This window comes from Solanum lycopersicum, chromosome 7 (assembly GCF_036512215.1).
Source record: "Solanum lycopersicum chromosome 7, SLM_r2.1".
In the NCBI taxonomy this organism is placed as follows: Eukaryota; Viridiplantae; Streptophyta; class Magnoliopsida; order Solanales; family Solanaceae; genus Solanum; species Solanum lycopersicum.
In genome coordinates, this window is record NC_090806.1 from 22,874,830 (window position 1) to 22,946,918 (window position 72,089).

Genomic DNA, 72,089 nt, shown 5'->3' on the forward strand with positions numbered 1-72,089 from the left:
TAGTGAGAAGCTATGCCCATCTCTCAAATAATATAGTCGTTTTTAAATATTTATAAATATGAATATTTTAATTTAAAAAATTGTAATAAACGAAATAGCGAAAAATCTAAATTTAAATCATTATCATTAGTTAAAGATAGAATGGTCTGATAGACCCTTATACATGTGCAGGTTTATATATTGAACCTATCTATTTGACCCTTTGTCAACTGAACCATTAAAGTTAATGAAACTCAATATTTTAAGCCCTTTTAACCATTGAACAAGCTTGTGTGACAACTTAATTAATGAGTTGACATAACTACGTGATATCATACATTAAGGAACGCGAACATCAAAATTTAGACATGAAATATTTTTTATAAGAAAATTAAAAATGATTTTTTACTTCTTTCTTCTTTTCCTTTCCCACCAACCCTTTTCTTTCTTTTTCCCCTTCCCAGCCCTCTCCAATTTCTTTGTTCTTTCTTTTTTCCCCAACATTTTCGTTCTTTCTAAAGAACGATAATGTATTATTGATGTAGATCTGTGTTTTCTTTCCATTTTGTGGTAATTTATAACCCATGAAGTGATAAAGATTCAATAGTTTTGAAGGATTAAAAAGTGATTGTTGGATATTTTTGTGAGATTAGGTGAAATGTGTTATGTAAAATTATGTACAAATATTATTATATACTGAAGTATTCTAATGGTAACTTATTGACATCAATGGTGAAAAATAATTTTACGGGGGTTCAAATGATGGAAGATGGTTATATTTGCTACTGATAAAAACTTTGACAAAAATTGAACCATGATATTTAAGAACTTGAAGGGCCTTGTCACGGCAATAGATAATGACTACTTGAAGAAGAAAACAAAATTAAGGAGAATAAAGATGGTGTTAATGGTGGTTGTGTGTTGAGAAAGGAGAAGGAAAGGTGAGAGAAATAATTATTTTATTTTATTTTTTAAAATAGAAAATGTGGAGTTTTTGGTTAATAATTTAAAAATAATTATAAACTAATCATGACATGATATTAATATCTGTAACATGGATATGAGATGATATTTATATAAGAGTACTACACACATGGTTAGAGAAAATATAAAAATCTAATTTTAATTGAGATTAAAGGTTGAAGTGGAAAAGTAAAAAAACCACATACAGCATAAGATCATTTCGCCTTAATTAAACTTCAAGTGTCCCTTTTAGCTTGTTTGTCCAAGCTTCTTAGGTCCTCAGATTATCTGTGGGATTCTGGCAAAACCCTCTCTCATGGCGTCTCTCTCCCCATTCCCTGGAAAGGCTAACTCCATCTTCTCCCCTAACATCCACTTGAAATTCCGTATTCCATATTCTACACTGTTTTTCCGACCCTTCTGTGCTGCCCCACACGACCGCAGCTCCACCACTTCCCCTAACAACAACCGATACTCTCCACAATCAAGACCTCGCCGCAATAACCAGCAAGATTACAGAAGAATCAGTACTCCTATAAAAAAAAAAGCTGACCCAGTAACATTGAGCCCCATTTTAGCAGCTGATGTTGACTTGATGAGTCTATGCAATGAAGGTAAGATTGACCAAGTAATTGAGTATATTTCCCAGGGCGTTGACACTGACTTTCATATTTTTGAGACATTATTGAGCTATTGTATTAAAATTGCTTCATTGGACGTTGGGGAGAAGGTGCATGAGCTCTTATTGCGTTCCCCATGGAGTAACAATATTGAATTGAACAGTAAGTTAGTAAAAATGTATGTTAAGAACGGAAGCACGAGGAGTGCGAGAAAAGTGTTTGATAAAATGCGTGAAAGGAAGTTGGACCTGTGGCACTTGATGATTAGTGGGTATGCAGAAACTGGAGATGGGGAGAGTGGTTTGCTTTTGTTTGAGCAGATGAGAAAACTTAGACGGTTGGAGCCCAATGGGGACACTTTTTCCGTGGTGCTTTCAGCCTGTGCTAGTAAGGGGTATGTGAAAGAAGGTTTTACGTATTTTGAGCTAATGAAGAATGAATATGGCATTGTTCCTGGAGTTGAGCATTACTTAGGGATCGCTGATGTTTTGGGAAAATCTGGGCATTTGAATGAATTGCTAGAGTTTATTGAAGACATGCCTATTGAGCCTACAAAAGTAGTATGGGAGGCCGTGATAAATTTTGCACGAATTCATGGGGATATTGAACTTGAAGATCGAACGGAGGAGCTGCTCATTATGTTAGATTCTTCCAGAAATATGGCTGATAAGCCGGTTGCACCATTTCAGAAAAGGCATTCTGAGTTTAATATGCTTGAGGGTAAAGACAGAGTTAATGAGTTCAAGAGCACAATTCCACATAGGGCAGATGCATATGAAAAATTGAAAGGCTTAAGCGGGCAGATGAGGGATTCTGGCTATGTACCAGACACGAGGTATGTGCTTCATGATATTGACGAGGCCGCTAAGGAGCAAGCGCTGATGTATCATAGTGAGCGATTGGCTATTGCATATGGTTTAATTAGTACTCCGGCAAGAACAACTCTTAGGATCATCAAGAACCTCCGGATATGCGGTGACTGTCACAACGCCATTAAGATCATGTCAAAGATTGTTGGGCGAGAGTTGATTGTCAGAGATAACAAACGGTTTCATCATTTCAGAGATGGTAAATGCTCCTGTAATGACTACTGGTGAAGTCAATAGTCTAGATTCAGGCTATTACTGTGTTTTTGTTTGTAGAATTTGTAAATCTACTTGGAGCAGTATGTTCTCGGGATCATATTTACAGGATCATATCAGGTTGTACATCAGTTATATGGTTATTTTACTTGAGAATAAATAGAGTCTCCCCATATTTGACACTTCTTGTTATTGAATAAATTAGAACTGTCTTTGTCAATTACTATTACCTCCGAGGGCTAAAAGGCCTCCCAAATAAACAATAGCTTATGCAACAAAATGATGAATATTAAAGAATGGCTTTTACAACTAATATTTTGTGGACTCAGATTTGCTATAGGAAAGATTTGAGGATTATCAGAGTTGAAATTCGCACTGACCCTTTCCAGCACATAGAGCTCTGCTACTTTAATTTGTTCAGGTCGCGCTGATGTAGAACTAAAGGAACTGCAAACTACTCCATGATGACACAGAACAGAAATGTAATGGCACAGTCCAAGCGAAAGAGTTACTGGATGTCTAAAATGATGGATTGAATGATAACTTTCATTGAGAAGACATCAAACTTTTATCTACACATTTGCAAATTAACAATGTTTCTATACAGAAGGATCCTATTGAGTTGCAGGTGGAACCAGCAGCAGTTTCATCTAATTGCTTGCTGAGTACTACTTATTCAAAGAACAATTATGTGGTACTCTCAAGTATGATTTCATCTGAGCCTGAAAAAAGGATAGTTAGGAGTGCAGGACTGATTGTTGACTATTTCTGTAGCGGGTAACAGCTTCTACAACAGCTTCGTCTCGTGATGATACTCCCAGGTATGATTTCATCACATCACAACCAGTAAATCCAATTGCAACAGATGCCATGGTACATGCTTTATTTCAGATTTCACATATATCAGGGCCAGTAGTACATATAATAATATATGAAGCAGAGCTACCCACTTTTGGTTACAACTTGTATTTTACCTGGAAAAACAGGCTTAGATCCTTCTTATACTTTTGGTTAACCTTTAACTAATCATATTTTCATTTGTTCTCCCTTCACTACCTTATTATTAACTTGTCCAACATGAAGAAGAACCTGAAGATTTTTCCAGATAAATCAATTTACATTATTTATATATTCATTCTCTAGGTTATGTATAAACTGTTTTATTTGATTAGCTGTTTTTATCTATCACATTTCTGCTTCATTAGAGTAGCGCCTTGGATAAAACCATATTTATGATTTCATGTTTTTCAAGTAAAAATGGTTTGACATGTTTACTTAATATGTGAGAGTGATAAAAAATGTTAGGTGTGAATTTTTATTCCATAGAACATTCTGAAAGATACTCCCTCTATCCCATTTTATGTAGTTAGTTTGACTCGGCACAGAGTTTAAGAAAGAAAAACTTGTGGTTAAAAATGAATGATAGAAACTTGTGTGGCTATAAATCATTTCATTAAGGGTATAATAGACATTTTTAAATTAAATTGTTAGTTAATATAAAAATGTATCATTCTTTTTGGGACTGACTAAAAAGGGAACATAAATCACATAAATTGGAACAGAGGGAGTAGTTAATAGTATTCTTTAAGACATTGTCACAATATCTAAAATTATACCGACAATTTTGGATTACGAAGAAATAAAAAGCATGTGTAGCTTGCTATTCTCATTTTATTTTGTAAAAATTTAAGGAATCCCATAGTGTAATTCAATAATTTCATTCTGTCCCGACAAATTTAGTATTTACAAAAAATCCCTTAAATTTGTTGAGCCGTGATACTTTAGACTCTAGTAATACATGGTAAATGATACATGGTAATTTTAAACTGTTGAGAAAAAAAAGGGGAAAAAATGGTACAGTTAATGTTGTTAATAAAACAGCTAAATTTACGGTAACATATCATTAATCAACATAAAATCAGCACTTAATTGGATATTAATTTCAAATTTTGAAAAACAAAGATTATATCATCTATTTTGAAAACAATTTTTTTGAACAATCTGTTAAATTTCGAACTACAATAATTTTATTGTTGTTACAGTGGATTTTTCAAGATGAATACTTCGATTTTGATGAGACATTCCGGAATTTGGGTGAACGAATTGCAGAATGAAAGTTACAAAATCGACGGAATCGTTGTTGGAGATTCAATTTCGTATCTAATACATGTATCAGAAACATCGACTAAACAATATACACACTGATTCTATATGTATCATCAAGTACAGTTGATGACGCATTTATTAAACTTAGTGAATGATACATTATAACAATTTTCAAAACATGTATCAGTACATCAACTAAACAACTAATATCTTACTGATACATGATATCAGTTTTCAGAAATTCATACTATATGCAAAACATGTGATACATATCTACTACATGTATCAGTGAATTGACTAAACACTGTACACACTGATTCTATATGTATCATCAAGCACAGTTGATGACGCATTTACTAAACTTATTGAATGATACATTATAACAATTTTCAAAATTTCATGATACCTATAAAATATTATGATACACAACAAATTCATGTATCAATTCACCATCTAAAACACTATACACACTTATTCAAATGTATCAGCAAGCACACTAGATTCCTTAAAATTTTTACTAATTTCAACAACAGTTTTAAGTACCAAAATACTAATCCGAGACAATGTAGGCCTAACAAACTTTAACTCTTTGAGTCCTGTTTGGCCTTATGCAAAGTTGATGCTAGAGGAAGAGGAAGGGGAAGTGGTAACTGGGAGAATATATTGGGATGAGATGAAGATTGTCTACTTGTTTTTATCACCTTAACTTCTTCTAAGGCAAGAGGCACTGGTTCTTATGTTTTTGGTGTGTAAGCAAAAGATATGGAAGTAAGAACAAAACGGTAGAAAGATATGGAAGTTATCCTGCTTCCTGATTTTTTGAATTTTGAAATTCAAAATTTCAAAATTAATAATTCAAAATCAAAAAGCTGATTAAAAGGTTGAGTGTTTAAATGGATAAAATTTAAAATTCAAAAACTAATTTAAGAGGTTGAGTGTTTTAATGGAGAAAAAATAGGCATTAAAATTGGTAAATGTGTATTATAGGAGAGAGAGCGTAATGTATCCAAAAAATTACACTAAAATTAAAAAAAAGGGAATTATGTAATATTTTTAAAAAGTAGGGAAAATTAGATAATATAAAAATTATAGTTGTGTGTTTAAGTTATTTTTCCTTTTATTTTTTATAAAAGAACCCATGTTTCCCGAGTGTTTTAGTATAGAGGGATCTTATCTAAGTGAAGGAGAATATCTTGGGCCTTGAACTGAACTTTTACTTAATTTTAACCGAAATAGGGGAGGGGTGAGAGGAGGTGACAAACGGGTGCACTATTGTATCTGGTCAGGGGTTAAAACGACATTATTAGAATTCTTGAGTCTTTTTCTATAGCCTCGTTCCTTTTTTGGAAAAGAGTAAGCAAAGCTTAGTCATTGCCTTACCTCCAAATAAGCGAGGCTAAGTCCAGACAATCGTAGCTTCCCAGTTCCATCCTTGTCTTTGTACAATCATAACAAAAGTATTAAACGGTCCTTTTATTTCATAGCTGCTGCTAGATGAGGAGAGTCAGTGGACCTGAAAATATTTGTCTCCTCTTTGTCATTCCAACAGCAAGTTGGTCACATGAATAGTTCTTTGGCTTTTATAGCCTCACTATACATACCTACATCAACCATCTCACAACATCTAAAGGATAGCTAAAAGTCTGACCAAAAGTAGTCCTGCAATAGATGCACATGCTAGTTTTACTCTGACAGACTTCCAGTTCTCCTGAGAGACATTGTTTTTCATTTTCTCATAGAAGTAAAATATAAGCCCTGCATATGGGAATGTTAATTTTTAGAGAAAGAAAAACATAACAATCTTATCTTCTTTTGTTATTGAACAAGTAGGAACATTAGTTTGATAAACGAACAAAGAAAAATTTATGAAAAGCAAAACTACTTACTTCATTATAACACAAATATTTATAAGAGTTTATAGTAAACCAACTCCTAAGGATAAGATTAAAACTAAGGATAAGAATAAGGATAAGATAGAATTTAACTACTAAACAATATATAACTACCCTAGTAAATAACTACCCTACGATACAGACAATTTGGACTGATGCAGTTCTTAGGCATCTTTCTAACACTCCCCTGCTCTTTCTATGAGTTGGCTACTCCGTTGTACGCTATCTTTCTCTTCACGCCGTCTCTGCAGCCGCCAAAAGCCTACCCTCTCTCGGATATTGAGTGGGTTGACCGGGGAAGAGATCCGGACGAACCTTCCAACAAGCAGAATAGAAGTTGACCACAAGGCCATCTCTGTGGGAGGCTGCTACCCATAAGGCCATCTCGGGCATGGGAAAGAAAGGATAAGGATAAGATAGAATTTAACTACTAAACAATATATAACTACCCTAGTAAATAACTACCCTACGATACAGACAATTTGGACTGATGCAGTTCTTAGGCATCTTTCTAACACTCCTCCTTACTTTAATAGCTGCAAACTCCAAGTTTTTGCCTGAGAAGTTGAAATTTGTTGCCTGATAATGGTTTGGTGAAGATATCAGTCAGCTGCTCTTCAGTTTTGCAATAGAGGAGAATAACGTCACCATTATTTTGCACTTCCCTCGAAGAAAAACTTGATGTTGAAGTGTTTTGTTTTCCCATGAAATACAGGATTATGAGAAATTGTTATTGCAGATTGATTGTCCACAAATACTTCAGTTCCCTTTGTCTGATTCATGTGCAGATCACCAAAAATTTTCCTCAACCACAATGCTTGATTTACTGTTGCTGTTGTAGCCACAAATTCCGTCTCTGCAGTGGATTGAGCCACAATGTCCTGCTTCTTTGAGCACCACGAAAACATTTCTAAGCGAAGACTGAAACAATATCCAATTGTGTTCTTCATGTCATCTGCGGATCCAGCCCAATCGCTATTAGAATACCCAAGTAGTTTCAGATCTATTTTTTTTCTGAAACTTGACACCATAATTGATGGTTCCTTTGATGTATCTAACAACTCGTTTTGCTGCTTTTAGATGCACCTCACTAGCACAATGCATGAACCTCGATAGAATTCTTACAACATACAAAATATCAGGTCTAGTAGCTGTGAGATACATCAAACAACCGCCCAAGACTCTGAAATACGCTTCCTCCACTTTCTCTGCTCCGTCATTCTTGCTTAGTTTCTCTTTTTGGTTCATAGGAGTATTCATCTCCTTGCAATCTTCCATGTTGAATTTCTTGAGAATTTCCGTAGCATATTTCTTTAGGGAAATGAAAACTTCACTTGTCCTTGCTTGATTTCCATACCAAGAAAATAAGACATTAGACCAAGATCAGTCATCTCAAAGGCTTGCATCGTTTCTTGCTTGAAATCCTTGATATGCCTTGTATTGCTTCCTGTAATTAGTACATCATCCACACATATAGACACAACAAGAATACCAATGACATGATGTTTAACATAAAGAGTAGATTCTGATAGACTCTTTCCAAAGCCTAAGCCAAGTAAATGGCCATCTATTCGACCATGCCGGGCCTTTGGTGCCTGTTTAAGTCCATAAAGTGCATTTTTTAACCTAAAAACTTTTCAAGTTGCTCAACATAAACTTCTTCATGTAGGAAGTCATTAAGGAATGCTGATTTGACATCCATCTGACTGTGCAACAAGAGCAAGAAGCAACATGATCGTGTCAAGCCTAGCTACTGGTGCAAATGTATCAAAATAATCCACACCAAAAATTTGAGCATACCCCTTAACTACAAGTCTTGCTTTATGCTTATTCAACCATCAACATTTAGCTTGGTTCTAAAGACCCATTTCGACCCAATTATCTTTCTGTCTTCAGGTTGGTCAACAAGCTCCCAAGTCATGTTTTTCTCAATCATAAACAACTTTTCTTGCAATGTAACAACCCATTTTTCATCATTTTCGGATTCATTGTACCCTGCAGTTCACATACTGCTACATTGCATCTCTGATATATATCACTGAGTTGTCGAGTACCTTTGACTGGTAAATGATCCACCATTTCATCCTGCCGTGAGAGTGATGTTTTCTTCTCAAAAAACTGGATAGGAGACTTTTTTGCTTTGTCATAAGTGTTAATGACAAATTTCTTTGAGTCTTCCCAACACCACTCTTCATTTTCTATAAAATTCACATCTCTACTAAAGATTATATTTTCATTTTGTGATTGGAAGACTTTATATGCCTTTCAAACTGAACTATATCCAATAAAAATGCATGGGACAGATTTTTTATCTAATTTATCTCGTTTAACCTAAGGAATGTAGGAAAAACAGAGACAACCAAACACTTTAAGAAAATTTAACGATGGTTTAAATCCATACCAAGCTTCAAATGGAGTTCGGTCTTTCACTGCCTTTATTGGAAGCCTATTTTGAAGAAAAACTGATGTATTTGCTGCCTCTGCCCAAAATTTCTTTGGCAAGTTCTTCTCGTGCAACATGCATCTGGTCATCTCCATAATGTATTTGTTTCTTCTCTCGCTTACTCCATTTTTTTGTGGAGTATAGGAAGTAGCAAGTTGATGATGAATCCCTGCTTCTTCACATAACATGTCGAAATTGTAAGAAGTGTATTCCTTTCCATTACTTGTTCTTATGGACTGAATTTTACAGTTGGTTTCATTTTCTACTTTTGCTTTGAACTTCTGAAAAACATTAGAAGCCTCTGACTTATGCTTGAGAAAATAAATCCAGCACATGCGGATTAGATCATCTACAAAAATGATATAGTAAAGACTACCTTTTTAGTGAAGGAGTCCTTTGTGGTCCTGCTATATCAGTATGAATTAGTTGCAATTTGTTCGAGGCTCTCCAAGTTGTCTTTGAAAATGGAAGTTTGTTTTGTTTTCCATATTGACACACAAGACAATTTGAAGAGTGCACTTCTAAAACAGGCAAGTCCTTAACTATTTTCATTTTTTGCATCTTAACCAACCCTTCATAATGATAGTGTCCGAGTCTCTTGTGCCATACTTCTGCAACACTTTCTTTTGCTGAAAAAACAACATGCTCCTCCTCAAATGGATATAATGAGAAACTTTTACCTCTCATTGTTGCTTTAAACATTTCTTGATCTGAAGCATCCTTGATCAAACAATGATTATCTTCAAAATTTAACTTGTAGACTTTTCCATCATTTGACCAACACTAAGCAAGTGTTGATCTATGTCAGGTAGATAAAGCACAACAGAAAATGTTTTAGCACCTGAATTACTTGGAATAGCAATGGTTCCTTTCCCTCTTACAGGAAGATGTTCGACATTACCTATTCTGACTTTAGTAATGGTCGTGGGCTTCAATTCCTTGAAGAGATGCATGTCATTTGTCATATGATTAGTGCATCCACTATCAATCAGCCAACACTCACTAGATGATCTACTTGAAAAACATGTAGTAACAAAGAGTTGATCTTCCTTCTCACCCTTAACAATTTGAGCCTCTGCCTCTTGTTGCTGACTATTGTTCTTGCAAATTACAGCTCCATGCCCAAGTTGATTGCACTTACTACATTTAGCACCTGGCCGTCTCCAACATTTCTATGGTGGATGAGCTTTCTTGTTACAATGCTTACAAGGAGGATAAATTTTCTTTGAGTGTCCAGTTTTTCCTTTGGTAGTACTTGTTGAAATGCCTTCACCATTCTTTTTTTTCGTTTTTGCCTCCATCTTGAGACTTGGAAAACAATGGTCCCTCTGTATTTTCTTCTTCTCTCATGACTCTTCGTTGTTCTTGTGCCTGCAAAGCATTCAATAACTCTGCGAAGGTGATCTTGGACAGATCCTTTCATGTTTTCCGAAGTAGTTATGGTTGCTTCAAAGTTACCAAAACCTTTTCAACAATATGTGAATCATCAAACACGGAACCAAGCAATCTTACTCTTTTTGTTGTGTTCAAGAGCCTTTCAGAGTAATCTTTGATGGTTTCAGTTTTCATCTTCTGCATCTCGAAATCTCTTATAAGATTTAGCACTTGCATACCTCTGAACCTTTCATCCCCTTCGTATTCTGCCTTGAGATAATCCCAGATGGCTTTTGCTGGCTTTAGAGACATAATTCGAGTGAAGATTGAAGAACATACTGCTGAAAATAAACAGGCAAGATGCGTTTGATTTTTTTATTTTCTTGTCTTGATGGTTTTTTATTTGGGCCATAATAGGATTGTTAGGCAACAGAGGAACTTCATAATCCTCTTCGACTGCCTCCCACATATCCATGGCATCTAGATATGTTTCCATCCTTACCGCCTAAATCTGATAGTTATCACCATTAAAAACAGGTGGTGTCATTACAGAAAAACTTGATTTTGCTTCTATGATTGATAAACTTGTCTTGTTGATTACATTAAAACACCCACGGATCCCTCAAGAAATAAATGCTCTGATACCAAATGTTAGTTTTTAGAGAAGGAAAAACATAACAATCTTATCTTCTTTTATTATTGAACAAGTAGGAACATTAGTTTGATAAACGAACAAAGAAAAATTTATGAAAAATAAAACTACTTACTTCATTATAACACAGATATTCATAGGAGTTTACAATTAAACCAACTTCTAAGGATAAGATTAAGAACCTAAGGATAAGGATAAGGATAAAATAGAATTTAACTACTAAACAGTAAATAACTACCCTACAATACAGACAATTTGGACTAATGCATTTCTTATGCATATTTCTAACAAGGAAGACTCCATCGAGTGATGGTGCTGGAAACATCGTATGGTTATTAAACTAACAAACTTGATATATATATATATATATATATATATATATATATATACTAGTATATGGACACGTGCGTTGAACGTTTACTTCATAACGATGAATAAAATGATAAACAATTTAACTTTTAAAAAAATGTTTGTAATGTATAATTAACTTGAAGAATTTTTTTTAAAATTTAGTCCTACCTTTATTATAATTTTGATATAGAAATTATATATTTGTTTTAAAAGATAAAATAAAGTAGCAAAAACAAAAATGGAGGCACACTATCTTATGATTAACTTTCTTAAAATGTCTTTTTTGTCTCATAAAAATGTTGAAATTAAATTAATACTAATACATTTCAAGAAGATAAAATATTTGACATTAATTAGTAAAAGATGAAATTCTCCTTCTCATTTAGTAGAATGCAATTAAGTAATTAAAATTTATAAATAAAAAAACTTATTAGAAGGAAATAACTAAGATTTGAAGTGCAATGATTGGTATTTAAGTTATGTAATTATACAAATAAAATATTAATATTTAATTAAATAAATCAGATTTTAATTTAATGGAGAGTCAAAATGACAATATTAGTATTCTTACAAAATATATTTTACATTTTTTTGTTAAAAAATTAATAGGAGCAATATTTGGTCAAAGGATAAAAGATCTTCTAACTTCTTAAGCATTTTGGTGTATCATTTTTTTGACTTTGGGATTTGGATCTCATGATAATTTTAATGAAAATTGTCGAAAAACTATAGATTTTATCCACAAGCACATGTAAGAATGATTCTTTACAAATATTTAAAATTTAAAATGCAAAAATATAATTATTAATAATTTGAAATTAGAATATTTTGTAAGCATTAATTGTTCTGCATGTCTTATACACTATTTTTATGATTGTATTTGTCTCATTTTCTAAAGCAAAAAATACATCCTTCAATAAAATATATTCTTAAAACAAAATTACAAATACAAAGAAAAAGTATCATATATAGGAGCAAGTTTAGCATAACGCAACCAACGAAAAATAGAAAAATGCTAAGACAATCTTTTTTCTGTTTTTTCTGGATAATGCAAATTGAAACAAAGTTATAGTAATAAACATTCAACTTTTGACCATAAAAAATTAAAATATTTGGAAGACAAGTTAATGAAAGTGATATTCAACTACATAAATGGAGGGGTCTTACCATAGTTCTGATCTCGATAAATAAGTAAAAATAAATAAATACATCAAACTTCGATATTTTAGTAATTAACATTCATTCCTATAATCACATTATGCCTTGTAATCTTGACACAAATCCTCTTGCCTTGAAATTTTCTTCACTTGATTAAAGATTCTCTAGTAATCCACACACAAAAATTGAATCACATGTAAATCTTTCTATAAAAATAATATTAAAAGATTGTATTTATAGGAAAAAATATAGCTTTGAAATATGAAGATTCACTTACAAAGTTGAAAGGTCAAGTGTTACAAAAATTAAAGACAAATATTAATTAAGAACATAAATTAATCTAGAAGATAAACCATATACATGTATCTATCTAAATGGTAAATATTTCAAGAAAATAAATTAAATTAGATATTTTAATTAAGAATTAATCTATAGAAGTGCAAAAGTTAATAAGATTTGTATTAAAATAATATAACATAATATTTAAATTAAATAATTAAATATTTTTATAACATTTTAATTTATAATAAGCGTAAAATCGTAATTCAACTTTTAACTTTTTTGATTCCCTCTTATAATAATATATGATATATATATATATATATATATATACCAACTCCATAGTAATAGCCCTCTTATTCCAGCTTCCATATATGTCTTTGAAAAGCAGTCCCGCACCCCTTTGTAAAATTGTTTACCAGTAGCAAGCCCTTGTATGTTCAACTTATTGGATCCAAATAACTAGACAATCATAAGCAAATTAGTGCAAGATTGCTCCTGAAAAATTATTCATTTTCTTAGGAATAACAAAATCCACTTCACAAGTAGTAAAATTCGATGAAGTTGCCAATCTCTGCTCTGATATTTGCTTTTAGAGATAGAGGAGAGAGTCAAGGTGTGTGATAAGGAAAAAGAAAACAAACCAATGAACATGTCCTCTTTATTCTCCTACCTGGTAAGCCAATTGAGCTCGAAGTAAATCAAGTGGATAGGCATAAATTTCAGCAGTTCCAGCAGCAAATGATCCTGCTATGAAATCTAGAAAGAGACCTTTCTCAATTCCAGGAACAGTATGTGTAATCAGCGGCAGTACTCCTCATCATAGGCCATGTAATGCAAAGAAGTATACAGGACAATGTGAGCAACACTAGCTCCGTTTCCCCTGGAAAAGAGTTCCACAAACATAACATACAAACTTAAAGATAAATAATACACCTCCTAGTCAGAGGCAGACCTACATTGATCCTTGAGGCAGTGGCGTAGCCACATAATTGGACACCCTTCGTTTAAAAAAATATCATATATATAAGTAAAATGATATACGAAATTATTAAATAACATATTTTGGACACCCTTAACATAACAAATTGCTATTTCTGGACACCCTTTGTTAAATTCCTGGCTCCACCACTGCCGTGAGGGTGCACCTGCACCCGGTAACGTTTCAAAATAAATAAATAAATAAATATATATATATATATATATATGCATGTATATGTATATGTATATGTATATGTATATGTATATGTACATGTACATATGTATATACATATATGTATATACATATACCTTAAGTAAGAATTATATAAGTAATTGTGCACTTCATTTAACAATACCTCACTTAAACGAGTTGGTTGGAGCTGCTACTATTGCCCAGCATGTTGTGGGTTCGAATCCAACGTAGACACCACTGTCTTTTCCTTTTTTTGCCTTCAATAACCAAAAAATCAAAAGATAGTGGCGCACCAGTAGTCTTCGAAACCTTGGTTCACCTCTGCTCCTAGTTCAATTGAGACAAGCTGTGGATCCATCACCTGAAAAGACCTAGAGCTCTTTCTGTCGTAGCACTTTTTTGTAAAGGATCCTGATAGCCCCAAGCTCCTAAATTAAACTTCTCATGCCTGCGTAGAAGAGAAATCAAAGATAAGGAATTTAATCGTCCCAGATTCTAAAGCCCCTCATACTAAGGGTTCACTATATTTTTCTACTTATTAGTAATTGAGTAACTACATTACAAAGGTTCCTGGACTAGATGCTCACCCCATCATTTGAGTAATATTCTACCAACACAATTATTAAGTTGAACTTCCAAAAAGGTGACAGCAGACAAATTTCATAATGCTAGAAGAACTTCCAACCATTAGATCCACTTGTAAATTTCTAAAAGTCAGTAAGGTTCTTCAAGCATCTCATTCTACCTTCAAGCTCGTCATAACCAGAGTTCATTTTTCCCCTGGATTAGAAAACTAGGTGGATCACAGAAACTTGAGGAAGAGACACACAAGTCATAAATCAAATGTTAACTTGCCGAATAAAATAGACCACTAAAAGAACATTGGATCAGTCCCTAAATACTCATTTGCACCAAAACCAATCAATATAACAGGTGGAGTGAGATTAAAAAAATTAAATAGTAATTAAATGTGGTTTAAAGATAAAAAAAGTTTATCTTAAAGACATATATCTTGCATTACTTTGGTGCTGATATGGGTGGACAAATATAACAGACAGGCCAACAGATTCAAGAGGAGCAACAGCTGTCTTAGAAAATTCCATCCATTAACAGAACACCTCTTTTGCCATTTGAAGAAAGATAAATAGTACCACGAATTGCCTTTTAAAGAAAGATAAATAATACCAAGAAAATCTTGAAGAATACTAGTACAGAAACAGTTCGAAAGAAAGTAGGAGAATGGAAAATGTCAAATGTATTGGAGGCTTATTCGGGGTTGAACTCGGGGTGTTACATCGTTGAGATGTCTATTGTGCTTTCACCTTTGAACAAGTTCATGTTCCTAAACTTTTTACCAAACACACCACCAATGCCTAAACTTTTTACGGAGCCAAACTAATCATTGAAGGACATTTCTCCTCACCTGAATACTAATTTATAAATTACTATCCTCAATATATACTTAAAATGCATTGGAAGATCGATTGTGAATTATATACAGATTTGTTGACAGACAATAGTTTTACCCAAACAACGATAAATTTCTGTACTACTGTTTCACAATTTACACATGATTAGTACATTGCATATTTAATAATCCATGAAAGAAGAAGCTAGAATTATTCAATGTCAACAATCCAATCCCTCTTGTCCTCAATATGCCTTTTTTGTATCCCTACAAGTGTTGAGTAAAGTTTCTTGCATACTAACTCTGACCTTATTTTATACTCGATCCTGCACAAACAAATTTCACTAATTAAACAAATATGTTCATTTGGCAGAACTAATTGTCATGTGATTATTTCAATATGTTGGGAGAAAGAAGATAATTATGTCTGTTTGGTCATGATTCATAGTAAAAATTAAAAAACAATAATTGGTTTTTTTGTTTCTAAAGTGAAAAATGAAATTTGAAAATAGCCCAAAGTTTCTGAAATAATAACAATAAAAATATCATGGCCAAATACAAAATGTTTTACCTTTGGCCTTTATAAGTGATACTACCTACAGGAGCAACACCAACTGCTGTTCCGGTGCAGAACACTTCATCTGCACTGATCAATTCATCAGCTTCGATTAAACGTTCTTCAACCTGTACAAAGTCAAGCTCCTGTAGTAGTTATTTTTCATTCCCAAATTTAATGACTGAGAAAAAGGCTTAAATATGACATCCAATTTTGAAAAAAAAAGGCTCATCTATGTCATTTTCATTTGGGAAAAGGTTTATCTATGCCATTATTTGCCAACTGAAATGAAATGGCACAGTCGAGTCAAACTTTTTCATGGATGAAATAGATGAATCTTTCTTTCTCTAAGTTCCATGACATATTTTGAGCATTTTCCCTAGTAACTAACTCCTTGCTTAAACCTGCAGGCAGCTAGTACCTGATATCCAAGATCAATTGCAATTTCCATAATGCTTTTTCTCGTCACTCCTTCAAGAATTGTTCCACATGCTATTGGAGTTGAAATCACCTTTCCCTAATAAGGTAAAAACAACACTTACAATAAGGATGGTGATTTTCTATTATCCAAAAAAATTAAACCATTTCGAGTATGAAAGTACCTTCACTAGAAAAATATTGCAGGACGAGACTTCTTCAATGTACTTCTTATTTACAGAATCAAGGTACAGTACATCCGAGAATCCTCTCTCCCTTGCATTCCTTATGGCGCGTAAAACCTGCACTAAAGAAAGAATTTAGTCACAACTACTTTTTTTATTTGATTACAAGCAAAAATACAAGGGAAAAAGTTTACCGGGGCATAGTTAGTAATGCTTTTGACTCCACCAGCTCCACCACGTGAGGCACGATGAAATTCTTCATCGACATACAAGTTCAATGGTGCTGTTCCTTCCTGTAATTGAGCAATTTTAGACTCTTTTTTTCTTCTTTCAAATCGATATATAAATAGACTTGTTATATAAATATTTATTTAAAGAAAGAATAAGAACCTTGAAATAGTTTCCAACAGGGCAAGCATAGACAAGGAAAGTGTACTCAGGTGCTGGAGCTAATCCGAGTATCGATCCACTTCCATAAAGCAGAGGCCTAATATAAAGTGAACCTTTTCCAGGAGGCGGAATCTGTTCTTGCTCAAATTAGTACTAATAAATATATGTTTATTGAATAGTTATTTATCTTAACATAAAATTCAAAAGTGATTGACTACCCATCGCTTATTAGCTAGAGCGGTTTGTTTGACAGCATCCACAAATTGATCTGTGGAAGGGTAGGGCATACACATTCTTTCAGCTCCAATCTGCATTCTAATGGCATTTTCACGAGGACGGAATAGAGAGAGGCCTCCATTATCTTGTCTATAAGCTTTTGTTCCTTCAAACAAACCCTGTTTCATGTAAATCATGAGTATTAATTTGTGAAACTTCTTTCTGAGTTTTAACAGTACGCTATATAATGAGTACTTGTCCATAGTTTAAGACACCAGCAGATGGACTGAGTTGAATATTGTCATAGCCATTAAGTTGGCCTTGTTTGAAATTTCCAGCAACATCACAACTTTTCGTTATGTACATATAATCAGTTGGTGTAAACCCGAATCCAAGCTTGTCCCAATCAACAACAGGGAAAACTTCATCGGCACTGACAATATAAAAAAAATTGTGAGTACAACTATGAGCAATAACACTTTGTTTGAATGGTTGTTACCTAATGAATACAGACTGATTATACAATAGAATATAACGGATAACAACCATCCAAACAAGGTGTATAATTAAGATTACATATTTCATATGAAAAACAATACTGTACCTGTAATTACAAGGTCTTAAAGATGTTGCAACCTGAGCTGTGTAGTACCTAAAATCAACCTACATTCAAGCAGGCAAACACCTCTGCTCACTTCATTTCATTACATTAACATGTACTTATATCATTTGTTTCTTGTTTACTCCTGAATATTTTTAAAAAATATGTTGAATTTTTTAAAAAATATTTTAAAATTTTGTGGTCTTAAATTAGTTGTGTATAATATCCTTAAGATGTATTTGGTTAAAGCTTATAAGCGCATTATGCATCTACTAAATTGCTAAACACCTAAAGTGCTTTATTAGACAAAATCGATCAAAAAAATCATAAGTTGATCCTTGACTTGTGATTTTCCAGAAAAACGAGTGAACATAGAATGTTTTTATAGTAGTGACAAAATTAATTTTATTCACAAAATAAATATGAAAAAATATAATTTTATTGATAAATAATATGAATACAATTCTATTTGTTTCCTCGTTTTTATTTATGGTTCTACTTTAAAATGCTCCTATTATTACTTAATGTGAATCACATTCCCGCACAATTAACATTCCTCAATTATTCAGAGTGAGAAAAGTTTTTTCCTAATAAATATATTGATTTTGTAAAAATATATTTTATTTTATCAAAAATATTACTATCTTAATCAATAAATAAGTAAAAAATAATCTTTTTTAAAAAATCTAATTTTATTGATCAAATAACCCACATGTACCTTTCGACTTATAGTAAATGTCATATATATCTAAAGTAAGCATTTGCTAATAATAATAATTATCATTAGGAAAATAAATGTTTTTAAAAAATAAAATAAAAATTTCTTATAAAAAAAACTTAGAATATTATAATAATAAGAAGAAGACAAGAAGTATAAGATAGAGGAAAGAAACTTTCTTGTTGCATAATATCAATAACAACATTATAGGCAAATATGTTGTTAATGACAACATTATTTTGGTTTGACAACTTTCTTGACGAGACATAATTCAATGAAATTTCATTATTTTCAGAATTTTGAACCTCCTCGGATATTTCATCAAGTGTTATGACTTGGGTCTCATCTTGAGAAATTTCTTTCAACCCATGATCACCTTGATCATTTATTCCTTTTCTCTTTTGAGGATTTTTATCCTTGGAACCAATTGGTCTACCACGTTTCAAATGTGGCTAGACTCATTTGCCTTAATTATTTATTTAGTCAGGATATCAACTCGAACTGAAGCATTAGCAGCTGGAATATGAGGTTTAGTAATTCTTGAAAGATTAGTAAAAACATCTGGCAACTAATTCACAATATTCTGTAATTATATTATTCTTTGATATTCTTACTCACATTGATTTGTTCGAGGATCTAGAGGAGATAGAGATGATAAATTTCAATCTATCTCTTTTCCCAACTGCTTATGTTCTCCTCTAATGTTGGGTATACTAATTCATCAAAATGACAACCAGCAAATCTTGCCTTAAATAAATCTCCAGTCATAGGCTCCAAATATTTTATGATTGAAGGAAATTCATACCCAACATATATCTCCAACCTTCTTTGGGGCCCCATGTTTGTGTATTATGGTGGAGTAATTGGAACACACACCACACATCCAAAAATTCTAAGATGAGAAATGTTTGGCTCTTGACCAAAAGCCAATTGTAATGGGGAGAATTCATGATAATTGGTCGGCCTTATGCGCATAAGTGCTGCTGCATGCAAAATAACATGACCCACATAGACACAGATAACTTTGTTCTCATTAGTAATGGTTTAGCTATCAATTGCAGACGTTTTATCAATGATTCTTCTAGACGGTTCTGAGTGTGAACATGTGCAACTGGATGTTCAATTGGTATACCATTAGTCATACAATAATCATTAAATGCCCGAGATGTAAACTCACCAGCATTATTTCGACGGACTGTCCTTATTGTATAGTCTGAAAATTGTGCTTTCAATATTATCATTTGAGCCAACAATCTCGCAAAAGTCATGTTGCGAGTTGATAATAAACACACATGTGACCATCTTGTTGAAGCATCTATCAAGATCATATAATATTTAAAGGGTCCACATGCAGGTTGAATTGGTCCAAATATATCACCCTGTATATGTTCCAGAAACGCAGGGAATTCAATTTTTACCTCAACTGTTGATGGTTTAATGATCAACTTTCCTTGAGAACAAGCAACACAAGAGAATTCCTTTGATTGAAGGATATTTGGACTCTTTAAGGTGTGCCCACGTGAATTCTCAATGATTTTGTGCATCATATTAAATCCGGGATGGCCCAACCGGTCATACCAAATAATAAAATCATTAAAATTAGTAAACCTTTTGTTTACTACGACATGTGATTCAACTGTACTTATACTTGTATAGTAGAACCTAGAAGAAAATGCACGTAATTTTTCATGCACAATTTTCTTCTCTACATTAATTGTAGTAATGTAAAGGCATTCATCCTTTCCTTCATTAGTCGTCTCAACGTGATAGCCATTTTGGCGAATTACTTTGAAACTTAATAAGTTTCTTTGTGACTTACTACGGTATAATGCATTATAAATGTCCAATATTGTCTCTCCAGGTTGTAATAAGGTCGCTCTTCCAGAGCTCTCAATTAATTTTGTACTACCTGATATTGTGTTGACATATGTCATTTTCATAACCAAATTAGAAAAGTATTTCTTTTCTTTTCTTTTAATATTGTATGTGTAGTAGCACTATGAAAAAGGTATACATCTCCATTACTCATCTTGAATCCAACTGACAATTGGAGATTTCTATGCAAGTAGCAAATTCGTACTGATAACGTTTATAAAGAAAACTCAGAATATTATAATAATAATAAGAAGAAGACAAGAAGTATAAGATAAAGGAGATAAATTTTCTTATTCAAGTGTGTTTTTCAAATGGTGAGTGATTCTCTACTTACTCCAAAAGTCAATTAATAGATACATAATTATCTTGAAGTTCTTATCACCTTGTAAGCACCTATACATGAATCTATTTAATTGTGAATAAATCTAATGGATAATCCACATATACTATACAATAGATTTATAACAAAATTCATTTTAGAAAAAGAATATTTTTGACCTATTTAATTGTAATACTAAGAACATTTTTAACCAAACAAAATAATTTCTAAATCAAACTATTAAAAGTAGCTATTTTTATTTAATTTCACATAACTCAACTACTTTTTTTACTCTACTACGTATTAAGAAATAATAACATTCGTCGTCTCTTTCTGTTTTACCGAGTTATCAATTATTAATTTCAAATTAAGAATATGTATTCAATTAGGACTAAATGAAAAGAACGCGCTCTTACATTAAATATTGATGATGTGGTTTTTATTTTCATGATTTGTATGATTGAACTTCTAATAAATCTAATATGTAAATTTTCATATCATTTGAGTATGTATTATTATTATTTAAAATTATATAACTTAAAAAGATTAAAATATGAAACCAGTAAAGGTTTCAATTCTAATTTTGTATTTGCTGGCAGAACTTATGGACATAGGTATTTAAATTTAAAAATGTTTGGGAAGCGCGATAAGTGAACAATATTTCAATACTTGTTGGATTATACAAGCAAAAAAGTGTTTTTTGGGCATATTCGTCAATAATTTTTCCTATATGATTAATGTGTGCTCGGACTCCATTAGTATCTTTTTTATTATTTTATGCGTTCAATAATAATTCTTCTTCTGATATTGAGCAAGAACTTATTTCTTTTTTTTTTTTTAAAAAAGCCTCTCAGCTTATAAGGATATACATTTCACCCAATATCCAATATACGTTGAAGCTTTATTAAATACAGATCTACTAAAATTTAAATTCTACTGAAGACGAAGTTAATAAAGGAGCTATATTGTGGATTAATGCCATAGAAAAAGGAAAAAATCTATTAAAAGAGAAATTATATGATAATATTCGAAAAAATTAATTTTATAATCTTAACTCTCTGAGTACTAGAGAAATATAATATAATTATAAATTAATGATAAAAAATGGCTCAATATTCAAAGAATATTTTAATGAACCAAAAATTATACTCAGTTTTATAATAACATATGTAGATATAATTGTTATGAACTTCATACATAATTATAAGCTAATAATTTACATGATACGTAAACAAAGGGGCAAAATACTATTGCGCAAAGTTAATTTACAGATATTCTTGACATGAGAAATCACTAACTTTTGAGTGTAAAACTTTATTTGTATGTTGAGACCAAAAACAAAAAAGAAAAAAAAAGATTTATTGGGATGAGAGTATAGTTCACCTGCCGGCGCAGAGATGAAAATTCAAACAATTTACGAATGGATGCAGGTGCGGCCCTTTGAATCATATTTAATTTCCACAACAAACAAATAACTTAATAATCAAACGATTTGAAATTCCAAAGTTGGGATAAGGATATATACTTCTCACACCTAACATTTTCTTTCATCATTTATATAGGAGGTAGTTAGAGGCTCAAGCACGCATATTTTTCGTATTTCAAAAATAAAATAAAATCTTTTTATACTTTATTTTAATAAGTCTATATAGAAATTTATGAGATTTATAGCTAATCATTTATATCATTGACATATTTGAAAATCATAAATAAAATATAATTTTATTTATTTATTTATTAAAATATTTGAAAATTTTTTATAAACAAATATGAATACTTTCAAAATGAAATAATTGCAAAAGGCGATGTAGCAAAATTTTTTTATCAAGGTATATATCATCATTTTAGATTTCACATCCTTTATAAGCTAGGTCAGATTATAGTTGTATCTTTATGTAATATTCTCTAACAGTAAATTTCAATAAATGAACATAACTTGATTGTTTTTATTAATTAAATTGGTCAATGAACATGAACTAATTATTTAGGTTTTTTACGTGGTTAAAATTCATATTTACAATGTTAAAAATAATTATCAAGGGTAAAATAGGATGAATAATTTTATTTATCTATTGATTTTATAAAATGACAAATATTAGAGAACATTTATTTTTAGTAAATACGATATACAAATAGAAACGAAAGTAGTAAAATGAATAACTAATTTGGAAAAACTAATTTTAGGAATATCATATTAGTTTTATTTACTTTTACTTGTTGCTTATTTCTTAAATAGTTGTTCATATTTACTTATCACTTTTGATATATCAAAAAAGTATTAACATTTTTTTTATGTTTTACCCTTACCTTTAAACATTATCTTTTTTTCGCAATACCAAACATAATTAGCAGAAATAGTATGGTACAATATGCATTAGCAGTTTTTAGAAAAGAAGAATAAATCAAATTAAACCGTAATAAATAAAAATAAATCATGAAAGTAAGAAATTCGCAAACAATTACAAATAGCATTAAAAAAAACTATGAATAAATGCGAATATGCGGGCAATACAAATTTTTCCTCACCAATATTATCTATGATAAGGACCAGAAGGGGATGATATCGATGATGGATAGAACACGTAAAGTAGGAGTTATAAAGAGGATATGCGTCAACTTTTTAAGATTCCACAATCAAAAACGATAAAAAGTAAAAGTTTGATTCAAAAGCTGACCTGGTTGTACTCATCCTTTCAGAGCCTACTAATTAATTCCTAGCAATTATTTTATTTTCTTAATCGTTTCCCACTTTCTTATCCCATTAGTCTTTTACCATTTTTAAAATATAGATAAAAAATATGTCTTTTAATTTAATTTATATTCTCTAATTTTAAATATGTATAAATAAATACTTAAATTTATATAAAATTAAGTAAATAAATAAATATTTCTTATAATATTATTGTTGATGATAAGATTTTATTCATAAATTCGTAATAAATTAATGATTAGTAAAATTAGATTAATATTTTAAGTTAAAATTATATGACTTAAATAAAGTATATAAATTACATTTGGGTCAGTCTATTAACTTGTCAATATTAGTTCAATTTATGCTCTTTAAGCCCATGGCCTCTAAAATTACTTGAAGACCAAGATATCTTCAAACTTTAGCTTACAACTATATAAAAGAGTTTCAAAAGACCAAAAAAAAGAAGAAGAGAAATATATAGAAAAACTTTGCTCTTTTGTGGCAATCCATAAATTTATGCTCTTTAAGCCCATGGCATCTAAAATTACTTGAAGACCAAGATATCTTCAAACTTTAGCTTACAACTATATAAAAGAGTTTCAAAAGACCAAAAAAAAAAAAGAAGAAGAGAAATATATAGAAAAACTTTGCTCTTTTGTGGCAATCCATAAACCTTCCAAGTTCAAAGAATTCTATGTCTCCAATTTGATATCCGCAAGTTCTCATAGCTCTGTGATTGAGATCAGTGTGTGGCTTCGGCATTAGTAGGGAAATTTGAACAAGTATTGCATCGATTCAAGAACAAAATAAAGATCTGGAATTGATAATCATGAGGAGATGAATAAGACGATTACATTTTTTTCATTAGATTTTATAAAGATTGTAACCTTACATAAATTATTGAAGTATATATTTCATTGTTCATCACTACTTTCCTTTTTTGATTGTTGTTTTTCTGGAAACTTAATTAGTTATAAATTGGCCCACCAATTAAGACAATCTTTACCTCTCATCTCTTCTCTTAAAAAAATCAAAGTTTAAGAACATTGAGATTTCTTCGAAAAAGGTTAACCCTAAATCTCATCTTCATCTATATCAGCATCCACCAAAACAACTGTATCAAAATTATATCTTAAATTTTTTAAAAATATCAATGTGATCTTAATGAATATCAACTTTGAATCCCGTGCTTTGGAGGCTATTGCCTCCACACATGGCTTGAAAATTGTCATGGAATTGTGGCCATATTAGATGGAATAGAGTCGTAATTAGTGCGGGGACAACAAGTGCATCAATCTCTGTATAAGACATCTCATGTTCTCGATTTATCTTCTCCAAAAGAAAAAAAATATCCTCTTCGTATATCCTAGATGAAAGAACAACATTGCTAAGGTAGTAAAAATAACTCTGAATCGACTAAGACTGTCACAAGAACACCATCATTAATCTAAAGATCACTTCATTCTGAAAGATGATAATCTCTTGAGCACTAGATCTGCTCCGATCTTTCCTTATGTCACTTACGAAATCAGCTCTATTCGAGTGAGGTTTCATATACGGTGAGTTTACTGTATTTATGATGCATTTCACTTAGAATTTTTGTGTCTTTGGTTATTTGGCATTAGAAATAATGTTTTGTGTAATTTTTTGCAGGAAATAGGCTTGGATGCAGTTCATGGAGATGAGAGCTTAAAAAGTGCAAAAGTAGCCAAGCACAGTCCTTAGGTCCAATGACACGCTGTGGATAGGAAATCGTAGGTCCTCGTTTGGAAATTGAGTTTCAGTACTCAAGACCACGGACTGACAGGAGGATAGTAGTCTAATCTACAGACCGTAGGTGGGAAAGCGTAGGTTGAAGATCAAGGAAGTCTAATCAAGTGTGGGAGCACAGATGCATCGACGGATCATAGGTTGACCCACATGCCGTCCTTCACACCCATCGACTGAAGATTAGAGAAAGTTAAATTTCTAGTACTGATTTTATTTTTAAGTGTTGGACCACGAAGGGTATCCTATTGACCGTAGGTCGACCCACAGTCCGTAGGTTGTGCCTTTGACAAAAGTTGCGCCTGAGCAATTCTATTTCCTTATTTTGTTTCCTGTTTAAGTTAGCATTTGTTTTCTATAAATAGGAGTCGTAATCCTCCTTTTTTGGGGGTTAGACATTATTGTAAACTTCTAGTTTTAGTTCTTTGGGAATTAAGTTAAAAAATTAGAAATTAAATTTTTGAATTTTATTTGATACAATTTTCACTTTGAATTTTAATTCTAGGGGTTCTCATCTATTCTTAATGTAAGTTCATGAATTATTTTAACCTAATTATGAATTGTGAAATCCAGCATGCGTAGTTAAATCCACAACTAGGGTTGTGAAAATCATCAGCAATTAACAACATATGAATAATAATTATGTAATTTTTAAATAATATTTATGCATATATTGTTAATCTTTTCATTAAAAAGTCTTTCTAATGGTGCGCAACTTTAGAAGTCGCCTCATTCCTACTTGCCAGACCAAGGAGGTAATGAATGACAAAAGGAATAAAAAAAAATAGAGATTTAGTGGATGCAATCTAATAGTTTGATGTCAATTGTTGTGAGGATGAAAATTAAACTACATTGATATGACAACTAAGTAATGCGTAATGTGTCTAGAATGCCTACAATTAGACCGGGTTCACACGGATTGATGCGCGTAGAACTAGACTTTTGAACCCTTTCAACAACCAAGTCGACCAACTTGGTGATTTAGTTGAGCTAGGAAAGTGTGGGTCGAGCCATGTAGGGCACCCGAATATGAAGATCTACCCGGATGAGTCTTAACTGGACTTAAAAATGGTTAATCTTAAGTTTGGAGGGTCTAGGCATAAAATTGTCTTTTTCCATGCTAAGGGTAGTATTGTAATTAACCTAAATATTTAATTATTAATTAATTAATATGGAGGAAGGAGGTGCAATTTGGGTAGAAAGGGCCGAAATTGGCTTTTTGAGTGAAATCTTGCTCCTCCCGGGTTCGAACCTAGGTGGGAGCAATGATTTAATTAGATTATTTTATTTCGTGAATTAAATTAATTAATTAATATTTAATTTCTGATTAAAAAATGGAAAAAATCAGATTTTTTTATTTATTAATTAAAATAATTAATCTTAATTTGACTAAGTCTCTCCCTAATCACCTTATCCAAAGCCAACACACCCACATGTTTCTCACCATCTTTCTCTCAAGCTCACGCTCAACTCTCGGTAAAACAAGAGAACGAACAGGACAAAAAGGAAAACATAAAGTTCATCCTGAACTTGAACGCTCAAACTCAAAAAAAATAAAAAAAAATATGGCAAAACAAGCTTAAAAATGAAAAGTAAAAATCAATTTCTCGATGGATGTTGCTTATGGTTTCGGTGGTGAGGCGCTGGCTTAGTGGGGAAATAGGCAGCACGTTGAATCACTTTTGAATAACTTCAGATATGGGTTTCTTCCTCTTGGTCCCTTTCCGAAGAGACCCTTATGGCTCAAATGAATCTACTCGAAAACTAGGGTTGTTTCCCGTTGCATGTCCCTGTCACTAGCTCCCTATAATCTTAGGTTGGGTATGCTTGCTGGTAGAATTTAGGGATACTGTGTTTGTGGTGATGATCTCGTTTCGAGTATGTGTTCATGATTACGTGCTTACGTTTTTTGTCTTTTGGAAATATGAATGTAGACACGTATGTAAGTGTGCAAGATTGTGACCATGACTTTGAGTCTCTGTTTGATCATGTTTATATCATAGAGATCACTCGTGTTTTATGTGCAATTAGATGTTCTTAAATCATGATGTTCACATGGTTGAAATGCTATGAATTCTAGTTAAAACAAATGACTAAATTATACCTTTAACTTGTCTTAAGAACCCTAACGAACGACTAAGAAAGAGGTGCCCAAATGACCTGTAAAATGCTGCATAAAAACGTGTAACAAAAGTCCAAAATCTGGAAATTTGCTGCATATGGTTTTTGGAAACTTTGGGTGTCTACACATTTTTAAAAAACTAGGTGAGGTCTGCAGGGATCGAATCCAAGACCTCACTAAAGCATACCTTAAAAACTTAATCAAAAGGGGAGTTCTAAGTGGGGCTCGAACTAGGGATGGGGTTAAAGAAAAATTTAGCAGAAAAAGGAAAAAAATGTTGCTGTGGGGTTTCAATCCCACGACACGAAGATCCTCCAAACATGTAATTAAAAAGAAGTGAGCCGCACGGGATTTGAACCGTGTCCCTTAGCCGGACGCTTCTACTTAAAAAGTAAATAAATAAATGAGAGGAGTGAGATTCGAACCTGTAGCGAAGGAAAAGAGGAAAGTAAAAAAAAAGGGGCTGTGGGGAATCGATCCCACAACCCCTCGACCAGTAGCGAAAATGAGAAGATAAGAGGGAAAAAATTCATTAAGGGAAAAGTATGGGGTCGTGGGGAATCGATCCCACGCCCCTCAACAATTGTAGATATTAAATTTGAAAAAAGGAAAAGAAAAAAAATATTAACGTGAGTAATGGGGATCGAAGCTGGATCCCCACGACAATTAAAATTTAGGAATGGCTAAGTTTTGTTCAAGGGATTCGTAGCCGGGTTCCATTGACCGAATTCCGTATTGACACATAAGTCTTATATGATTAAATATTTAATGAATGTTGCCTATAGGAATGAAATTGAGACTTTGGCATACTTACAAGATGCATAAGTCTTGTATCACATAATCTTGAGCAATATGGATCACTTAAATGAATTATGAATGAAGCCTCATGGATTGTGTGTGTGGACTCATAGGTTCAATATATGTTATAAAGTGAGCCTAAGATGTTATTTGAGGAATGATTAGACCCCAAAAGGGTTAAGTAAGTAGGAAACACACTAAAAGGCCAATTAGATTGGCATGTGATGAAATGAACATTCACGTAAAAAGGGGTGAGTAATTATGAAGGGCAAATATGCTAAGACTAATGGATGTGGTGAAAACATGATAAGAGGCTAATGTGAAACATGAGAGCAATCTCAAATGATCCTAAGTAAATGTTACCAAAACGTACTCACCTATGAGTAAGGCTGGCAAACGGACTAGTTTTTGGCCGGTTCGGTTCGGTTCCAGTCCGGTTCCCGTACCGGTCCGTCCGGTACCGGTTGAACCGGTAAGGAACCGGTCTTTTGGTATACCGGACTGTTTCTCGGACCGGTTCCCAGTTTTTTATCCGGTTGAACCGGTTCGATGAGAACCAGTTACGGACCGATCCGATCCGGTAAGAACCTGTTTAGTCGGTTTTTCAATATTTTTAAAATTAAGGTGGCCGTTTTATGACTGTTGGGCTTCTAGCCATTGGGCTGGGGCCCAAAACGGTCAACTATCACCCTCCACTTCTTTCTAACCCATTTACACTATAAATATACCCTTTTTTCCATTTTAAATCACAAATTCACTACTTATACAATCTCTCAAAGTCTCAATTTTAACTCTCTCATAAATTATTAATTATTATATTGTGATATTGAGTTGGAGTTTGAATTTCAGAAGCTACAATAGGCATCTATCAAATTCGGCTTTGGTTATATGTCTACTTTTACGTAGACGTTTGGTACATTCGTTCCAACTATCAACTTTAATTGTTATTTGTTTAATAATTTAGTTGTTTTATCTCTTTTATTATATTATTTTGCTTGTTTTTTGTCATAATATTTAATTATTTTAAATTTTAACATGAATTTGGAAAGAAATAGTGGTAAAAAATCAATGTCGGAATTAAAAAATAAAAAGGGAGGAGTAAGTAGTTCTTGTTCTAAAAATTTGCCACCTAGATATTTAGTTAATACTAATGATTATACTTGTGTTGATGAAACTTTTTTTACGTCACCAAGAACTATTGAATTTAATTCTGAAAATGAAGTAGATCATGAGTCTTTAAATAGACATTATACTAATTCTGAGGAAGAATTAGCAGAAGAAGTAGAAACAAAATGAGGAAGATGAAGAGACCACTACCCCGGCTAATCCGGTTACCGAAGTCTCCCCTTTACCTACTTTTTCAAATGTCGTCGTCGTACGTGTTAAAAAATCGTTAGTATGGAAATTTTTGATACAAAATGATGCAAAAACTACTGTTACGTGCACTAAATATAAATTGGTAATGAAACACGTAACTATGGGTACACAAGGGGGAACAGGACGACTAAGAACACATTTACGAAAGTGTAATAAAGAATTTGCTCGCCTAGATGATATAGAAAGAGCTAATAGAAATGGAACACCCATACCAGAAATTTCTATGGGTGTTGGAGGTTCTAATATGGTTCAAGGTGTATTAAATACGTTTAACCCGGCTAGTCGAAGCACACACCGCACATATAGTAAAGAAAAAGATCGTAGAGAATTAGCTAAAATGATTGTTGTTAATGGTTTACCTTTTTCATTTCCTTCACATCCTGGTTTTGTTCATTATATTAGAGAATCATATAACCCAGATTATGAAGGTATTCCAACAAATACAATTAACAGTGATCTTTTTAAATATCAAAAAGAATATTCTCATTTTCTTTGTTGTTTATTTGCTTATTATGATGGTAGATTATCTATTACTTTTGATATGGGACGTAGTCCTAATGGTAACAATTATTTTACACTTACTGTTCATTGGATTGACCATGAATAGAACACACAAAAACGAATATTAGCACATAAATATGTTGAAGAAACTAAAACCGGTTCTTATATAACATCAAAAGTAGGCGCTATTTTACAATATTATGAAATATGTGATAAAATAATGAGTGTCACTTTAGATAATGCTTCTAAAAGTTTAAGAGCCGTTGATTATTTAAAAATTAGACTTTGTCCAATTGATAATGATTATTTTAATATTAAGTGTGCCGCATATGTTTATTATTTAATAGTAAAAGATGGTATTTCTCAATTTGGAGTTTCTTGTGAACAAATTAGACTTGCTTGTAATGGGATTTATAAAGTTAAAGTAAAATCTAGAATTACAGAATTTAAAAATCGTTGTAATGAATGTGGACTTGCATATAGAAAAATTCCAAAAGAAATATGCACTAGATCTAATTCTTTATTTGGAAGGCTTCAAGTTGCTTATGTTTATCAAGAACCGCTACAATTAGTTTTTAATGCTCATAATGCGATCCGAGTTTAAGAATTGGCTTTGAATATTGACAAAATACAAAAGAACTGATTGATTTTTTAAATGTTTTGGTCAATATTATCCTACTATTTTTTCTGTTTTAGTAAATGTTTTTGCTATTTCAATTGAATTTGCTAAATATAAAGGAAAAGAACAATTTATAGATTCACTTGCTTTTATGATTGAAAAATTCAAAAAATATTTTTTCCCTATTCCTCAAATCTATTTGACTTCTAATACTTTCAACCCAAATTAAAAATTAAGAGGTGTTGAAAGAATGGTTGAAAAGATTTATATAAATTTAGGGTGAAACTCCTAGTTTTGAACAATGTAAAAGTAGCATTTATATAAAAGTTAGAGATTTACATAATGCATATAAAGTTATGAAAAAATATATTCCAATAGTTGAACCTTCATCTTCTAAGCCTAAAATTGATGATACGGATGATTGGATGGATGAATATCTTGAGCTTAAATCTTCTACTAATAATGATTTTGATTTATATTTCAACCAGGCATGGAAAAAGATTAGGCATGAAGAAGGACAACTTCAACCTCGATCATTAATATGGTGGAAGAATCGTGAAATCAATTTCCGACCCTTTGTAGGATTGTTCGAGATGTGCTAGCGATTCAAGCATCATCGGTTGCTTTGGAGCAAGCCTTTAGTGCGGCGAGATTTATGATTGGAGATCATCGATATTCATTAGCAAAGGACAGTTTGGAAATATCGGTGTTGTTTCGAGATTGGGTCAATGCCGAAAGAAGAAACACCGGACTACCACTATTAAGTAGCCATAAAGAAGACCAAATAGATGAAATATTTGGTGAGAATAGTGATGATGACATGGAAGCAATGGAAGAAGAACGACAAATGCCAATTCCAAAAAATCTTTCTTTTCAAATGATACTAAAGTTACAAATTTTCTTTTTTAAAAAAATGCAATTGTTAGTATAATAATTACTATTCAATTCCTCCTAAATTATGTACTCTTATTCTTTTTATAATATTTGTATTGTATAGTTTATTTATTTGAATAAATATACGGCTATTCGCCTTGATTTTCTTTTATAATAGTCTCTTCTATTTAATTCATGTCATTTTATAAATTCAATTTTTAATTATTTTAATAAAAGTTTAAATTAAAACTTTAAATTCAATATAAACTTTAAAGTTTGAATTAAATTTCAAACTTTAAATTCAATATAAAGTTTAAAAAACTTTAAATTCAATTTCAAACTTAAGTTCAATATAAAACTTTAAATTCAATTTTAAACTTTAAATTCAATATAAAATTTAAAGAATAAATTCAGTTTCAAACTTATATAAACTTTAAAGTTTTCAATTGAAGTTTTTAATATAAATATATAATATTATATAATAATTAAAATAATTAATTTTTTTTAAAAAAGGTACCGGATGAATCGGTAAGACCCGATTCCAAACCGATCCAACCTGGTTCCAAACCGGTTACTAGCGGACCGGGTGGAACAGGTTGGTTTTTTGGAAAATCCGGTACCGGTAAGAAAAATCCGGTACCGGTCTGGTTTTCGATAAAACCGGTCCTTTTGACCCGGTCCTGTCCGCTTGCCAACCTTAGGTTACGACAATCAAGAGGTGAGCTAGACTTAAGTAATGACACTAGGTCATTCTTGGTCATTGCACAACGAACCCTATGAAATTCTTAAACTACATCCTAGGTATGACTGGTGTTTACACTAGCTTACGAACGAATGAAAATGAAGTACGTATGAATGAATGAAGCAGGCTCTGTGTTTTCTAAAGAAGGCTCCCTAGTTGAGGTCCCATATGTTGAGCCCTCATTTTGGGAAGTCTTAATGTCAAGTCCATGATTCCAAGTCTCATGGCATATGAAGGAATGATATGAACTATGTGATATGATATGTGCAATAAGTTATGTGCAGTATGCAAAATGATATGTATAATTATATATGTTACTCTCATAGCATGACTTTCCTAATCCGTTTTTGCAAGTTCATTGTCTTGACTTTCCATAACTCATATCGTTAGGAGAGAGCTCGTCTTAATCATGCATGTCCTTGGTGGGTGCTTTCATATACCCATACATAGTACAAGTGTGTACTAATCCCATACAACTCTCTACTTTTAGGTGCAGGTGCAGGTGAATGCTAGAGCTTACGAGACTATGCTGAAGTTATCCGGACGTGGAACATTCATACGGACTTTGTAGGTCCTCTTGCTTTCCAGGATGCCTATCTTTTATATTCTAGCTTAGATGTAGGCATGAGCTAGTGAAGTATGTTCCACTAGTGTTTCTTTCCTAGTTATTTTTAAATATTGTATTGGTGCTATTTTAGCAACTCTATATTTTTATACAGATATGAATATGTCTTTCATTTGATTATCTTGATATTAGATGGTTGTTGTTAAATGCTTATGATTTTATGTAGATAGTCTTATACGAGTTCAATATTTCTCACAATGAAGTCTTAAGTAAACAAAAGTTTAAAATTTTTCGGTAAAATTAACCTAGATGATGTAATGATGATGTATGTAGTCTTGTCTGCGACCTCTAAGAGGTCAACAACGCCGATTTTGGCTAGGGTCTAGACTCCGTTCGTGACAAAGAAGCCCTTTATGTTCCTTAACCATGTGAAAATATGTGATGATTACTAGTTCTACCTTTGGCAAGTAAAACACCATCCACGGTGTGGGGTCTTTATCAGACCAGATTCCATACCTAGCTATAGTGGTCTATGTCGGTTATTGCCTATTCTCATCATGTGGGATATACACTCTAGTCATTGGATAGGTTCTACAATGTGTGGGTAGTAGAATAAGACGATATCTATACATTGCACAATTAGGCATTGAAGATGCTAGATGAGTTCCCTAGGTCCTCCAAGACCATTATGTGAATTCGTATAAACGATTACTTGTTTCTTAAATGATCTAATGAATAAGTACCTATTAGGAAAGGATGTTAAATTTAAAGGTCCTTATCTTGAGTAACTTTGAGTATTAGGTGTGCTTGAAGAGGGTGTATGAGCGGTCTCTTCATGACTTACTCAAGTGAGTCTTAAAGTAACCTTAGTTAGAGGGTCTAAATTAAAGAAAAGGTTACTTGTTGAATATGTCTTATATGTGAATATTGACTTGTACTATGATTTTAAAAATCCTATGATGAAGGTTACTATTAAAAATAGCATGAAACCATATCTTAAAGAAAATGTCCCTCTTTACATGGTTTCTTGAATGTTCACCATACGTAGTGCATTCAATGTGCTATTTCCATATGTTTCTCTATTTATACAAGTGTAGGTTGATAAATTTCAAATATACTTCTCAAAAGAAATATAAATGATCGTATGCAATATATTTATCCAACTATAAGACGGGATCGATCAGACAGAGAATATTGGAGAATATTATCAATAACAAATATTTAACTTGATAGTCGTAATATAAAAATGGGGCATTTCAAATTGAAATAAAAATAAAAACAATAAAAAAACTGCTTTGAACTAATTATTTAACTAGGAATATCTTCCTCATAAGCTCATAACGCGGTAATCCTAGTGATAACAATTCTTGCCTAGGATTATGCATGCAAAGTGCTAAGTTATGTATCTCTAAATCCTTGGTCCGGAATCTAGAGAATTTCACCCCGTACCTTGGTCCGGCTACGTGTGTATAATTTACTAACCCTTACCTTTACTTCATACTAAGCATCATAATCGATATATGACTCACTTATTACTTCACACAAATCGACACTAGCCTATTAGATAGTACCCTACTAAATCTATGTTGATAATTCTTTTCTTATTAACTACCTCATTAGTCCGGCAAGTAGTAACAAGGCGAGTTCTAACGCGTGCACTCGTTAAAAAGACTTCTAAGCGACAAAATTATCAATACATACAATAACCTATTTGAGAATTATTTATATACTTTTCATACTTTGGCAATCGCTCATGGTTCCCACAAACCTAGTTGTGGACCTTAGCTACTCATTATCTCAAAAACAAAATCAAAATTTATTAAAATAAATATGTTTGTGTTAATCATAAAATGTTAAGAACAATAGCTAAACTATTTTTTATTAATCACAAATACAAACAAATAATAAAGGAGAAGAAAGAATATACCACAATTCTCAGGCCTCCACGATGGCTCTTAAAAAGCTCCAAAGCTAGAAGAAATTTTATTTTACGTCTTGTACGTTGATTCTTGGCCTCTTCCCAAAATGATAACTTTATGGACTATTTACAAATAAAGAAAACCCTATATAAATAATTTAATGTACTTTATATTAGGAATCTAAAATCGAAAAAATTGTAGTCCTTTTTCTTTTTTTTTTTCCAGTGTGAACAGTAGTGCCTCTAAATGTAATATTCTGTATTCGCCATTCATTGGCCACTGCATTGAGGGAATGCCACGTGGTAATTTCATTTTTCTTGCAATTTGCAATTGCATAAATGCATATTTATATATAAATATATTATTTTATTCACTTTAATCCATTAAGTTGTCTGTTTGATTTCCTTCTTCAACCTTTCATGTTTAATTTGTTTTAGCTCCTAACTTGTTCATTTTTCCACCAACTTAATTCTACAAATAAAATACACAATCTAGCACAATTCATAAAATTTATGCCAAAAAGTAAAAATATAAAAAATAAATTTAAGGTAAATAATGATAAAAAAAATGTGTAATTTGGCCTCACATCAACACCCCACACTTAAATTTTTTGTACGTCCTCGAACAAGCTTTAAAGCTCATCTAAAAAAGAATTATACTAGCAGTATCAACATTTTGATCAATACAAACAATTCGGTCATATACCCATTTTAAAATATCAAGTAGCATTAACAATCATTATGCAAGACATCCAAGTAAACAACAAACCACTAACCTCCTAACTTCAAGGAAGAACTTTGAACTCATCAAATTTAAGCTTGATCATCTATTATCTCCAAAGAAACTTATTAAAATCACCTATCTATCATGAAATAAGTACATTCACAAGAACAATAATATTGAATTAAAGATTTCATATTAAGAACAACTCTCACACTCACAAATGAAATTCACATGTATGAACAAAGAACCATATGCTTGTCATTATGTACATCTCCAGTATTTAAGCATGCTTGTATAGAATCAGATAGGACTTTAACGGGCTGTAATGTAGGCTAGGGGACGGGTAGGAGAACTATATATATAGTAACCTACACTTCCTTAAGCACTTTGCAATTTTTAGACTTCTTCACCCATATTTTATTCTCTTTATTTTCAGCCATCTCTTCAATAATTATTTCACAAGTAATTTTCATCATTATCTCAAGAATGTTTCAATCCTTGTTTTTGTTTTCTTTTTCTTTTCCCCCCTTCATAATAGCTACCATCAACTTACGTATTTTACATGTATTAAGGTGCATGATGTCCTTAGAAGGACCTGAGCCATCATCAAGGTAAGTTCTTTTTTCTTCCCTTTTTTTCATTTTTTTTCACATTCTGTATTTTTTTCATGTCACATTCTTTCAAAAAGGGCTTTTAAGCACTTTGTATCTATCATTGATTACTGTTTCACTTATCCATCCTTTCTTTCTGAAAACTGATAATAAGAATAAGTCTATTTTATAATGCTCAAGAAAGCAAGGTGCAAAAAGTAGGGATTCAACAAAATAGTTTAGAGCAAAATATAGGCTCAAAAGATATCACAAATGATAAAATATCTGAAAAGGGCTAAAATTTATAAGTCAAATCAATGAAAGTCTATTATCATCTTGTAAACGAAGCAACACTTTTTATTTCGTTTCAATAACATGCAGGGCAAGTTCTAGACTAAGATGCAAAACATGGAATAAACAAAATCTCACCACACATTGTACAAGTAGCAATCAAGATATATAAATTACACTTCTAAGAGAGACAAGATCATAGCAAATTACAAAATAAAATAAGCTATATACAAAGTCACAACCATAAACCTATATGTTAAAAGGTTTGCAATTTCAGTAGAAATTGAGCATTCACAAGAAAGTACTACTTAAAATTAGGCTGAAATAGTAAGTATCACATACTTCAAAAGGGTGTTTTATTTTCCCTTAAAAAACATAAAATTTATTCCTTAAAAAAAGAAACAAAAGACACTCGGTTCAAAGGGACTATCCTTAAGAAAAGAAAAAAAAAAAAAGCCAAGGAACCCATCCTAAAAAAGACTCAATAAAATAGTAAAAACTAGGAATTCATTCATCCACCCCACATTTAAAATATGCTATGTCCCCAAAACATTAAATAAAATATAAAAAAAGGGTTAGGAAAACTTCCTGAGGCTTTTAGGCCTACCTAGTAACACATTCTCTAAATTTATATCAAGGGTCGTCACCCTATACTTAAGCTCAAACATGCTCCTTCCCTTTTTCTTTTGGTTGGGTACTCAGACTTCCCCTAAACTGCAAATACAAGATAAAAAAATGATACTAATATAATAAAATAAAAAATAATCATAAAACAAAAAAAGAAGTTACACTACTAATTGAGTTGCCTCCCAATAAACGCTTAATTTAACATCGCGGTACGACACTATCAATTTTACTATTTTTCCTTCCACTTTGAAGATATGAAATGCACCCCCAATTTTGAATCAATATTTCTATTACTCTCAAGGGGTGGTGGTATAAAAAGAAAAGTCCCAAACAACAGATATCACATTATGCTCTTCTTGGATCCTAAGTGAGGAACGTAATTTTTTAATATTGGAACAACAAATACAACAATATAGACACAATTTTCCTCTTTCATACACTCTTCTATAGTATCATATGACTCGATGATAATAATAATAATAAAAATTTAAAACTAATCCTAAGAAACAAAAATAAACTACAAGTTAAAACAAATACTAAAGACAATATCTAAGCCATATTCCCCGGCAGCGGTTCCATTCTTGATAAAGTTCAAATATACTTCTTGAAAGAAATATAAACGATCATATGCAATATATTTACCTAACTATAAGTCAGGGTCGACCCCACAGAGAATATGCGAGAATATTATCAATAGCAAATATTTAACTTGATAGTAATTATATAAAAATGGGGGTCTTAAATTGAAACAAAAATAAAAACAATTAAAAAATTGCTTTGAACTAATTATTTATTTATATCCAAATTAATAAAAATAACTAGGAATGTGTTCCTCATATGCTCATAACGCGGTAATCCTAGTAATAACAATTCTTCCCTAGGATTATGCATGAAAAGTGATAAGTTATGTGTCTCTAAATCCTTGGTCCGGCATCTAGAAAATTTCACCCCGTACCTTGATCCGACTACGTGTGTATAATTTACTAACCCTTACCTTTACTTAATATTAAGCATCATAAACAATGTATGAATTAGTTATTACTTCGCACCAATCAACACTAGCCTGTTAGATAGTATCCCACTAAATCTATGTTTATAATTCTTTTGTTATTAACTACCTCTTTGGTCCAGCAAGTAGCAACAAGGAGAGTTCAAACACGTGCTCTCGTTAAAAAGAATTCTAAGCGAAAGAATTATCAATACATACAATAAACTATTTGAGAATTGCTTATTTACTATTCATACTTTGTTAGTCGCTCATGGTTCCCACAAACCTTGTTGTTGAGCTTAGCTACTCATTATCTCAAAAACAAAATTAAAATTTATTAAAATAAATATGTTTGTGTTAATCATTAAAAAGTTAACAATAGATAAATTATTTTTTTATTAATTACAAATACAAATAAATAATAAAGGAGAAGAAAGAATAAATAACAATTGTCCGGCCTCCACGGCGACTCTTACAAAGCTCCAAAGATAAAAGAAAATTTATGAAAATATTATTTTATTTACTTTAATCCATTAAGCTGCCTGCTTAATTTCCTTCTTCAACCTTTCATTTTTAATTTATTTTAGCTTCACCAATTTAATCCTATAAATAAGATATACAATTTAGCACAATCCACAAAATTTATGCTAAAAAAGGACAAATATCAATAATAAATGTCAGGTAAATAATGATAATAAATGTGTAGTTTGGCCTAACATCATAGGTGGCAAGTGAGGAATCTCTTAGAATTTGAAGCTTGGAAAGTAGCATTCTCTCAAGAGTCTTGGTATGTCCTCATATGTTCGAGGACATGTCTTATGTATTAGTATATGTTCGAGGACATGTCTTATGTTTTAGTTTTCTTTTCTAAAAGACTTTGTAATAGGCTGCAGTTTCTTTTCAAATTGATGTAAGGGTTTTGACCCTATGATATTACATGTGTCTAAGATGGCTATGAGGCAACTTAGTTCTTTCTTATATTCTATAAAGATTTGGACTATTGTTGTAAAAATTCTTAATCCCCCAGTACTTTTCATATATATGCGGTGAAAGATGTTTAAGGGCTTGTATAATACCTCCGAGAGGTCGAATACACCGTGTAACTTCTAGGATATAGGTATAGGTTGTTAAAATTCCTATACATTACATTGATTTAGGAAGATTATCTTTGAACCTTCTAATTTATTTCTAATGGCGACAATTGAAAAACATCAAATTCTTCAAATTAGATTAAAGTTTACCATAGAGATCACATGAAATCATCATGATATCATCAGTTGATGCTAATACAATCATAATTAGGTCTTATCCCCTAGTTTGGAATCATACCTAAACTCTACCCACAATGCAAGCACAACGTAAGCTAGAATTTTTTTACCTTACGATTGGGGAAAATCTAAGGGGGGTCTACGGGGGAAGAACCCATATATGAATAAGATAAATATACCTCTAGTAAAAGCCCTAAACAAAGCTTAAATCAATGAAGAAACACTACCCTCTTCTCTTCTCTTCCTTTCTCCATGTCCCTCTCCTTCTCTCTCTCCCTCTCCCTCTCCTCCTCCTCCTCCTCCTCCCCCTGCCCATCCTCTTCCTCCTCCTTCTCCTCCTCCTTCTTCTTCTAGAGAAAGAATTTCTTGAGTGTAATTTAAGGTTTCTAAGATATATGAGCTAATGACTTAGTTTTAGGGTCTTATTAGGTAGTTATAGGTGGTTATTTAACTAATTAACCGACCTCGTAAGACCTAACTAACTAATTAATTAATTGCTTAAACCCCTCAACTAAAACTAAAAGTCCAAAAACAGTTAAGACCTACAGAACCCCACCTACATGCCATAGGTGGGGTGAGGGCTTGTACTGTTCACATCATAGGTTGCACCTAAGGCTCAAATTTGCAGGCCTGGACCCACAACCTCCCCACCTATTGAGCATGGGTCCACGTACGGCTAGTAGGTGACCAAGCGTAGGTGCTGCTTCAAGGACCCCTCTAGTTGGTCCTCTTGGAGTCGTACCCAAATGTTTAACCTATAAAATATCTATTCTAAGTAGGTGAATCATTTTACGAGTTCTAACCCTTATTGGAAACTCAAAATCTCCCATACAAGGCTCTAGAACTCAACAGCTGAACTTAGAAAATTTTGAGGCGTTATAGTGAGGATGGAGATGGATTGTAACCTCTTGGAGTTGTTAATGGGACCGCTCTAGTTCATGGTGGTAATCTATTTGCAAACACAGAGAGGGTGTAGAAATATGACAACACCTAGGTTATGTGATAATTATAGGTTTGACTATAATAGAGTTGAACGAAAATGACCTATTATTTTTCCTCTCCTACCTCCAAAGCATATATTTGTGGTGACCAACAGTGTTTTTCAAATGCTTACATCAAGGGGGTTGTTTCTAGTATATCTTTAGAATATCTACACACCCACATGGCTAAAATGACCAATGTCTGTAAGAGTTGTGTGAGACGATTGAAATTGAATATGAATGTCATTGGTTTGAGAGTCTTCCCTCTGTAATTGACTGGTGATGTTGCAATATGGTTTCTGAGATTCTATACAATTCGATTCATACATGGGACCGATTGCATAATGTGTTCATGGAATAGAAATTTGCACTATCTCAGAAGTTACATCACAAAGATAAACAACACTATTTCATTGAACTACCTGGAGAGTCTGTAAGCTGTTCATGGGATAGGTTCAGTGTGTTCCTAAGAAGTGTTCAGAATCAACGCATAGATGAAGAGTCACTGAAGGAGTGCTTATACTAAGGACATGATGACAATTAAAAAGTTGTGCTAGATACAATTGCTGGAGTATCTTATGGCGAGTGAACTTTTGAAAAGATCATTGAAAAACTAGAGAAGATTTCCCTCTATTGATTTTACGATCACGTGCACTTGTTAGTATGATTGTTAGTTTTAATTCTTGAGTAGAACTAAAATTTCACATGAATATAGTCTTGTTTGTGGTTGTGATTAGACAGTTACATGTACTCTTAGGTCATTGGTATAGGTGTTAATTCTTAGGTATCACTGTCTAACTGATTGCGTGGGAATTATTGTTATAAGATGTCAATCCAAGTGACGAACCTGATGCCTGTTTGACTATGTGGTGCACTAACTTATGGGAAGTATGAGTACCTAAGTTAGACCTAATCTTAAATAAGTATAGGGTGGTGTGCACTTTTAGATGTGATGTTTTGGGGAACTTTACCGTATCTTACAGGAAATGATGTCCACTTCATTGCGTCCCAGGAAAGCTGTTGCCCAACCAGCATAGAAGAAGAGGCAAAGAAGAAGAAATGTTCTACTAGCGCCTCCGACCCTCAAAGGAAAAACTAGGAGGTTCGGGATCAAGGCCGTGGCATAGTAGGTAAATGCATGGTATAAAAAACATACATAGTCCTCCTATTTCTCAGATGTTTGTATTGATTTGACAGTTTATCACGTGAGTTTCCGTAGATTCTAAAGCAGATTAGGGAGATCAAGATGGATTTCTCCTTTGCTGACCTTGATGAGTGCAACCTACGCCTTGTCCGAGAGTTCTATCAAAACTGGAAACCCACAACTTGATCACAATATGTGATAGTGAGAGGGATGAATGTGCCCATCTCACCAGCAAGCATAAATGATATCTTGGGAACTGTAGAGGATGCATACCCAACAATGTTGACGGGGATGAACAGACGCCCTCCATACCAGGCTATCTGACATCTTTTGTGCGGGCCTCAATCCATGGCTCAACAAAATAAACACAACAGTTTTAGGTATCATAAGTATTCTCCATATGTGCACATACATTGAGAGTTACAAGTGTGGTTAAAAGTTGTAATGAATTGCTTGATCTCGGGATTACACTACACTTACATCACACGTGTCCGGGTGTGTTTGGTGTACGCTCAGATGATGGGCATGGAGATCAACATCAGGCTATTATCAAATCAACAATGCAGAAGGCTAGAGTTCACAAGGGCCACATATATGCATTTGGGGGGATCATTTCAAAGATGTGTCATATTGTAGGTGTGCCAGAAGAGAGGTTGGATTATATTGCACCACTATACCCAACAACAATGGACATTACTTGTACAAAAAGGGAGGACACTGATTTAGGCCCAATTCTCATCACAATTGAGGGTCATAGAAGGGATGATTTAATCATGGCCAAAATGTATGTCCTAAAGATGCTTCGTCACACTACTGGTGGCCGACCGTCTACAGACTGGGAGATTTGAGAGGTGCACATGAGATACCCGCTAAGTCATCATGACAATGCACTACTTGGCATTGGTCGTGAGTTTTGAGAGCCTATTAATATTGACATCCCAACTGATGAAAAGAATTTGCACACGGGATCTAATGTGGACTCCTATTCTGAGGAGGAGATTGACCTAACAATGACGGGCGGTGGTGCTGATGGCAATGAATCCATGGAAGATTAATGAAGGCGTAGTTTTACCTTAAGTTCTAAACTTTGTTGAATTCTTGAAATATAATGGGGACAGTGTGTGGTGTGGGGTGAGCAAAGTATCTGCATATTGTATGTCTGAACATTGTTTTCTTTTTTTTTAATTTTGATTTTGGGTTACTTGGTAGTTGTTTTCGGTTCTTTATCCAAGGATAGTTTCTTTGAGCTATACAAAAATACAAAATATTTTTCTTTAGCAGGATTGAGTTTGTAGTCATAGATTGAGTCAAGATACCCAATGATAAATGGATGACGACCTTCTTAAGGGTAATTTCATCATTTGAGTCTTGGGTTAGGTTGTTATTAAGTTGTTACTCTTTGAAATGAGTCCGTATGAATAGCGTGTGAAGAGATGTATGAATGCATTACATGTTTGTATATGATTTAAATGTGCAATTTAAGTTTAATTGAACCTTCTGCATAACATGATTGTGTACTGAGTTTGATCCTGCCTGAATACAACTTGTTCTATAAGTGGTGAACTTTGCTATGATATCCATGACATGTTTATGAGTCTAGAACTTGCCCATGTTTTTATTGAAGCGAAATGCAGATAGTATTGTGCTTCAGAGACGAAACCGTGCTTTCTTTGAAAATGGTTTAAAAATTGTGCCTACTAAAAGATAATAGTCCTAATCGATCCCAATGGATACTTTTAGCCTTGATTTTTTTTATAACCCACATTCTTGACAATACCTTTTAGTGATACCATAGTTTTGATCCCAACCCCTAATGGACTGTGCTAGGACAAAAGGTACAAATAAACAAAAAAAATACATAGGGTGGTAAAGCATGGTTGCAGGGAAAGAGTGAAAGAAAAGGTAAAGTTATTCCCCAAGATTACGAATTTGAGTTGGCCCTAGTCCATAGGCCACTATACACTTCAACAAAGAGAAATTGGATTGGAAGGCGACTAACTTAGTAAAATACCTCGATGATGGCCCTGGCCTTAGAAAAGGTAACGTGCACCTTAACTGGAGAGAAATTCCAAGTCAAGGGTGGCTGTTCTTGAGTTTAAAAATAAAAAATAAATGATGAGTTTTAATAAAGAAGGAAAGGGGGAAAAAGGAACTTAAGGAAAGTTTAGGAAAATTGGTGGATGTTGTTGAAGAAGAGAGGGGCCAATGTAAAAGAAAAATTGTGATTGTAGGAAAAGAAGAACATTGTGCATTAGGGAGAACAAGTCACTAATGTCATATAAATGAATCCTCCATTACCCTTAGCCTACATTACAAAAGTCCAGTTTGATTTTAAGCATAATATGATTGATTAGTCGAGATGTACATAATGGCCAAGCTTATGGTTCTCAGTACATGCATGTAGGATATTGATTTTTGAGTGAGAGTGTGTTTGTGTGAAAAGTCCTTAAATGATATTCAGTTGAGTAAACTGAGTGTATGGACTATTTATTGGCGTGAGGGGTACTTGTTGTAGGAAGTAAGGTGATAAGTAATGGTGCATATGATTGTTAAGAGTGTTGGTTACAAAATATTGTCAATTCATTTTCAATGAGACATGCATATCTTGATGAGAAACGTGTTGTGTGAATCATGAGAAGCTCTTTGGGAGTAAATGGTGGATGAAAAACCGATGGTAGGGAGTCTAAGTCTAAGATTAGTAAGTAGTTGTTCGAGGACGAACAAAGCTTTAAGTGTGGGGTAGTGATCTTGGGCATATTTACATGTCTAGAATGTTAATTATGCCTGCATTTCAGCTGAGTTTCAATTCAATATATATGTTTGGAGTCATATCGAGTCATTTGTATATTTATGAACTAACAAACATGATTAGTTGTGAAGATGTAGAAACGTGCACAAAAAGGTACAAAGGAAGCAAACCAAAGATTCAAGTCAAAAGAGAGAAAGGAAGAAGTTAAAGAAAATGCAAAAGGCATTTGTGCGTTGTTCCCCCGTCGCATAGCGGGATTCAGTTTATAGGTTGTAAAACTCAATTTGAGGTTGAACCCCTCGTGTTCATCCCGCGTCGTATAGAAGGCAAGGATGACTATGCTCGAATTTGGGAAGCCATCGCGCGATGCACACCTGAGGCCTAGAATTGGCCATTTCGACTCTTAGTATAAATAGGGTTTTATTTTTTCATTAATAATTCTTTTGGTGATTTGGAACGAGGTGAAATCGAGAACTCCTTTTTTGGAGTTTTTGGGGTTAGTCTATATCTCATTTCCTTTCAATCTTGTTGATGATTCATAATCAATGTAATATTGAATATTAGTTTATGAGTAGCTAAATACCCTAGTTCTTAGGCCGTGGCTACAACATAAATGTATTCTCTTGACTTTGTTTTTGGGGTTTATTATTGACTATCACATGAATCTTTATTATGGTCTTATTTTGTATTTTATGCTTGATTATTATAGAAAATAATCTATTGCCCAAATTGAACTTTAGGAGAGGAATAAGAGGATAGAAGGTTAGGGATAGGGAGCTTGTTGAACTACAAATAGATAGGGCTCTTAGACTATGATGGGGGATCTTACTTAAGGACATAATTAAGTTGTTCAGGTTCCAGTGGTGCAACCACCGATGGGTTATTGTTGTGGGTGATCCTACACTGGAAGTTGGAGTTCATGATGTACCTTTGATTGTGTTGAGTTAGGATAAGCACCAACGATATAAAAAGATCTTGAATATGGATCTACCTCAAAATTTTTGGTTGGAAAGATCGACGATGCATATGATTTTTTGACTATATGTAGAGTTTCAAGAGATCATTGGGTTGGATGGGTAATAAAAGTCTGATAGGTATCAACAAATCTAGGTGGCAGTGAAACCGTTGAAGAACAGTGAATATAAAAAAGAATAGAAGTAGTTGTCAATGTATTTGAAGGCACAAGGGCGGAGTACATGAAGACGCCTCTGAAGGTATGGAGTCTATTTTTACAGTTGGTGAAGGATTCACATGAGCCTCCTTTTGCTTCTTCTATATTTGATATTTGAGATACTGAGATTCCATTTTTTTTTGGATATTAGTAGATGATGTGGCCATTATTTTCACATCCTTTTTGGTATCTCTAGGTAGTCGAGCCCATTTGCAAAGTTCTTGATCGAAATGGGAAAGGGTAGGGAGGTCTGGTGTTATTTGTCTCTCATGTCCATGTCCTGCCTAATGATCATACCCATGTTTATCCATCCAAACACTATGATCGTGCCAAGAAAAGATGCTTTAGTGTTATTAAGGACATACTCATTCTAAGATGATATTATCGTGGTGCTGATAAAGCCAACCAATACCTCACATCTACATGGAGTCAGTGATGTATTCGTGAAATCAAAGACAACATTTATAGTAGTGATGTCATATAACATTTTCTTAATTTGGACTATCACATGATCATATGGGTTAAATGTCGATGCTGGCTTCTTTCTTTGCAGAATCAGAGCACTATACGACCTAATTTGGAATTTAAAAACAACAAGGTTTTGTAAAATTTTGAACTTGAGATGTCTGATGCAGTCCATTATATCCGGGTACCAATCACTAATCTAATCTATGGAAAAACACTTCCATTCAAGAATTGTCCTCGGCCCATCAGTTTTAAACTTGTTCATTGTCTTGGGAGCAGGACCTTCGACTGGAGGTGCGAGCACCACTTCCTAATCTTGAACGAAAGGAGGGGAGATGGTAATCTGATTTATGATCCTAGACAGATCATTTAGATTTTTGGAGCGGAATTCTTCCCTTCTTGATTTGTTAGGATCATCATCATCGGATGCTGTAACTTGAGGTTCTTTCTGCTCATCCTCGCTCTAAAATGTGGTGATGTATGTGGCTTAGATGCCATCACTTTTAAAACTATGCTCTGGTGATACAGGTTGTTTTGCTTTGTTTTTTTGTGTCCCACAAGATGTGGGATGTTTTGTTGTTTTGGCCTTGGATATAGTCGTACCCTCTTTTATTGTAATCCCCTTTACTTTACCTTGGGGTGTCGTGCTTATACCTAAGACCTTATGTCTATCCATATTCGCAAACATTGTGAAAAAGTTAAGGATAACTTAATCACAGTAGTTGGGAAGAAGTTTCAGATTGACTCATAGATCTACTTGGCGAATCGCCAAATTGCCTGAACGAGCTCAATTGGCTCAGATACTATGGCAAGTTGGTGCGCTGAAGGTCTAGTTGACAGATCGTTGACACTTTTGGGAAAAATAGAGAGAGCCCGTTTAAAGTTACAGTACAAAATGAATCAGCTTTACATACCAACAACTATCAAAAAGGTTTTGTTGAGTCAGGGAGTGCCTTAGGTAACACTTACCGTCTCACCAAAAGTTACTAAGACCACCAAGACATTCAACATAAAATTAAAGGCTTGATGGTTGCATTAGGTGAACTACCGAGTGTTCAGTGACATTGTCCCAACTCTTCTAACTACCCAATGTGCCTATTCTCGATCCATGTTTTCAAAATCAAAACTTGCAACATCCGAAAACGAAATCAATTTATTCACTAGTCAAATTCACATCGGACCCATAACACTTAATAACTTGGGATACTAAGATTTATCCCGGTTCAACTAAACATGCATGCTCAACCCATAAATTTTGAATTTGATTCTAAATACAAGAATATGGTATTACAACAAGTAGAACAATACAAACATTCTTATTATATTAAAATTAGGAAATCTTACAAATTGACAAAGTCAGAGAGGCCCAACACACGATAGCACAATATAATCATTTGCATAAGACAAAAAACAACAAAAATAAGAGAGGGGTTTCAGGGAACTAACCTCTATCGCTAATTTATGACAAAATTGAGATACTAGGCGACAAGGAAATACAAATCCAAGCACTAATCGATCAACTAAAAGTACTTGTAAAGTACAGAAATATTCAAATTACTAAAAAGGGTGCGAGATTAGGAAGATGAGAATCAGGGTAAGTGAAAATATTTGGAGTTTAAAATTTTGTTCCTAAATAAACCATTCTGCTTTTCCCTATTTGGCGACGTTAGTTTGCTCGTCAAACCACTTGGGGATAGGCTGAGTAGTCACTTACCTCGCGGATTTTTACAGGACCTCTAGTTGGTGTAGAAGTTCAAACTACGGAAAAGGTCAAGCTCGCCGATCAAATCGGCGAGTTGCCAATAAATTCCTAAATGTACTTAGTTTGGCAGACTCCCATTTACAGTTGTATTGATCTCAACAACGATTTGGGTTAGAGTCGCGGACATGGTTTGTGACACGCTGAATGGATCTTTCTATTTTTAGCCTGTATCTTTTCAATTACTTCACACACTCCAACCTAATCACTCAAAATTTATTTATTCTAGAATAGAGGTAAATAAATTATTGGTCTTGGCTTGCCATTCAAGTAGCGCTTTAGTTAACATCATGACACAATGCAACTCCTCACTCAAATTGTATTTGTGAGGTTGGCCTTACTTTCATCATGACACCCACTATTCTAATTTAGGTAGAGTTCTTTCGACATTTCTCCATTTGGGAACCTAGAAGGCGAATGAGCATATCATGAGAGGTTGTCATGTGGTTAAATATCATTTGGTTCGCTCATAGATCTTCTAGTACCCTTTCCTATGTATTAGCTTTTCATAGAGGAAGTGTGAGCATCGTTTTAGTTTGTCAATCCTGTTTGTTCTTCAATATTCTTCATTTATAAGGAGGGACATAACGACCCTTATCGATGCACTGGAGATCAAGTTCTCTAACCTTTCTGGTTATTTCATCAAGTTCTCTAACCTTTCTGCATAATTTATCCAACTGAATTAAGAGGCTAGGGAAGCTGTAGTCCCTTTTGTCACGTCTCGAGAGCAACCCTTAGATGTGACATGCGTACTTGACCCCAAAGGGGTCTCATACAAGCCCTTAAAATATTCATAACATAAGATAGTATAATAAGTGAAGGAATTTAAAACTTTAAAGATATACAATCAAAGTCATTTTTCAAAAATTGCAAAGAGGAAGACTTTATTAAAACCTCTATCTCAAACCGTCTATATAAGACTCATGAATAATAGTTTTTGTATGCAGCCTATACAAAGTCTCAAAATATAAGTGAAATGACATAAAGTTAAAATGGATAATTTCCTCGAAGCTATGAAGAGTCACCAAGAACTTCAACTCTTCTAAATCCTTGAAACTCTAGCCTCCAATAGAAACTCAAAGCGCCTACCCTACATTTGTTTAGAATGTAGGCAATATGCGTTAGTAAAAAATACCAAGTACGAAACCTAGTAAAACATCATAAGAGCATCTCAAATGGCTAGTTAACAGAAGAATTTAGCATAAGAGAGAATAACAAAGTTATAACATAATCATTATAGTTATTACATGGTGTCCAACATAATATTAGTCAAAACATAAGATATAATAATGAAAATAGGAGATAAGACACAATTGAATCTTGTTCATAAGTACCATAATATAATCATTCTTAAGTAACCTCAAAATCATACATGTGAAAAACAAGAATAGCATCCCATATATTACCCAAGACAAGTTCCTTTTTTGGTCATCCTAGTCTTTGTCAACAGGCATAGTTAACTCCTCAACCTTTTTACCATAAGGGAAACCTACTCCTAAGTTACCTCAAGACCCACTTTTGCAATGCATAAAGGGCATCCCATAATAATATTTACACAAGTGTACCTTAAAGTCATCCTCATGAAATTCGCCCTCCTTTGGCATTTCTTAAGGATTTTCTTTAAGTAGCCAAGGGTACTATCACCTCTAATAAGACAACACACATAAGAAAACACACATGTGTTGTAAGGCATCGATAGAATGTATTTTATCAAGCATCACTCATATAAGACATTACACATAAGGCAACCTATAATAATACTTGTGCAATATATGAGTAACATCCCATACTTCTACTCATACTAAGTACTTCTTTAGGTTATGATACTCATGTTAGTTAGAGACTAGGCCTTCTTTTCTATGTATGGGAACTCTAGAATGACACTCTTTCTACGCCCATCGTAGTTCCTTATTGTTTTTAACTCTAAGAGATACTATCCCAAGTACATGTAGTTCATCATGTTTGAATTTTTGGAGATTCTACGTGAAGCATAGTCTAAGTTCATTATAGATTTGGACCCTATGAGATACTTCTTTTAGCATATGCAGGACCATTATGATTATGGACTCTATGAGGCCCTACTCAAGCATATCGAAGTCCATTTTACTCTTGAAACATTATGAGGTCTTTCACTAACTTGTCTTAGTTCCTCATTATTAGAATCCTAGGATATACTATGATTTCATTGACTTAGTTCCACAAAAACCATAAACAGAGGGCACTCTAGTCTATTTTATTTTGCATTCATTAAGAAATATTTGTATGTCCAATCGATTAAAAACTAGGTTTCTTCCCAACTTACAAAAGGGCCATAACTTTTTGCCAATGTTAATGCTCATGGAAACATTACAATTAAATTATTTATCAAATACCATGCTTGTTATTATTGTAGAAATAAAACAATTAAAGTTCCATAATTGTCCAATATTTTGTGTAGTTGTCTCTCTATCATAGAAAATTATTATATGTAAAATGTCAACTAGATAGATTGTGATAACAAATACGACCCTTTTTTGAAGTTTTAGAAAGTACCATTTTATCGTTCCTGATATTTACCCCAATTCATGTTGGATCGGTATATGAGACTAGTTTTATAATGGGATCTAAGAGGCATGATTTCTGCCAGTTTTAAAGTTTTGGGGACTCTTCAGTTGATATAACATACTTAAGTAGTCATTTAGAGTTACGAGTCTCGGAATGGAATTCTGTCAGTTCCATCGTATCTTGAATGTATAATTTTTTCTAGAGAGGGTAGTTCAATGACACTAACAATTGTCAAGTTAGTTTATTGTGAATATAACACAAGGTATGTAAAGGAAACCTCAAATGCATGTTTTGATTGTTCCATTATGTTTGAAATATCAAATTTTGTATGGTAGTATACTTTATATGTATGCACGAGTTTTTGAACAAGTTTGAGGGCCCATTCGAAATGTTGTTGTTGTTGTTCTATTATCTAATATTCATTGAAGTTGTGTGATCCTCTTCAGTAACTGAATTAGTGTTTTAAAGTTGTGCATCACGGTCGTGGGATGTCTATGAGATTGCGTAGGGCTAAACTCTTGAGTGTTGCGATTACATTACACTTGTCACAGTTGTAAAAGTCAATTAGTTTGTTAACCATATATTCTCCTTGTGATCGCGTGAAGGGGACTGTGATTGCGTAAAATAATTTACCTAAAAGATTTTAATTCTTAACATCAAGCTTTCTTCCTCATTTAACCATTTTTCAACTTTGAGAACTCATAAAAGGCATTTTTAAAGAGGAGTTTCAAGGTTAATTTATTGGGTAAGTGAATTTAACCCTACTCTCTCATTACCTATCTATTGTTTTCCTATATTTTCTTTAAATCATTTTTTTAAATTCAAATTTTGAGGGTTTTTTCATGAAAATAGTGTTCTAAGGAAATCGGAGTTTCATGTATGTATTTAACTTGTTCTTTAATTCAATTTTACATGTGATTTCAAAATTCATTGTGTGTTATTATTTTGCATACGAAATATACAAATTACCCTTGGCCCTTATGAATGATCTGTTGGGTTGATTTGGACTCGTTTTCCAAAATTAGCACATGGGTATCAATGTTTACATTTTCTTATAAAGATTCTACATTTGATTTAGAATTTGTGGACTAGGAGACTCATTGTAGAGGGAAGGATAAAATTTATCTTCTTCAATTGATCTTATTCTCTTATAAGAGAAGTTGACCTCTTTGAACTTTTGGTAACTATATTGAACCTTATATGCCTTGTTGGATGATTGAAAGTAATAGGGAATTGTGAAGGTCCTTGTCTAATACACTTGTTATGAGATGTTGTGAATATTTGTAATGAACATATGGAAAAATGATATATTTGATATAAAAATTTTCTCCCCCAAGTCTAGCCCCTAGGCGTAACACGAGACCTAGGGTCAAAAGTTAGGGCAAGCTAACACTAAAGCTGGAATATCACAAGCATACTTGATTAATTTTAAATAAGCAGAAGCCTTAAATACAAGTACGTAGATGTGAAAGAGTTTAACTAAGAATATAATTGAGTTCAGATTTGAAAAAACCTAAAAAAATAACTGCGTTTCACACTCTGTTGGAAAGCCTCTAACACTGATGAGATAGTGATAAAAGTCCCCAAAAATTTCTAATAACAAAGAAACTAGTAACAACTAACTAATTTAAAAGAATACAGAAAGCTCATCGGATAATGAGGACTTACTACTTAAGCTGCTAAGTATTAAATAGAAATCTAGCTAAGCGCAGTCCGGCTGCTGAGTGCCTTAACCTACATCATACAACGATGTAGCGCAAAAGTATGGGTCAGTACATTGAATGTACAAAGCATTGAAGATTAAGATGAACAATTCAACATCTAAGCATGGAAATTGATGTACTGAAGCATACTGAAAACTGAGCACGATGCAATGACCAAGCACTAATCACGCTGTATTTAATTCCAAAATAAATGTTTGATACATGGTTAATGCAACATGAAGTTTACAGTGGGAGATACTATTAACCGACATAGACCACATTAAACAAACATAGAGTTTTATGTATGCACCCAATCAAGAAGACCCAATTTACCTTGCTGGGTATAAAGGCTTGACTGTTTCTTGACCACTAGAACTACAACCCAATAGAGGGGACAAATATATCTATGGGGCAAATATTTTTAGGATTTGAGAGTACAACAATTCATAGTCCAACGAGGTGCTAAGTATTCTCCCAATTTAATATAAAGCTAAAATGTAACTCAAATACTGGATATCTCAAAATACTAAATATTATCTTTTAATTAAACATACATATACGGAAAGATATGTCATTCGAACTTTGAAGCATGATTGTCAGACTAATCTTCCTAGAAAGTACAATGCATTAAATATTGATAATTAATACAAGTTAGGGTTTCTTTGTTCTATATATGGGTCTAGATTAATTCTCTCAGAAGCATGTAATTAGAATTATAGAAACTATTGCGGCTAAATTGAAATAGATCCCTAAGATTTAGGAGACCTAGGTATGAACAATTTATGGAGAAATTGAAGAATTGACAGAATTTTAGGAACCTAATTGGTGTAAGGAAAAGACTAGTGAATTCTGACATATCATGTGATTAAAAAAAAGATAAATCCTTTGGTTTTCAGAGCTGAACATATGGAAGACCTCTATTTTTTCTTCGGAGAAACCGTCGCCTCTTTCTATTTTTTCTTTCTATGTTGGATTTTTTACGAGATTGAATTTTAGAGGTAGTTTCTTACTAGTTTACTTGGCGTAGATAAAATAAAATGACGCAGTTTAATTACAAAATAATATATTTTATGTACCAAATGCATATGAGAAGAGACTACGTAGTTTTGGGAAGTCTTAGCTTAAAAACATAACTAGATCATACCTAAGTAAGATCATTCATCAAAACACAGAATAAAATTACAATGTAAGAGGAGAATGAATTCAATAACCATAGTTCAAGAATGCAAAAAGGTTTCATAAGTTCAAGCCCCAAAATCGAAAGATTTCTCCGTTGAATTCATCACCGGGTATGTGAGATTTCACTAGTGGGTTTCTTTTTCCCATTAGGTCCTTAGAATCCTAGCTATGTAGATCTTTCGGTTCATTAATTGTACATGCTAGGTAAGACTATTCAATTATACACCCTCCATTAATAAATGTTTAATTATGAGTACATTAATGTTGTATTTGAAGTTAGCATGTCAGTATTTGAGGTATCCAAACTTTACAACGTTCTGTTATAATTGTGAAATAATAATAAGCTGAGACTAGCATCGGACTATATGTTTATCTCACATGGTTTTATGTTTGTTTTTGAAGCTCCCACAGTCAAATTCTAGAGCATTGACATGTTTTTATGTTAATGTTTAGTATTCAGTCTCAACATATTATATACTTGGTCATTGCATTTAGTTACTTCATGTTGAGCATTCTCAGTAGAATATCATGTTTACATCTTACTGTTATTCATATTTATGCTTTGATTCAGTTGTGATTATTATTCATCTTTACTCTATCCAGCATGTTCATTACCATAAAAGTCTTGACATATATTCTTCGCTTCATATTGTCATGATGTAGGTCGAGGTTATCAGCTTCCAGATGACGCATTGATCGTCCCCCGATCTTCCGCTTTATAATATCAATGGTGAGTCCTTATTCGTCGAGGACAACTGACTGTTATCTTGTATTCTTTTAGTATTTAATTTAATTTTTTGTAAACTTAGCTGGGGTATTACCAATACTACTAGTAAGTTAGAGACTATTTGAACACATAGTTTAGATTCAACTTAACATTTCAGTTTGATATATCATTTGTCATTAAACTCTCAAATTATTTATTATTGGATTTAGTATGGGTATTCCCCATCATTTTAAATTATCTCATGATTAGCTTCCGCACATTATTTATTGATACAATTTACTATTAGTGTGCTCTTGTTATGCTAGCAGGGTTAGCTTAGGATCACTCGTGATCCTAGTTTCCGTGTCTGTGTTCTAGGGGTAGCTTTGAGGCGTGACAACCTTGGTATGAGATCATTAGTTTTAAGAGTTTGACGATGTTTGAAAAGCCGTACTAAGTACTGTCCTTTTCATGGGTGTGAAGTGCACCACATCTAATGTGAGGAAGGCTACGAAATCTTTTAGGAAAACTTCACTCTCTTTGTTATTCTTATCATGTGTTTGTATGTTACCATTTCTAATCTATCGTTATACACTTTATAGAGATTACACAAGGAAAGATAATGCATGAAATGCTAATGCAGTTCCTCTAGTCTCAAATTAGGAAGTTTTGAATGAAGTGTTTTGAAAAGCTATGTCAGCTTTTGAGTCAGTGTATGACAAACTTGATCAATCAGCGAGTTCTAGTTCCTACTAATATAAATGATGAGACAGTGGAAGAAAGAATTTGAAGTTTTGTTAGGATGACTCCTCTTGATTTTAGGGTCACAAGTTGGTTATGACCCACAAAACTTCATTGATGAGGTTAAGAAAATCTTAAAAGTAATGCAAGTTACTGATAATGGTAGCATAGGGTTGGCATCCTACAAGCTTAAGGATGTGTCTGACATATGGTAAAGTCAGTGGAAACATCCATGGGATAATCTTATATTTATAACTCCTATTATATTAGTAATCTTAGGTGTTAGTCTAGAAACACTTTTATAACCCTTCTCAGTCTCTACTCCAGTCAGTGATCCGGATATAGCTAGACGGGTAAATTAAAACTGTTATGTCACAGTTTCCCAAAAGGCCACCTTAACAGATCTTGTAGAGTTAGAAATAGTAGACTTTGATATTATTCTATGCATGGATTGTCACGACTTGGGAGCACCCCCTAGGCGTAACCGATGTCGTCATCCTTAGAGAGGACAACGACTAGCTTCTTAGCATTCGTCATTACATTTAATAGGTTAAAAGAGCGGAAAATTAAATTTTTTTTATATAACTACATAGTTAGGTTTATATACACCTCTCGCATACTACATGTGGAGTGTTCTTAGACTCCTCGCATATGAAGCATACATAGGCTTCTCATTTAAAAACACAAGATACATAGGAATCAGTCTAATACTTTGTCTTATATTGAACCATCTAATTAAGTACAAATCTTGGACATAGCCAATAAAGAGCCAACATGCCAATATAGGCTTACATCAATATCCAAATTATAAAGGAAAGAACAATGTCTTTACGACAATACAAGTTGAAAGCTAGAATATAAAAATAGGTAACATCCCCGAACACGAGGACCTACTAACACTTGGAGAAAAGTGTCCAAGTCTTCTTCAATTAGCCTTCCAGGAACTCAATGGCTGGAACCTACATATTTGTAGAAAACATAGACATATGGGTTAGTACACCACTTATACTAAGTACGGAAACATATGCATATAAAACATTGAAATCATGCTTAAAGGGACATTTGTTCAAAACATGCTAATTACTTTGGAAATCCTTTATGCACAATAAAGAACACATATGAACCAATATACACACGTTCAATAAGACAAGACCATATACAATAAAAGACGAACATCATCATGTAAAGTCAAGTCAACAGGTGTAGTAGCACATTGGAGCACAAAACCCAAACAACTCCAACATAATGTTATACAACAACAAAGTATGAATAAGAGTTCATAACATTACAACATGTGCAAGACCATTACCCATAACCTCTTACCAAGATTACAAGTGTAATGATTAAGCGAAGTTCCATAACCCACACAACCAAGTAATCCCAACAAAATATCACAAGGAATGTCTAACTTCATATAACATAACATCATTGGTAGTCATCATCATATTTAGCAACATAGACCAATAACATGTACATAAGTGAAATTCCAATTATATCTGTCATTATCATATGGAGTCAACATGTGCATATCATTAGAGTCATAAAAGCATAAGAACATCCTCCTAAGACTTCTCTCAAGGCCAACTAGTGCAATGCATAGGTAGAGTCTACTAATATGAACCCATTAAGTCATCCAAGTTAGAGTTACATATTATTTTATTCATTTTACTTTAGGGAACAATTTCCTTAACTGACATAGACCACATGAGATAATATGTGGAATTCGCTGTCATGAAACCCTACCCCGAAAGAAGGTGGTCTAGTTGCCAAGGTAGTACATGCACATAACGTTCTAGGTCGATCCACTACTTAGTATTCCTAAGGGGGAAGTATAGTTTAAGAAATAAGATACATACTTTAGACCATATTATGCACAATTATATTGTAATCTCTATTTCATGAGAATTGTTGTGAACCTACCTTCCCACATTGGAAAGGGACACCTCATATCACTAGTTTACTCGGTGCTAAACTAAAGTCTCTTTTTGAAATATCTTTAAGCCTTTATTAATCATCATAGCGTAGTATAGGACATAGGACACAATCTTTGTATAATAATAATCATTAGCTCAATTAGAATTGCATCAGGACTTCCTTTTAATACAAGTCCTATATCTGAGATTAACACATTATCATTAACATGTCATAATTAGGCATATAAGTGACTCAAATCAACCTTATATCATTACACCTTAATCATAATCTAACAATCCATATAGTGAAGACATTTCAATTTCATACATCATACCATCACCTATCTAATCTAATCATAATCAATGCTTCAATTGAAGATCATCATCAAGTATAAGCCACCACAATTGAAGTAAGGATTCAAGATAATGTCTTACAAATTTACCTTCACAAGCCTTCTTCCATGGTCTTACCATTAAACAAACATATTAATCCAATAATATACTTAAAAACATCATAGAATAGTAATTAACACAAGAACTAAGTCAATTGCATCACCCCTATTCAATTCATCATCAATTTATAACCTAGGGTTTGGGAAATAGGGTCAATTCATGATCTCTTCTATAGAACTAGGTTTAACATGAAGAACTACCATAATTTACCAATAATTAATCATATTATATCCATAATAATCAAAATAAACCAAGAACAATACAATTTTAAAGATCAACTACAGATAAAGAATGAAACCCATGTTTTTATCAACTTTTGGAAATCAATTTGAAAGGACCCTTTAGGAAAAATAGTCCCAAAGGTGAAGGGTTCACATACCTTATATACTAATGAAGATTTATGGAGAGAAATTAGGTATTGTTTTCTCTAATCCATTTTGACCTTGGTCTTCAATGGAGTCTTCTTTGGGGAGAGAGAAAGTAGAGAGAAAGAAGAGGATTTTGTGTTTGGGAATTGAAGTGAGTTTTGTTAGTTTAATGAGTGTTTGGTCTTTATGTAGTCCCTTAATTAACTTAATTTACATCCCTAACCCTTAATTAAACACCTCAGGAACTAACTTAATTAAATGATGTTAACAAATATTTTGATATCTTACACAAACATAATTAATGAGACCCCGACGTTCCATCAATGGCGTGTGCTGGTCATCCGTTGATGAGTTCAAAAACATGATTTTTTTGGATTTCTCAAAATTGTCTAAGGTATCACCTACGGAGCCATCGACTGGTCGTTGACTAGATGACAACTCGTCGATTGGTCTCATAGTTGGCCACTTTCATTTGACTGCTTTTGGTCATTTATGAAAGGGTCCTCCTCAAAGACCCTTATGGTGGTCCTTGGGGAGTCTTACCCAGAAATTTTGACCCTAAACATATTCTAATGCACGTTTAACACCTTCCCACCAAATTTCATTGAATTCCTACTCTTAAAACCCCATGAAACATGCCAAAGCATACTAACCTCTATTTAACAATTCATCGGACATCATGGACGTTCCTTGACGTTTTGACTCTAAACTTCCTAAATCATTCATATACATTATTTTAGGCCTTAAGAAAGTGTTAATAGTGTGTGTTCAACATGTGAAGCTCTAGTTTAGGTCTTAGACTTCAGGAGTGTTACATTAGTCCCCTTTAGGAACATTCGTCCCCGAACGACACTCAAATCATTTTATAGGGAATGGATAGACTCAATACTAGCATCCCAACCAATAAAAACATATAATAACATGAGTTACAACTCAAATGAACATAGCATATGGAATTAAACGTAGCTACTCAAATTACAATTTACTATATATAAGATCACAACATCATAGCATGATGATTTCCTTCTAAATATCAATATGAGCTCACTATGACCATCAAGTCACTTAGCTTATGCCAAGACTTCTTTGAACACATAAACATGCTCAATGCTATCTCATGAAGACAACAATACACAAAAGTCAATTAAGTACAATTTCAAGCCAAAGAGCATTTTCACATGAAATTTATTTTAACACAAACCCTTTTACCTCAAAATATACATAATTTTGCAAAACAAGTAAAATTAAAATTTATTCATCATTTTCATTATTATTAGGAATAACTAATCTTAGTTAGGAAAAATAAGAGGATAATGGGACTTCATGTCGGCCTCAGCCTCCGATGTTGCTCCCTCAACTAGGTGGTTTCTCCATAACACTTAAAAGAGGCTAGCTCCTTGTTCCTCAACTTCTTAATTTGTCTATCAAGGATCTCCACCAGAACCTCTTCTTGGGAAAGAATCTCATCCACACCTAAACCCTTCAATAGGAAGAATGGATACGAGATCACCAATAAACTTCTTTATCAAGGAAACATGAAACACCAATGAACCGAAGATAGTTCAATAGGTAGTCTCAACTAATATGCAACCTTTCCAACCCTTTGCATAACCTCATAGGGACCCACATACCGGGGGACTTAAGTTCCCCTTTTTTCCAAATCTCATATCACCTTTCGTAGGTGAGATTAGCAAATACACCATATCACCTACTTCGAATTCAAGATCCCTTCTCTTATTATCGGCAAAGGACTTTTGCTGACTATAGGTTGTTTTCAATCTATCCCTTATTACAAAAACTTCTCTAAGGAATCATAGATAATTTTAGGACCAAGGAGTGAAGACTCACCAACCTAAAACCACCTAACTGGAGACCTACATCGCCTACCATAGAGTGCTTCAAATGGAGCCATTGAAATACTCAAATTGTAACTATTATTATAGGAAAACTCAATCAAGACAAGTTATTGTTCGATTTCCCTTTGAAGTCTACAATACAAGATCTTAGCATATATTCTAGGGTTTGAATAGTACGCTCCGCTTGGCCATCCATTTGGGTATGAAAAGTGGTGCTAAACTTCACTCTAGTAACCAACCCTTTTTGGAAAGATCTCCAAAAATGAGATATGAATTGAGCAAATCTATCCAAACTGATGGACAAAGGGATCCCATGAAGATTCACAATTTCATCAATGTAGATACTTTCATAATCCTCCGCCGTATAAGTAGACTTGAAGGGAATAAAATGAGCAGATTTTGTTAATCTATCCACTATCACCCAAATTGAGTCAATTTGCCTCCGGGTTCGAGGCAACCCAACAACAAAGTCCATATTAATTTCTTCTCACTGCTAAGTAGGAACACCCATTTCTTGAATTATACCACTAGGATTTCGACAGTCAACTATTACTTGTTAACAATTTGGACACTTGGACACAAACTCTTGAATCTATCCAACCAATATACCTCTCTAAGATCATGATACATTTTGGTGCAACCTGGATGTATGGAATATCGAGAATCATGAGCTTCTTTTAACACCATATTCCTCAAATCATCAACATCTGGTACACATAATCTATTTTGGTACCTAAGCACACCATCCCCCCTTTGGGAGAATGAATCATTCAAGTTACTAAGTATCTATTTCTTCAACACGATAAATAGTGGATCAAGATGGTGTTTAGACTTCACCTCAACCGCTAAGGATGACTCGGAGTTATTATGAACCACAAAAACACAATTTGAGGAATATTCCAACTTAACACCCAATCTAGCCAACATATGAACATCTTTCACTAGATTTTTCTTCCCTTCTTCTACATGAGACACACTACCCATGTTCATACGACTCAAAACATACGCAACCATATTGGCCTTTCGGAGGTGGTAGAGAACACTGGATCTACACTTACAAGTTACGAGGCTTCATTCATAGTTCGTTTAGGTGATTCATATCTTCTTTAGATTATGTAGTACAAAACTTATGCATATCGTATGTATTCCAAGATCTCGATTTTGATCTAAATAGGCAGCATTATTCTTGAAGATTTAATTCACGTATGACTTATGCATCTATACGGAATTCGGGCAAGGAAACCCCATTTCGAATCGCTTAGACAACACTTACAATTTTTTCATTTATTGTATTTTGATTCACATGACATTGGGACTCTAGATAAAGCCCCAACATCAACGTTTCCTCTTTATTTTCTCCTTTGAATTACCTCTTACTTGGATGAGGAGTTGTGGGATAAAACCCCCACAACCCTTTTTTTATTATCTATTTCTCCATGTCTATTTCAAGTTGACTATGAGGTTGTGGGATCAAACCCCTATAGCCTCTCTTTATTTTTCTTCTATTCTCCTTCTTAAATCTGCCTAAGAGGTCGTGGGTTCGACTTCCACACGCCCCCACCTTTATTTTTCTTTTATTTTTCTCCTCAAATATGCCTTAGAGGTCATGGGTTTGATTCCCACACGCCTCCGCCGTTATTTTTCTTTTATTCATCTCCTTAATCATCCTAAGAGGTCGTGGGTTTGATTCCCACATGCCTCCCCCTTTAGTTTTCTTTTATTCTTCTCCTTAATTTGCCTAAGAGGTCGTGGGTTTGATTCCCACACGCCTCCCCCTTTATTTTTCTTTTATTCTCCTCCTTAAATATGATTAAGAGGTGGTGGGATCGAATCTCACTCCTCTCATTTCTTATTGTTTTATTTTAAGTTACATTTTCCAGCCAATACCATTGTTCGAATCCCCTTCACCACTTCTTGTTGCTTCTTTGTTTTCATGGTTTTTAACATGGTGATGTCACAGGTTTAATACTCCATGAGCTCATTTGTTTTGATTCATTTTTTTCAACATTTTGAACCCTCTTTGCTGACCGAAATTTATCACTAGAAGCTTGAGATTTTCTTTTAATTTTTCAGCATCCTTTCATCAAGCTACACCTTAGTTCTTAGGGGAATTTCATAGTGCATTTAGAATGTTTTAGGTGTGTTTTCATGGATTTGTTTAGACAAAAGATTAGCCCTCAAATCAGCCACATTTCAACTCATATGAACATAACATTTACATCAACATCTGTACATGAAATACAAAGAACTATCATGCAATTTCAAGTCCCTAATAGCCACGGAAACAAACACATACACACGTAGTTACATTTTCAGAAACATCAACATAAGTCACGTAATTCTAATCATACGTACAAGTAAATAATCATCACGAAAACGTGTTTTATCCCTAGTTTTCTACCAGCAAACATAACCAACCTATCATTTAATGAGAGCTAGTGACAGGGACATGCAACAGGGAACAATCCTAGTTTTCGAAATGAATATTCTGAACCTTAAGTGGTCTCTTGGGAAAAGGACCTAAAGTGGATAGAACCCATACCTTTTTGACGTTCAAAACATGACTTTCTGCTCAAATAAACCCCCAAACACACGTCCAAATCAAAGAGCTTTAACAACAACTTGACGGAAAAATCCCCTATTTGCCTAACGTTTTGATTAGTTGTTTGTTTATAATTTTTTGTTGTGAGTTCTTCAAGTGTGAAGAACTTTGGTTTACCTACTGTTTTTGTACGTTATTTGGCAGAGAAAAACGTGAGTGAGAGTTATAGAGACGTGAGATAGAGATGAGCGTGGGAGACAAGAGTTTTCTTAGGCTCAGGAGTCTAGTTTAGGACTAAGTCAAATAAGGTTTTATTTAATTATTAAAAATATGATTTACATTTATTTTAAATCAGATACTAAATAATAATTATAAATTAATTACATTATTTTACCAAGTTAAATTAAAAACAATTTAATTCATTGCTTCCACCTAGGTTCGAACCCGGGTGGAGCAAGACTTTTCTTCAAGAGTCCAATTTCGGCCCTCTCTCCCCAAAATGCCCCTCTACCTTATTAATTAAATAACTAATTACACATTTAGGTCAATTATAATACTACCCTTAGCAAGGACGAAGGCCATTTTACCCCTATACCCTTCAAACCTAAGGTTTCCGCTTTTTAAGTCCGGTAAAGACTCCTTCGAGTAAATCTTCGTATTCGAGATCCTACATGGTTAGACCCAACCTTTACAAGCTCAAATAAATCCCTATGTTAGTTGGCTTGGTTGTAGAAAGGGTTTCGAGGTCTGGTTCTACGCACATCAATCCGTGTGAACCATGGTCTAATCATATGAATTCTTGTCACATTAAGCATTACTTAGCATATCCATTTTTAGGGTTGTTTCACTAAAACTCCCTAGATGATTTATATTCATTATATAGGCTTAAAATAGTTTTACTAGTCTTTTTTTAACATGTGCGGAGCTAGATTAGGTCTTCGACTTCCGTAGTGTAATATTATCCCCACTTAGGAACATTCCTTCCTGAATGATAGTAAAATCTCTTGTAGGGAAATGATAGACTCAATAGGAGCAACCCAACCAGTAGTAACATATTATAACATGATTCACAACTCAGATCAACTTAACGACATAACATTTACACATATAACCTCAAATCACAGTATACTACATATGAAAACTCAACATAATCATCAAGTTACTTATGCGAAAAATTCTTTCAACAGATCAACATGCTTAATAAAATTTCATGAAGTCAACAACAGACAAAAAACAATTAAGTGCAATTTCAAGCCAAAGAGCATTTTCACCTAAAAACTTCATTTTAACATAAACCTTTTTTACCATATATATTCATATTTTTGCAAAACAAGTCAAATCCGAATTCATTGATTATTTTAATTATTATTAGGAATAACTAACCTTAGTTAGGAAAAAGATGAGGATAACGAGACTTCATGTCGACCTCGGCCTCTCATGTTTCTCCCTCAACTAGGTGTTTTCTTCATAAAACCTTTACGGAGGCCACATCCTTGTTCCTCAACTTCTTAACTTGTCTATAGAGGATCTCCACCGGAACCTTCTATAGGAAAGACTATAATCCACACCTAACCCTTAAACAGGAAGTATGTACACGCGATCACCAATTCACTTCTTGAGTATGGAAATATGGAATACCGAATGAACCGAAGCTAGTTAACTAGGTAATCTCAACTCATATTTAACCTTTTCGGTCCATTGCAATATTTCATAGGGACCCATGCCGGGGACTTAGCTTCCCCTTTTTGTCGAATCTCATCACCCCTTTCATAGGTTAAATTTTCAAGTACACCTTATCCCCTTTTTGCATTCTAGATTTCTTCTTTAGTTGTCGGCATAGGAATTTTCCCAATATAGGCTGTTTGGAAATTATCCCTTATCATCCGAACCTTCTCTAAGGCTTCATAGATTATTTCATGACCAAGTAGTGAAGACTCACAAACCACGAACCACCCAACTTGACACCTACACAACCTACCATAGAGTGATTCAAAAGGTTCCATTGAAATACTTGAATGATAACTATTATTATAGGAGAACTCAATCAATGGTAGGTGATCATCCTAGTTTCCTTTGAAATCTATCACACACGCTCTCAACATTTATTCTAGGGTTTGAATAGCATGATTCGCTTGAACATCCATTTGTGGATGAAAAGTGGTGCTAAGCTGCATTTATGTAACCAACCCTTTTTGGAATGATTTCCAGAATCAAGACGTTAATTGAGCACCTATATCCGATATAATGGACAAAGGGATCCCATGTAGACTCACAATACCATAAATGTATATTTTTCATAATCCTTCGTTGAATAAGTAGACTTGACAGGGATAAAGTGAGCAGATTTTGTATATCTATCCACCATAATCCAAATTGAGTCATTTTGCCTCCGAGTTTGAGGAAACCCAACAACGAAGTCCATATAAATTTCTTCCCACTTCCAAGTAGTATTGTTCATTGTTTGAGTCAAACCACCTGACTTTTGATGCTCGGCCTTTACTTGTTGGAAATTTGGAAACCTAGACACAAATTGTTGTTATGTCCCTTTTCAAACCGTCCCACCAATAGACTCCATTAGGAGAACAGTACATTTGGTGACATCCGGAAGAGTAGAATATCGGGAACCATGAGCTTCTTCTAAAATTTACCCCTTAAATTGTCAACATCTTGTACACACAACTTACCTTGGTACCTAAGTACACCATCCTACCTTGGGATAATGACTCATTAAAACATTCAATGTACCGATGTAACAACCCTAAAAATGGATATGCTAAGTAATGTTTAATATGTATAGAATGCCAATGATTAGACCGGGTTTACACGGATTGATGCGCGTAGAACCATAACTCGAAACCCTTCCTAAATCCAAGCCAACTAAATTTAGGAGTTATTTAATCTAGGAAAGGTTTGGTCGAACCATGTAGGGATCTCGAATATGAAGATTTACTCGAAGGAGTCTTTACAGGACTTAAAAAGAGGAAATCTTAGGTTCGGAGGATGTAGGGGTAATATGGTCTTTTTCCAGGCTAAGGGTAGAATCATAATTACCCTATATATATAATAATTATGTAATTAATAGTTTGGAGGGGAATTTTGTTGAGAGAGGGCGGAAATTGGGCTCTTGAAGTGAAGTCTTGCTCCACCCAAGTTCGAACCTACGTAGACGCAATGAATTATATTGTTTTTAAATTAAGTTTGTAAATTAACGTAATTAATTTATATTTATTAGTTATTATCTAATTTAAAATTAAAGAACAACAGATTTTTTAATAAATAAATAAAACGTTATTGGACTAAGTCCTAAGCTAGACTCCTAACCCTAAGAAAACTCTTCTCTCCCACGCTCATCTCTCTCACGTCTCTATCACTCTCACTCACGTTTTTCTCTGCCAAATAACGTACAAAAACAGTAGGTAAACAAAATTACTTCACACTTGAAGAATTCACAACGACAATTATAAACAAACAACTAATCAAACATGTAAGGAAAAGAGAGGGGTTTTCCGTCAAGTTGGTGTTGAAGCTCTTGGATTTGGACGTGCGTTTGGAGGGTTTCTTTGGGAAACAAGTCGAGGTTTGAACGTCAAAAAAGGTATGGGTTCTATTGTTTCTTAATCCCTTTTCCAAGAGATCCCTTAAGGTTCAGAACATTCATTTCGAAAACTAGGATTGTTCCCTGTTGCATGTCCCTGTCACTAGATCCCATAGAACCGTAGGGTTTTTATGTTTGATGGTAGAAAACTAGGGATGAAACATTTTTTTCGTGATGATAATGTGTTTATATGTATGTTTAGAATTATGTGCAATATGTTGATGTCTATGAAAATGTAACTATGTGTGTGTTGTCGTTGCTATTGTTCATGGTTTAGGACTTGAAATGGTATGATAATTCTTTATATTTCATGTACACATGTTGATGTGAATGTGATGTTCATATGAGTTGAAATTTGGATGATTTGAGGGATAATATTTTGGATAAACGAACACATGAAGACGCACCTAAAACGTTTTAAATGCACTATGAAATTCCCCTAAGAACTACGGTGTAACTTGATGACAGGATGCTGAAAAAAGAAAATTTTCAGCTTCTATTGATGAATTTCGGTCGGCAAAGAGGGTTCAAAATGTAGAAAAAATGAATTAAAACAAGTGAGGTCATGGAGGATTGAACTCGTCACCTAACCATGTTAAAAATCATTAAAATAAAGAAGTAAATATAATTCTGGTGAAGGGAATTCGAACCATGGTATTGGCTAGAAAATATAACTTAAAAGAAAAAAAAGAATTGAGAGGACTGGGATTCGAACCCACCACCTCTTAATCATATTTAAGGAAGCGTAAAAAAATGTGAGGCGTGGGAATTGAACTCATGACCTCTAGGCAGAGAAGAAGTGTAAAGAAAATGAAAGAAAAGAAATGTGAGGTGTGGGAATCGAACCCACGACCTCTAGGAAGTGAAGGAGAGTCAAAGAAAATGAAAGAAAAGAGATGTGAGACACGGGAATCGAACCCACTACCTCCTAGGCAGATTCAAGAAAAAAATTAAAAGAAATTAAAGAGGGGATGTGAGGGTTCGAACCCACAACCCTCGGCCAAAGGAGAGAAATTTATAGTAATGAAAATAAAAAGAAAATTAGGTTGTGGGGGCTCGATCCCACATCCTCTTAGTTCCATTAAGGGAAAAATAAAATGAAGGCACAGGGGCTCGAACTTGGGTCCCCAAGCCGTATGGATCAAACAAAAATGAATAAAAAATAAAAGTGTTGTTCAAGAGAATTGAAAACCGGGTTCCTTTTGCCCGAATTCCATATAGACGCATAAGTCATAAGTGAGTTAAATCTTCACGGATAATGTTTCCCACTTATATCGAAATCGAGATCTTGGCATACATACAATATGCATAAGTCTTGTACTACATAATCTTAAGAAGATAAGAATCACTTAAACGAACTATGAATGAAGCCTCAAGGAATGTATGTATAGACCCATAAGTCTAGCATACATTTAAAAATAAGTGAACCTAAGAGATGTAACCCTAGAAGGGGTAAGTACAAGTATAAAACACACTAAATGGCCAAGTGCATTCGCATACGCTGAAATTATTATTATGAAATGAAGTGATAAAACCATAGAAGGGTTAAGTAAGAGTGTGAAACACACAGATGTCCAAGTGCATTGGCATATGATGAAATGAACATTCACATATAAAGGGGTGAGTAATTATGAAGAGCAAATGTACTAATGTTGATGAATGTGATGACAACATGATATGAGGCTAATGTAAAAGATGTGGTCAATCTCAAATGAGCCTAAGTAAATGTTACCTAACTGTACTGACCTATGAGAGTGTAAAATTAATGAAGAGACCAGTATCTATGAACACTCTAATGAAAGTATTAAGATTAACACACTTAATAATAATGATGAGATGATATATCATCTATTGAGCTATGATGTCCTCATACTAGAAGTCAACTTCCTTGACGTATGAGTTGAATGTAATGGAACTTTATACTGAGCACCGATAGACTAGCTATGAGCGGTGATGCCTTCTTTTGAGAAGGGCGGAGGTTCACATAACTTTCATGAGATGATATTGTCCGCCAAGCCGGGTATAGGTCTCATTATATCTCCTAGTCTACTAACCTATACTGCCAATAAAGGGAGGGATCTGGCAAGGTTCAATTCCATGTACTTTAGCATGTTTTAGGTCACATTGGCCGGAGATTCCAGCTCTTTTTGGTGTGGGGTTTCATGACATTGGATTTCATGATTCTCACATGATCTATGTCGTTTAAAATTAAAGTTCCCAATGAATGAATGAGGCCTGCCTCAAATGATTCACATAATGAAACGAATTATACCAAAGGTGTTAGGATAAGATAATCAAGAGGTGAGTTAGACTCAAGTAATGACTTTAGGTCATTCTTGGTCAATTTGCAACGAACTCGACGAAATCTTAAACTACATCCTAGGTATAGATAGTGTTTACACTGGACCATGAATCAAATGAAATGAAGTACGTATGAATGAAAGAAGCAGAATCTGTGTTTGCTAAAGCAGACTCCCTAGTTGAGGTCCCATATGTTGAGCCCTCATTTTGGGAAGTCTTAATTTCAAGTCCATGATTCGAAGATATCATGGAATATGAATAAATGATATGAACAACGTTATGGGCTATATGAATTGTGATATGTGCTATGTGAAAAACGTTAAGTATGATGGTGCATGTTACTCTCATGCTATACTTTCCTAATCCGAATTTGGAAATGCTCATAAACTTTCCTAATCCAAATTTGCAAATTTCACTCACTTTCTTAGTCTCAATTTGGCAAGTCCTTTGACTTGACCTACTATAATCATGTTGCTAGGAAAGAGCTATTTTTACTCATGCATGTCCTTGGTGTGTGCTTTCATATACCCATACTTAGTAAAGGTGTGTACTAACCCTATACAACTCTAAACTTTTTGGTGGAGGCATAGGTGGACGCTAGAGCTACAGGATCAACGTTGTAGCTATCCGGATGTCAAGAATTCATCCAGACTTGGTAGGCCCTCATGCTTTAGACGATGCTAGACCATTTACATTATAGCTTAGTAGTAGGATTGAGCTAGTAGGGTATTTTTCATTAGTGTTTCTTTCCCATTTTTGTTCAGACATTGTATTGGTGCCATTTCGGCAGGTATAACATTATCCTTATAATTAACTGCTTCTTTCATTTGATTATCTTAATGTTAGATGGTTAATGGTGAACAATTATATATATATATATATATATATATATATATAATAGAATGTTAAGTAAGCATGTTAGGAAACAAAAAGTTTCAAATTTTCCGCTAAAATTAACTTAAATGAAGTAAGAATGACCTATGTAGGCTTGTCTGCGACCTCTGAGAGGTTAACAACGCCGGTCTCATTTAGGTGTTAGATTTGTGTCGTGATAAAGTTAGTATAAGAGCACTAGGTTAAATTCCGAGGATAATAAGTTCACATCAACCACATCAAGTAGTTTTTAAGTCATAGTAGTGAAGTGGACCACTATCCTGAATTAGAGACTCCATGGTGCGTAGGAAAATTTCCCTTCTTCTGATCTTATCTTGCCTTCTCGAATGTTTGTTTCTTGGTGTTAAGAGCGTATCTAACATCAACTCTTGAGATTCAGAAAGATGAATACGATGAGAAACGAAGGTAGAGCAACAAGGTGTTCCCAAAGAGAACCCACTTGCCAGCACCATGGCAAGCTGGTTAAGGGACCTCACGAGGATGAATCCTCCCGTTTACACTGGATCTAAGACTGCTGAAAATCTCGAGGAAGAGTGTAGGGAATCTATTTTGTATACCATCATGGGTATTTCCAAGCTTATGGTCCATTTCCAACAAGTGGAGAAAAAACAGGATTAGGAAGTATACTAGGGCATGGAACAGGTCAACAAAAGCTCAGAAGAATTTTTCAAGGAAAAGTAGTACTGAAATAAGGGATAAGCCCAGGTTTATGAAGGGACTCTCTCACCAAGGGGATTCAAGTTCTTCCACGGATCGCTATAATAGGGATTCCAAGCCTAGAGTTAATATAGGAACTGTGCAAATCTTCATGGAAGAGAGTGTATGAGGGGCTCTAATACTTGTTTGATTTGTAGAAAACCGGGTCACATGGTGAGGGATTGTCCGAATAGGAGAAGTCAAGAACAAGGGAAGAAGAGAACTCAACCTAATGGTCCAATTGAAGAGGCTCCAAGGAGGAAATTATTCTTTGCACTCAAGTCTAGGGGTGCAGGAAAGGCACCTCGGGTGAAGTCTCGGGTGCGTAGCCTTAATTAGTCTTTCATGTATTTTACTGTCTATGGTGCTTATGCACTAGTATGGAATTAATATGTTTGAAACATCATGCTGGTTGCTGATTTGTATGAATTACATGTTTACTTATGTTTTATGCTTCGATGAGACTAGTTTAGGAAAGAGTTCCTTAGTATATTAAAGTAAATCTACTAGTAAGTTTCAAGGATGTGCACCATCTTCTTACTATGTGAATCATATATTTACCAATGGGGAGTATTGAGTTGCCTATGTATGCATAAATTTTATAGATTACTTACTTATTGTTAGTAAAGAGTAGTGTCATTTGGGGATGAATTTACCTAAGGGCGGGGGGGGGGGGGGGGGGGATAATATAACAACCCTAAAAATTGATATGGTAAGTAATGTTTTATGTGTCTAGAATATCAACAATTAGACCGGGTTCACACGGATTGATGCGCGTAGAACCATACCTTGTAACCCTTGCTAAATCAAAGCCAACTAACTTGGGGAGTTAGTTGATCTAGGAAAGGTATGGTCCAACCATGTAGGGCTCTCAAATACGAAGATTTACTCGAAGCACTCTTACCAGACTTTAAAGAGGAAATCTTAGTTTTGGAGGGTCTAGGGGTAAAATGGTACTTTTTGAGGCTAAGGCTAGTATCGTAACTACCCTAAGTATATAATTAATTATTTAAATACTAAGGTGGAGGTGCATTTTTGGGAGAGCGATCCTAAATTGGGCTCTTGAGGTGAAGTCTTGCTCCACCCGGGTTCGAACCTAGGTGAAAGCAATGAATTAAATTGTTTTTAATTTAAGTTGGTAAATTAATGTAATTAATTTATATTTATTAATTAATAGATGAATTAAAATAAAAGGAAATCAGATTTTTAATAATTAAATAAAACCCTATTGAACTAAGTCCTAAACTAGACTCATAATCCTAAGAAAACTCTTCTCTCCTACGCTCATCTCTCTCTCTCACACGTCTCTATCACTCTCAGTCACGTTTTTCTCTGCCAAAAAATGTACAAAAACAGTAGGTAAACCAAAGTTATTCACATGTGAAGAACTCACGACGATAGTTATAAACAAATAAATAAGCGAACACATTAGGCAAAGAGACGGTTTTTCCGTCAAGTTGGTGTTGAAGCTCTTTGATTTGGACGTGTGTTTGGAGGGGTTCTTTGAGCAGAAAGTCTATGTTTGAACGTTAAAAAATGTATGGGTTCTCTTCTCTCTTGGTCCCTTTCCCAAGAGACCTCTTATGGTTAAGAATATTCATTCAAAAAACTAGGATTGTTCCCCGTTTCATGTCCCTGTCACTAGCTCCCGTTGAACCATAGGGTTGTTATTTTTGCTGGTAGAAAACTAGGGATGAAACGTGTTTACGTGATGATGATGTGTTTATATGTATGTGTGGAATTATGTGAACTATGTTGATGTCTCCGAAAAATGTAACTACGTGTGTATGTGTGTGTTGCCGTGGCTAATGTTCATGGTTTAGGACTTGAAATAATATGATAGTTCTTTAATATTTCATGTACACATGTTGATGTAATTGTGATGTTCATATGCCTTGATATGTGGCTGATTTGAGGGATAATGTCTTGGCTAAACGAACACATGAAGAGGCACCTAAAATGTTCTAAATGCACTACAAATTCCCCTAAGAACTACGGTGTAACTTGATGAAAGGATGCTGAAAAATTAAAGAAAATTTCCAGCATCTATTGATGAATTTTGATCAGCAAAGAGGATTGATAATGTTGAAAATAATGAATTAAAACAAGTGGTATCATGGAGGATTGAACCCATCACTTCACCATGTTTAAAACCATGAAAATAAAAAAGTAAAAAGAAATGTGGTGAAGACAATTCGAACCATGGTATTGACTGGAAAATGTAACTTAAAATAATAAAATAAGAATTGATAGGAGAGGGATTCGAACCCACCACCTCTCAATAAGAATTAAGGAAGAGTAAAAGAAAAAAAATGTAAGGCGTGGGAATGGAACCCACGACCTCTAGGCAGTGAAGGAAAGTAAAGAAAATGAAAGAAAAGAAATGTGAGGTGTGGGAATCAAACCCACAACCTCTAGGATGTGAAGGAGAGTTAAAGGAAATGAAAGAAAAGAGATTTGAGGAGTTGGAATCGAACCCACTACCTCCTAGGCAGATTCAAGGAGAACATTAAAAGAAATTAAAGAGGGGTTGTGGGGGTTTGAAACCCCTCGACCAAAGGATAGAAACTAAAAGTTATGAAAATAAAACGTAAAATGAGGTTGTGGGGGTTTGATCCCACATACTCTTAGTTCCATTAAGCGAAAAATGAAGAGAGATATTAAGGGGAAAATAAAATGAATGCATTGGGGCTCGAACATGGGTCCTGAAGTCGTATGGATCAAACAAAAATGAACAAAAAAAAGTAAGTGTTGTTCAAGAGAATTGAAAACCGGGTTCCCTTTCCCAAATTCCGTATAGATGCATAAGTCATAGGTGAGTTAAATCTTCAAGAATAATTCTCCCCACTTAGATCGAATTCGAGATCTTGACATATATACAAGATGCATAAGTCTTGTACTACTTAATCATAGGAAGATATGAATCACTTAAGCGAACTACGAATGAATCCTCATGACTTGTATGTATAGACCAATAAGTCTAGAATACGTTTAAAATAAGTGAACCTAGGATTTATGTAATGAAATGACGTAACCCTAGAAGGGTTAAGTACTAGTGTAGAACACACTAAATGACCAAGTGCAGTGGCATACGATTAAATTATTATTAT

General features: G+C 33.7%; 2 protein-coding genes across 3 annotated transcripts; one reads left to right on the forward strand and one right to left on the reverse strand.

Moving 5' to 3' along the window:
- The first annotated feature begins 1,085 nt into the window (after positions 1–1,085).
- On the forward strand, positions 1,086–2,826 carry LOC101254312 (pentatricopeptide repeat-containing protein At2g15690, mitochondrial-like). The gene has a single exon (XM_004242895.5). The coding sequence runs from the start codon at positions 1,259–1,261 to the stop codon at positions 2,657–2,659; it is 1,401 nt and encodes a 466-aa protein (XP_004242943.1). The 5' UTR covers positions 1,086–1,258; the 3' UTR covers positions 2,660–2,826.
- Positions 2,827–15,593: 12,767 nt separating this feature from the next.
- Positions 15,594–22,393, reverse strand: LOC101254608 (branched-chain-amino-acid aminotransferase 2, chloroplastic-like). 2 transcript variants are annotated; one of them, XM_069286762.1, is made up of 11 exons: positions 22,142–22,361; positions 19,742–20,473; positions 17,850–17,908; positions 17,501–17,678; positions 17,248–17,424; positions 17,030–17,161; positions 16,834–16,932; positions 16,640–16,756; positions 16,459–16,554; positions 16,053–16,165; positions 15,594–15,807 (listed from the first exon to the last, which is right to left on the reverse strand). In XM_069286762.1, exons 2-11 carry the CDS (start codon positions 19,745–19,747, stop codon positions 15,693–15,695), a joined length of 1,092 nt encoding a protein of 363 aa, XP_069142863.1. In that variant the 5' UTR covers positions 19,748–20,473; positions 22,142–22,361; the 3' UTR covers positions 15,594–15,692. The 2 variants fall into 2 exon arrangements, with proteins under 2 accessions (XP_069142863.1, XP_010323427.1); XM_010325125.4 differs by lacking the exon at positions 19,742–20,473 and having other exon boundaries at positions 22,142–22,393.
- Between the last annotated feature and the right edge of the window lie 49,696 nt (positions 22,394–72,089).

Coding starts and splice junctions, on each gene's coding strand:
- LOC101254312 (XM_004242895.5), top strand. CDS start 1,259: ATGGCGTCTCTCTCCCCATTCCCTGGAAAGGCTAACTCCATCTTCTCC.
- LOC101254608 (XM_010325125.4), bottom strand. CDS start 22,207: ATGATTCAAAGGGCCGCACCTGCATCCATTCGTAAATTGTTTGAATTT. Junction 17,679..17,849: donor TTAAGACCTTGTAATTACAG/GTACAGTATTGT, acceptor TTATATTGTCAG/TGCCGATGAAGTTTTCCCTG. Junction 16,166..16,458: donor CAATTGATCTTGGATATCAG/GTACTAGCTGCC, acceptor GACTTTGTACAG/GTTGAAGAACGTTTAATCGA.